The sequence below is a fragment of the Macrosteles quadrilineatus genome, unplaced genomic scaffold, assembly GCF_028750875.1.
Source record: "Macrosteles quadrilineatus isolate MER2022 unplaced genomic scaffold, UCM_ALF_1.0 Scaffold_2__2_contigs__length_208266976, whole genome shotgun sequence".
Lineage (NCBI taxonomy): Eukaryota > Metazoa > Arthropoda > Insecta > Hemiptera > Cicadellidae > Macrosteles > Macrosteles quadrilineatus.
Genome location: NW_026542595.1, coordinates 93,549,150 through 93,621,238, shown reverse-complemented (window position 1 = coordinate 93,621,238; position 72,089 = coordinate 93,549,150). Strand labels below are relative to the sequence as shown.

The 72,089-nt window shown below is 35.3% G+C and overlaps 3 protein-coding genes across 3 annotated transcripts; 1 reads left to right on the top strand and 2 right to left on the bottom strand.

Annotated features, from left to right (window-relative positions):
• The first annotated feature begins 18,632 nt into the window (after positions 1 to 18,632).
• LOC128987756 (lysozyme P-like) lies at positions 18,633 to 19,433 on the top strand. Its single transcript, XM_054408767.1, has one exon. It carries the CDS (start codon positions 18,883 to 18,885, stop codon positions 19,357 to 19,359), a length of 477 nt encoding a protein of 158 aa, XP_054264742.1. The 5' UTR covers positions 18,633 to 18,882; the 3' UTR covers positions 19,360 to 19,433.
• Positions 19,434 to 30,467: 11,034 nt separating this feature from the next.
• On the bottom strand, positions 30,468 to 38,738 carry LOC128984595 (serine/arginine repetitive matrix protein 2-like). The gene is made up of 4 exons (XM_054403932.1): positions 38,522 to 38,738; positions 36,106 to 36,164; positions 34,766 to 35,695; positions 30,468 to 30,608 (listed from the first exon to the last, which is right to left on the bottom strand). The coding sequence occupies exons 1-4, from the start codon at positions 38,736 to 38,738 to the stop codon at positions 30,468 to 30,470; spliced, it is 1,347 nt and encodes a 448-aa protein (XP_054259907.1).
• Positions 38,739 to 41,715: 2,977 nt separating this feature from the next.
• On the bottom strand, positions 41,716 to 42,207 carry LOC128984594 (clumping factor B-like). Its single transcript, XM_054403931.1, has one exon. The coding sequence runs from the start codon at positions 42,205 to 42,207 to the stop codon at positions 41,716 to 41,718; it is 492 nt and encodes a 163-aa protein (XP_054259906.1).
• Between the last annotated feature and the right edge of the window lie 29,882 nt (positions 42,208 to 72,089).

Below are 72,089 nucleotides of genomic sequence, written 5' to 3'. Positions count from 1 at the left end.
ATAGTCTCGTGTTTTTCTTTAATATTAATTTTTATTTTTATTTATTATAGTAATAGAGAGTACAAACAAAATGAACAGTAACATATATCGTAACAAAATGAACAGTAACATATATCGTATGGACATAATACAATTTTATTTGGTATTGGTTAAAAGTTATAATAATAGATTATATCTAAGGCATAACATAATTTATCCTAATTATATCTTTCATACATCCTTCACATTGGTCGAGATATTATACAAATTTTCACAACTTACATCAACATCATTACTCTAAATCAATACATCGATTAAAATCAACAGGTACTAACAGACACTCGAAAACATCCGGTCTCTGGCAGACGGGGCAGCAGGTCATGTTGCGTCTTCTCCATGTGTCTAAACATCCTAAGCAAAATGCATTTCCGCAACTGAGGACCGCTCTGATATTGAACTCGCCCTGGAATATTCCACAAAGCTTCTCCCCAACTGTTCCGGAAGTATTGGGTTGTGTTGTGACGCCGAGTTTCGTTGCCCTGTCTTCCTCTTTGTTGTGCAGGACCTGTTTTACCATTTATTCTTCTGCCCATGCTTCGTGAGGGAAGCCTCCACTCTTTTTGTTTCCGTACTTCCAGTAGAAATTGTTCAAACATACACATCCACAACATATGTCATAAAATCCGTTTTCGTAATAATCCCTTAGCAATTGGGTACATGTTCAAACCCTTTTGCAAGAGTCACATTTCTTGTACACCATACTGGACGACGGATGACACAACAACAGAATGTACAATATAACCAATTAAAAGACGTCTGGTCTCCTGCAGATGGGGCAGAAGGTCTTGGTCGTACGTCTCCATTCGTCAACACATGTTAGGCAAAATTCGTTGCCACACGCCACAACCGCTCTGATCTAATCATTTATTTTGGCCAACTTGCTACACATCTGCAGGAAGTTTCCGTCATTTTGGCCCAGTTTTTCTTCCAGTCGCTTTCTCAAATTTACATATTCGGCTGCATTCCCTTGGATCTGGTGTCCTTCCACACAGGCGATGATTTTATTAATTTCTCTAGCCCACCGTACAATGGGAGTGTCGTCAAGCTGCATTGTGCCGTACAATAATATATTCAGAAGGATATTGCTTCACTTTTCTTTTGATCATTAGACGATAAAAAACACTAAGGAGTTCCTGAAGATCACGAACTAGGCTACCCGTAACAGCTATTGTTATATGTTTGACAGTATTCTTGATAATTCTACTGTAATTAACAAGGAAATTGCCGTTTCCTATTGTCGATGAGTCTCTCCACCAATCTTTAGGTCACTTCGACGATATTTCGATTCAGCCGTAAAGAAAACATCTTTGGTTGCTCTTGAATAGCATGGCCACTCTTGAACGGTTCGCTGATTTTGATACCCGATGTGCTCCACTCTTCTTCGACGGGTGTCGTCAACAGTAGGCTCATTGGTGGTGTCGGCTGGAATGAGACGTGACTGTTTACCGATTGGGCCTACTGTTGCTGTTCCGCATGAGTGCGCACAATTCTAGCCATCTCGTCCAGTCTTCCAGATTTTCTTCGCCTACCGCTGCCACTAAAGTCGCGTCCGACCCACTCTCCGATGTTCTGAATCCTCCCTCCCTGCACTCCTTTGTGTCGTCCTATTGCGCTTCAGCGGAGGTGGAATTTCGGAAGATGGTGGTTGCGTCGGATTTTAAAGATGATGTTGACGGCACAGATCAGCAAACTGTTCAAGAGTGGCCGTGCTATTCAAGAGCAACCCAAGATGTTTTCTCTACGGCCAAATAGATACATCATCGAAGAAACCAAAAGATTGGTGGAGACACTCATAGACAAATCGATGAACGGCAATTTCAGTGTCAATTACAGTAGGATTATTAAGGATACTGTGAAATATGTAACCATATCTGTTATGCATAGCCCTGTTCATGAGTTTCAAGAACTCCTTAGTGTTTTAAAAACATCTAGGGATCAAAAAATAAGTGAAGCAATATCCTTCTGCATTTCACTGTACAGCACAATGCAGCTTGATGACACCGCTCAGGGGGAAACCATTGAACGGTGGGCTAGGGAAATGAATAAGATCATTTCCGATGCTATTGGATTCGGACCTCTGTAGGAAAATCTGGTTCAATATGCTCATAGTAAGCCGTCACTTGGGCAGTTCTTGTTTCAATACGAGTGAAAAATGGATACCCACTGTATATAAACCTAGTCCCAGTATTTTTAGCTATTTCTCCTGGAGCGGTGCCAAACGGCCTTGGCTGTTTTTTACATCGAGGGCACGCTAATTTTAGTTTATTTATTACCCAGCGTTAAGCCTACTATTTTAAATTCCGGCCTAACACTAACAATGTGTCACTAATAGCATCAAAATACCGACATAAATCGTCACCAGGCAAATTTAAAATTCTATATCATCCACATACATAACTTATTACAAATGTTGCCACAATAGAACGGTTGCATACTTAGTTCGTACCTGTACCGAACGAATACTCACAACCGTAAAGCTACTACAAACTCTAATAATTCCCGGTAACATGGCCCTAATAATTCCCGGTAACATGGCCCTAATATCCACTACCTCATCTATTTCTTCTGCAGGTATTATTATTGAAGAAGTAGGTTCTTCAAGAAGAACCTACTTCTTCAGTGGTGACCCCGACGTGATTAATATATGGCACTTTTGACGTCGGGTAGATAACCATTCTAAAGTTTGCATCGATCTCGGGACGCAAAGAGCTCGCTCTGAAGATAGGAGGTAATTTATTCCGCACGAGATCACCAGTATAAGCGTTTAAGTAAACACAAGCGAGTGAATTGAACAGTTTTAAAGTGGATTCTTGTATTGAAGTGCTGAACATGCAGTCCCGAAATAGGAAGTCGTACGAAGAGGACCAAGCTAAACTGTAATTCTAATTTGAGAAAGTAAAATCGTATTGATGGTCTGGTACGGTAAGTTGCTTAAATGACTGAGAAATAGAGAACAGGGGGAGTAATGACGCTAAAGACACTGGCTCAGGGCAGGTAACGACGGGGAAAGAATATGATTGTGGATAGCGCTCGCGCCACCAACCCATCTCAGGACGCTGCAAGTACTGGAAGGAGTCACTCGATGACGTGAGGATTATTGATGATTGAGCATTTGGAATTAAGGGAGAGTCCACGGTGAAAGCATCAACAGTATAAGTGTTATCAAGCACGGGCCGATAGGATGGAGGAATAGCTGTAATGCCTGGTAGTGTGGAAATTGAGTCTTCAGTTCCAGTAGACACAACGGAGTAAGTGGGTTTGGATCGAATTTGAACTGTGGCTAAGTCATGAGCGAGGAATTTGTCAATGATTGGGTCTTTAATCCAAGCATAAATTGAGTCTAAAGTATCAGCTGGAGAGGTCGTAATAGCGTCGTAGTCAATAGAAGTGGTTAATGCATTGGCAATGGTTTTTAGGACAAGGTGTAGGGCCTACTTTGACTAGCTCGGAGAAGTCGGTATTTGCCCAATACGCTAGATTATTGGAGGTAGTAATTGTATTAATATGGGAGGTGATTTCAATCCCGTAAGCCGAGGAAATTGTTGCGCTATTGACGTCAACATTGAGCTCCTCATTCCCGTAAGCAAGGACGGCTGGGTCTATTAGGTCTGAGGCTTGTTCAAGCGTGATCTTTTCTGTATATTCCTTAATGCTCTGTATAAGTGTCCGGATTGCGATGAGTGTATCTGAAAGTGCCGGTCCTCTTCATACGACTTAAATGTCCTATTTCGGGACTGCATGTTCAGCACTTCAATACAAGAAGCCACTTTAAAACTGTTCAATTCACTCGCTTGTGTTTACTTAAACGCTTATACTGGTGATCTCGTGCGGAATAAATTACCTCCTATCTTCAGAGCGAGCTCTTTGCGTCCCGAGATCGATGCAAACTTTAGAATGGTTATCTACCCGACGTCAAAAGTGCCATATATTAATCACGTCGGGGTCACCACTGAAGAAGTAGGTTTTTCTTTAACTATTTTTGTTACTTTTATGATAAAATTATTCAAGAAACTGATAGAAAATAGAATTTAATGAGCATGACAAAAACATAAGTGTATGAATTAAAACCAGGAATGAATTGTTAGGTAACCATAGCAACTCATTTAAACAAAACCAAAGTTATACTTTTATAAAAAAAACAAATAATTGTCCAGCTGGTTTTCAACAGTATTGAAGCACTCACCACTATTATATTAAATTTCCTTGAAAAATACTGTGTCAGTCTCTCGAACAAAATATGTGTCTTTGTATCAGATACATGGACAGATACTAACACGGCTATTTTATCTTCAGTAAATATGTGATTTAAGCAATCATAGTAAAATTATGTACGAAAGATATTCCCTGTCCTTAATTCCAGTCATCCCCTTATAATTTATTTACAATTTCACATTTTAATTATTTCCTTTACTGCCTTTTTTTAAATCCTAACCAAAAGCATTAAACATTCATCCGTTAGTATAAATTAAAAATCCTTAAATTAAAATAAGGTACCCCTTGAAAAAGGACATTCAATTTAAAAATGTAAACCCACTTAAAAGGGCGTTCCCCTTCAAAAAAAAGGATCCCACTTCTGACATCAAATGTTGTATCCGCTAATGGGTGGGGGTGTCCAGAATGAATACTCGTGCGTGAAGCTAATATGGTTCGTTTATTGAGCGGATAAGCACATACAATGATACATGTTAATATCTTACCTTTTAACTAAAATACTAATATCACAGAGAAATCCCCATTACTAGAGGGCAATAATTTAGAGGGCTACTAATGGACCAAAAGTCTCTCAAAAGCACATCACATACCTGCTAATAGCAACACCGGGAGGGTCATGTCGAGATGTGAAGTGGACTGATGTCTTGGAAGACTTTGACTCTAACTCTGTGGTTCACAAGAACCTACCGTATCTAACCTCAAGAGTGGTGAGGGTTTATGACGTCAATGCTAGTTTCCACATTCATCTCAAACCATCTATGGTTAAGTATAATGTTGCAAACTCCTAAAGTTTGGAAAAGTATTGCTTAACTTTTGGCTGAGCTCGCTGCTCCAAGTATAAACTGAACCAGATTGTAAACTAATAAATTAAACCATGTGATTACACAACATTCGCCCCTTCTTTCTAAAAGTGAGACAAAAATAAAGAAAACTTTGAAAAAACTATGTGTCTTGTCTTTGTCTTGGTCTTACAATTATTTACCCATTTCCTAGAATGCAATCTCAAAGGAATTCTCAATCCAAATATATCAAATTTAAGGTTGAAATATATCAAATATTTTATGCTTAGTATTTGCTATTTAATACAAAGTTACAACAGAGACAGGCTTATCAGTGTCTGGCTTCCCGCAGCGATAACGCATGCGATGGCACACGCCGCCTTAGTGAATCAGTCAGTCATGGTCTACGACTGGATGATAACACTTCTGCAAACCAGGTCCACTTGGCGAGGGGGTAAAAACCTCCACACACCTTGAAGACTACAATGTCTCCGTAGAATTTCACCCTGTGCTTACTTTTGTCCAAATGTGACAATCTTTTTGACGTATCCAAAAAATTGATTTATAGCTAAACATAAATACACAATCATAAAAAAGCTTATTTATAATACCACAATTTCATTTAGGTCCTGTTCTGACCGTAATTTATCATCTTCATAATCATCTAAGCATTATCACCTACATTAGCCTCAATTGAATCATTATCACCAACATTAGCCTCAATTGAATCATTATCATCATCCGATAAGTCCAACTCGATTGTCTCGGGCGGACCGTGGATTCCTGTTGACTCAAACCCACTTCAAGCTCGCTTGCTCCGACTAAGAGTGTCAGTGAGCGACCATTTAAGTTTTTCTACTTTGCAAATTACTAATTGCCCAATCCTCATGTTATCACTCACTTCGAAAATTCACTCTCCTAGATTTAGTAAAATAACTAAAATTTTTCCCTGATAATCTGAATCAATCGTCCCGGGCGTGTTCAACACGGTCAAACCGCGGAGAAGAGCCAACCCCGATCTGGGTCTAATTTGTCCTTCATACCCTGGAGGGATTTCGATTTCTATTCCCGTTGAAATAACTCCTCTACGAGAGGGATAAATCTTTACTTTATTACACGGTCCGGGGAGATGTGCGTGTAAGTGTCAGTGAGCGACCATTTAAGTTTTTCTACTTTGCAAATTACTAATTGCCCAATCCTCATGTTATCACTCACTTCGAAAATTCGCTCTCCTAGATTTAGTAAAATAACTAAAATTTTTCCCTGATAATCTGAATCAATCGTCCCGGGCGTGTTCAACACGGTCAAACCGTGGAGAAGGGCCAACCCTGATCTGGGTCTAATTTGTCCCTCATACCCTGGAGGGATTTCGATTTCTATTCCCGTTGAAATAACTCCTCTACGAGAGGGATAAATCTTTACTTTATTACACGGTCCGGGGAGATGTGCGTGTAAGTCCATCCCACTGCTGCCATTGGTCGCATAGCTTGGACTCGTCACGAGTTCCTCACACACTTCGTACAACGGTGCTTTGCGTATTTTGATAAAGACTCTTTGACGATCTGTAAATTAGAAACAAAAAAGAAAAAAACCTTGATTATGTTAAATTGAAATAATATATTTTTAAACAGACGTAACAAATGTATCAGTGTCTACATAAAGTAACTGTGATTCATTTATGTGATACTCTGTATCTGAAAGAGAAAAAAATGAAAATAGTACTACAGAAGCTTTTTCATTTAACATCTTAATTAATTAATTTTAATTCTTTTATTCTTCAACTCCTCATAGATATCTTTTTTACATTTGCTATCTGAAACAAAACAGTGGAGTCCATAGGGCAAAGTATGAACATTATCACTTAAAACTACCCTTTTATCATCAAAAGATGATAAGCTAGTTTGTTTAAGTTAATTGAATATATTAAATGCTTGTAGCGTTGTATCAAATTCATACTTTGGAATAAATTTACATTTATAATCAGAACTGCTTCAAAATCACTAAACATTATAGAAACAAAAAAGAAAAAAAACTTGATTATGTTAAATTGAAATAATATATTTTTAAACAGGCGTAACAAATGTATCAGTGTCTACATAAAGTAACTGTGATTCATTTATGTGATACTCTGTATCTGAAAGAGAAAAAAATGAAAATAGTACTATAGAAGCTTTTTCATTTAACATCTTAATTAATTAATTTATTTCTTTTATTCTTCAACTCCTCATAGATCTCTTTTTTACGTTTCCTATCTGAAACAAAACAGTGGAGTCCATAGGGCAAAGTATGGAAATTATCACTTAAAACTACCCTTTTATCATCAAAAGATGATAAGCTAGTTTGTTTAAGTTAATTGAATATATTAAATGCTTGTAGCTTCGTATCAAATTCATACTTTAGAATAAATTTACATTTTTAATCAGAACTGCTTCAAAATCACTAAACATTATTTATTTTTCAATTACATATTTTTTTATTCCATTAGCTCTTTTAATACCGTCTAAAGTAGATGAAACCAATGAGTACAATTTGCTTCTCAAACCTAGTTACTTTTTAAGAGGAATGTCACCAAACTCATCTTTCATGTACCCTATTTGTTTTTTCCTCAATTCTGAAAAACATGGATGATTTACATCATAATTACTTGTATTAAACCAGTGCAAGTTCTCCTTAATTTATAAATAGACATCATCACATAGTATGTCATAATGAAGCTATCTGTATCCATATAACAAAGACTAAGATTTTCAGTCATACATAGGTTTTTTACTAAGTCCAAGAACTGTGAGACCAATATAGATCGGTTTATTAAATATTACTTTAGTTTTACCCAAATGGATTGCAATTAGTTCATCAGTAAATATTTTTCTATCAATAAAGTTTGGTTTTGATATTAATCTTTCTAGTTTTCTAGTATTGTTACAAACAAGCTGCATATTCAACCTATTTCTAAGGTTTTCCATTGTTTTACCATAATAGCTATTATTCATAAGTAGAAAAATTCTCGTTCAAAATTATTTTTTGCAGCAGCTCTCAGTTCAGTATTTTTTGCAATGTATTTATTCAACCAATTACTTTGCTGAAACTTTATAGCTCTATGAATGGTTTTTAACACTAGACCATTCTGAATAGCCTGCTTTAATGTCTGTATATGAATAATATAATGATAGTTTTTCAAATCTACCTTTCTTAGGTTTTTTTCTTTTCGGTGAAAAATGGAAAATCAGAATGTCTTTCATGTAAACTAGATGGATGCAGAATATCTACCTAAATTATATAGCCTACATCATCTGTTTCTTCTGTATTTAAAATGGTCGGTTGCAAAACTTTCATTTCATCATTGGTACACCATTTAAACCCCTTATATGGAATATACTGACTCATCGCGTTCCCGTAGAGATTGTTGATATCTAAATAAATAAGGTAGTTTGACTTATCTGTATTACCTTGTACTGTTTCATTACTTTTCAAATTATCATTGGAATTCTCTACCGGGCCTTCAAAGTCATTACTTAAGTACTTATTTTTAGCTTTACTGAATCTCTTAACACATTGAATAATTCCACCACGAATACCACGTTCTAATAATAAATAACATTTCGTAATCATTAACTAGTTCTAATGCTACATCAGTAAGTTTTAACAGGCATCCCATGATAACCTAGGAGCAGTATAGTACCAACATGCATCTAAGCCATGGTGATTTTTACACACAGTTCTTAAATTTTCAAATACATCAGATAAAATAAGTACATCTGCCTTAAGATATAAATCTGAATAGGAACCTAAATCTGCTATGTTAAAAGTATTCCAAACAGTCTGTGCATTTAAATAGTCATTTTTAGTGATATTTGAGTTGTTCAAGGAACTATAAAAATGTTCAATACTTGGTAAAGAAGTTTCGTTTAGTGTCTCCCAATTGGATACGTACTCGTAAGGGAAAACCCCTTTACGAGTAACTAAGTCAATATTGTCAAGGCCAAAATAATTAATGGTCTCTTTAAATTAAGATTTACTTAAGTTTTTAGCTAGAGAATCAAGACTGCTACCCATGAATATACAACTGTCAATAAAGGGTAATTCGAATTTGGACCGTACTTTTTTACTCAGACTGATATATTTTTCCTCTGTCGAAGGTATGACTTTTATATCAAGATCATCTATAGCTAAATTTTGGCAGATGAAGTGTAAGTCATATGATGACCGGTTATGCATTATTACAGGTACAAAATTAGATAACTGGTATAGAAGGTTACATTGATGGGCTGCTCCTCTGTATAATCCGCTTAGCGGGTCATGGTCTTTAACTTTCATTTTCATATAATTCTAAGTCATGTTCACATATGTGACATGATGTAGCTAAATTAAAACTTTGAATCTCATCTTCCGTTGAATCACAAATTGGAAATTAGATTCTTTAAATTTTAAGGGCTTCATCCTTTAACATTTCTATAAATACCCTACCAGCATTTTCTCCTCTTCAGAGTACGGGTTCAGTTTTCACACCTAGTGTATTTACAATGAAAAATCTAAAGCTCATTGATACATGCTTTCTTTCTTTGATTGTACTTGAATGATTTTTAGTTTTTCTTTTTTTATCACAATCTTCAAGTGCTTCACAAGTTAAATTTTGACAATTTTTCCATGGAGCTTCCTTATGTAATATTGCTTCAAAATCTGCATAAATTACAAAAGGGATCTGTTGTTTATGTTTGAAATTAGAAAACTTTAATTCATTATGTGTTTCATCAGGCATTTCGACTTTAACTGGACTGTGAGTGGAACAAATGAGCCTAAGTCTATCATAAACAGATTTAGACGTAAAGTGTACAAGATAACTTTTACAAATATAAATCCTACTGTGGTGTTTAGTCATTTGATTTGATACTAAGCGTTCAAAATGTTTAATATATGCATAGTGAGTTGTTTCTTCATTCTTGAGTAGCAAAAGATCACGATGGTCTTCTTTTTGTTGTTTAGTAATTTTGATCGGATACACATAGTGTTCTTTACTATTCTTCTTTTTCTCTTACCCGAAGATGTTTATTGACATTGTTCAAAATTAATAGTTAAATTTCATAGATAATAAAATAACTCGTGTTCTTAGATGAACGTAAACAAAACTTCTATTTCATTTAACCATATGACATTTTGTAGCTGTGTATGGAAAGATATAATATTTTAAATTAATTAAAATTGTTCACTCGTGAGACCCCAAACTTAATTAGATTATCTTCGATGGGCGTGGCTCCATCTAGCCTCGCTGTGGCTGTGTTTTGTAGTGTGTGTTCTACCGTGTGGATTTCACCATTCTGTGGACTGTGTGCTCAGTGGCTATCCTTGTGTTCATAGCTATCGCCCGGAAACGTTCGCACGCTAACACGTCTGGTAGGTGGCGTCTGTCATTGCGATTCAACACCCATGCTTCTGGTAAGTTGAATGGCTCTTCTCCACCCGCATCAGTGCTGCGGGTGAATATTTTCTCTTTTGCCTGGACTTGTCTTTGTTTTGATCTGGAGGATTCCCGTTGAATTACCCACTATACCTGTACATTTCACGCTATATATCTTTGTGTTGGTAAACAACTCCAAGTCCTCGTCTGTGAGGAGTGCTGTGAACCGTGAGGGAAGAAAGGTCACCCTCTCCTCTCCAGAAGATGTTGTAATATCTAGGACGATAACTGTAGTCCCAAAACGTGTGCTGACCCTCCTTACAGCTCGGATTTTCGGTGGCTCTGTTAGATCCCTGATGGCAATCACAAGCACTAGAGTTAACTTCTACAACATTCACCCATAATGGCTTAAATATTTTTTTGTATGCCATAATGTTTTTATAGAATAAATATTTGTATCGAAATAACTGTGTTTTTAATTCCATATACACCCTCAGAGTAAAGGTGGGGTTAGTAATATTTTCCCAGACACACATCTCACAATGTCAAAATATAAATAATTCTCAACAACATGTTTAAGCAGCTCCCACAACAATTGTTTCACATAAGTATGTTTAATCTTACAACAGAGCTTTAATCTTACAACAGAGCAATACTGCTTTTAAGTATTCATTTAATTTTACACCTACTCTAATTGTATCATAATATTTATGTTGACTAAAAGCAATTATTCCACTTTCATATAATATGCCTAGAGAGAACAAGATTATTAGAGATACTGTGGCAATACACACAGGACCTTTTTAAAATTTAACAAAAAAATATCGGGTATTTTGAAAATAGTATTTAAATAGAATATTGTTAACAATATATAGTTACCAACAGGCTTTCTAAATTTATGACAACAGCTTATTTGAACAGCAGCAAAGAGCCAGTAATTGTGGATTACTAAAAGCGTATCTTGGAAGTTTTTATGATTTACTAAATTTTATCATTGTTGGCATAGAATAACAAAACACCTAATAAAGTCATATGGTATTTCAGCAGTGACTTACCTGCTGATTGTAGACTGTCACTTGATACTTGCTACCTGGAGTTTTCACTACAGTACAACAAAATACAGAAATATAGAAAACACTGTAAAATATCTTCAATTAATGTTATAGAAACACAAAAACTATCACTCTATTACTACACTATATAGAGGCAACTGAAACCAGTGAGACCCTTATCAGAGTGTGTGGTTTCTTTTCTAACATATAACAGGAAGTATTATTTTGTTGACTAACTTGTGCATATAACTATTTGAATAAAAAAGAACTAAAGAAATAAAGACATATTAAGGTAATGGAATAGATACACCTATTTTTTTAACCTAAAAGACATAAATTATTTAATCAGAAGAGTTTTCTAAATCGTTCAATATATTAATTTCATACAATAAACACCAATACAATTGTTGACACAAGTTACTCCCGATATCATTAAAATCATAGTAACTGAAAGTGAAACATTTGGTAAAATTCAAACCTCAGGATTTTACGCTAAAACAGTTAACTACTCCAAAATTTAATACTAAAACTCACACCGGATATGAAACATTTGACAAGAATCAAACCCACAAACCTCTGAGATCATACACAAACAGTTAACTACTCCCACTTTAATACTAAAACTCATACCGGATATGAAACATTTGACAAGAATCAAACCCACAAACCTCTGAGATCATACACAAACAGTTAACTACTCCCACTTTAATACTAAAACTCATACCGGATATGAAACATTTGACAAGAATCAAACCCACAAACCTCTGAGATCATACACAAACAGTTAACTACTCCCACTTTAATACTAAAACTCATACCGGATATGAAACATTTGACAAGAATCAAACCCACAAACCTCTGAGATCATACACAAACAGTTAACTACTCCCACTTTAATACTAAAACTCATACCGGATATGAAACATTTGACAAGAATCAAACCCACAAACCTCTGAGATCATACACAAACAGTTAACTACTCCCACTTTAATACTAAAACTCATACCAAATATAAAACGTATGATGATTGGTAAGAATAAAACCCACAGACCTCTAGACTCAAGGGTTCACACTACAGTACTAAAACTCATAGTAAACATATATAAAACATTTAGTGATTGGTTAGGATCAAACCCGCGAACCTCTGGGGCCATAGGTTCATATACAAACGGTTAACTATAATACAACACTAAAAAAAAACATCCCTACTAAAAATTAAACGTTTAGTAATTGGTTAGGATCATACTCGTGAACCTCTAGAGCCATTGTTTCATATACAAACAGTTAACTACAATACAACATTAAAATCTACATATTACACCAACCAGAAATCAAACATTCAACAAAGATCGATCCAATAGATCTCTATACTCAAGGGGTTCACACAACCATAGTGTGTGTGTAAAACTCATAGTGATAGGTTAAAATCAAACCCACAAACATCTTGACTCAAGGGTTCATACAGGGGCTATAGAATACAGGGGCTGGCTCACGTCGACTAGCAAAGTGATCCCACTGCCGTGTGGCTGTGACGTCGCCGGGCTCCATCCACGGGTGTAGCTAGCTTACCAACAGATTATCTTTCAGGCTCCATCTCATCCTCCACCCCCTCCTCCACTTCATGCCCGCACATCGTGCCATATTCTAAACACCCCCTGTTGTGCATGTTAAGGATCTCCTCTGATGGCATCCATAAGCATCTATAAAAAATAAAAAACATTAAACTAAAAGAAAGAAATATATGTTTACCTTAAGAATAGTTTTAAAAACCCTTAGAGATACTGTACTAAAAATTAAACGTTTAGTAATTGGTTAGGATCATACTCGTGAACCTCTAGAGCCATTGTTTCATATACAAACAGTTAACTACAATACAACATTAAAATATACATATTGCACCAACCAGAAATCAAACATTCAACAAAGATCGATCCAGTAGACCTCTAGACTTAAGGGGTTCACACAACCATAGTGTGTGTGTAAAACTCATAGTGATAGATTAAAATCAAACTCACAAACCTCTGGACTCAAGGGTTCATACCGGGGCTATAGAATACAGGGACTGGCTCACGTCGACTAGCACAGTGGTCCCACTGCCGTGTGGCTGTGACGTCACCGGGCTGCCTCCACGGGTGTAGCTAGCTTACCAACAGATTATCTTTCAGGCTCCATCTCATCCTCCACCCCCTCCTCCACTTCATGCCCGCACATCGTGCCATATTCTAAACACCCCCTGTTGTGCATGTTGAGGATCTCCTCTGATGGCATCCATAAGCATATATAAAAAATAAAAAACATTAAACTAAAAGAAAGAAATATATGTTTACCTTAAGAATAGTTTTAAAAACCCTTAGAGATACTGTACTAAAAATTAAACGTTTAGTAATTGGTTAGGATCATACTCGTGAACCTCTAGAGCCATTGTTTCATATACAAACAGTTAACTACAATACAACATTAAAATCTACATATTACACCAACCAGAAATCAAACATTCAACAAAGATCGATCCAGTAGACCTATTAGACTCAAGGGGTTCACACAACCATAGTGTGTGTGTAAAACTCATAGTGATAGATTAAAATCAAACTCACAAACCTCTGGACTCAAGGGTTCATACCAGGGCTATAGAATACAGGGGCTGGCTCACGTCGACTAGCAAAGTGATCCCACTGCCGTGTGGCTGTGACGTCGCCGGGCTCCATCCACGGGTGTAGCTAGCTTACCAACAGATTATCTTTCAGGCTCCATCTCATCCTCCACCCCCTCCTCCACTTCATGCCCGCACATCGTGCCATATTCTAAACACCCCCTGTTGTGCATGTTGAGGATCTCCTCTGATGGCATCCATAAGCATCTATAAAAAATAAAAAACATTAAACTAAAAGAAAGAAATATATGTTTACCTTAAGAATAGTTTTAAAAACCCTTAGAGATACTGTACTAAAAATTCAACGTTTAGTAATTGGTTAGGATCATACTCGTGAACCTCTAGAGCCATTGTTTCATATACAAACAGTTAACTACAATACAACATTAAAATCTACATATTACACCAACCAGAAATCAAACATTCAACAAAGATCGATCCAGTAGACCTATTAGACTCAAGGGGTTCACACAACCATAGTGTGTGTGTAAAACTCATAGTGATAGATTAAAATCAAACTCACAAACCTCTGGACTCAAGGGTTCATACCGGGGCTATAGAATACAGGGGCTGGCTCACGTCGACTAGCAAAGTGGTCCCACTGCCGTGTGGCTGTGACGTCACCGGGCTGCCTCCACGGGTGTAGCTAGCTTACCAACAGATTATCTTTCAGGCTCCATCTCATCCTCCACACCCTCCTCCACTTCATGCCCGCACATCGTGCCATATTCTAAACACCCCCTGTTGTGCATGTTGAGGATCTCCTCTGATGGCATCCATAAGCATCTATAAAAAATAAAAAACATTAAACTAAAAGAAAGAACCACGGGTGTAGCTAGCTTACCAACAGATTATCTTTCAGGCTCCATCTCATCCTCCACCCCCTCCTCCACTCCCTCCTCCACTTCATGCCCGCACATCGTGCCATATTCTAAACACCCCCTGTTGTGCATGTTGAGGATCTCCTCTGATGGCATCCATAAGCATCTATAAAAAATAAAAAACATTAAACTAAAAGAAAGAAATATATGTTTACCTTAAGAATAGTTTTAAAAACCCTTAGAGATACTGTACTAAAAATTAAACGTTTAGTAATTGGTTAGGATCATACTCGTGAACCTCTAGAGCCATTGTTTCATATACAAACAGTTAACTACAATACAACATTAAAATCTACATATTACACCAACCAGAAATCAAACATTCAACAAAGATCGATCCAGTAGACCTATTAGACTCAAGGGGTTCACACAACCATAGTGTGTGTGTAAAACTCATAGTGATAGATTAAAATCAAACTCACAAACCTCTGGACTCAAGGGTTCATACCAGGGCTATAGAATACAGGGGCTGGCTCACGTCGACTAGCAAAGTGATCCCACTGCCGTGTGGCTGTGACGTCGCCGGGCTCCATCCACGGGTGTAGCTAGCTTACCAACAGATTATCTTTCAGGCTCCATCTCATCCCCCACCCCCTCCTCCACCTCATGCCCGCACATCGTGCCATATTCTAAACACCCCCTGTTGTGCATGTTGAGGATCTCCTCTGATAGCATCCATAAGCATCTATAAAAAATAAAAATCATTAAACTAAAAGAAAGAACCACGGGTGTAGCTAGCTTACCAACAGATTATCTTTCAGGCTCCATCTCATCCTCCACCCCCTCCTCCACTCCCTCCTCCACTTCATGCCCGCACATCGTGCCATATTCTAAACACCCCCTGTTGTGCATGTTGAGGATCTCCTCTGATGGCATCCATAAGCATCTATAAAAAATAAAAAACATTAAACTAAAAGAAAGAAATATATGTTTACCTTAAGAATAGTTTTAAAAACCCTTAGAGATACTGTACTAAAAATTAAACGTTTAGTAATTGGTTAGGATCATACTCGTGAACCTCTAGAGCCATTGTTTCATATAGAAACAGTTAACTACAATACAACATTAAAATCTACATATTACACCAACCAGAAATCAAACATTCAACAAAGATCGATCCAATAGACCTCTATACTCAAGGGGTTCACACAACCATAGTGTGTGTGTAAAACTCATAGTGATAGGTTAAAATCAAACCCACAAACATCTGGACTCAAGGGTTCATACCGGGGCTATAGAATACAGGGGCTGGCTCACGTCGACTAGCAAAGTTATCCCACTGCCGTGTGGCTGTGACGTCACCGGGCTGCCTCCACGGGTGTAGCTAGCTTACCAACAGATTATCTTTCAGGCTCCATCTCATCCTCCACCCCCTCCTCCACTTCATGCCCGCACATCGTGCCATATTCTAAACACCCCCTGTTGTGCATGTTGAGGATCTCCTCTGATGGCATCCATAAGCATCTATAAAAAATAAAAAACATTAAACTAAAAGAAAGAAATATATGTTTACTTTAAGAATAGTTTTAAAAACCCTTAGAGATACTGTACTAAAAATTAAACGTTTAGTAATTGGTTAGGATCATACTCGTGAGCCTCTAGAGCCATTGTTTCATATACAAACAGTTAACTACAATACAACATTAAAATCTACATATTACACCAACCAGAAATCAAACATTCAACAAAGATCGATCCAATAGACCTCTTTAGTCAAGGGGTTCACACAACCATAGTGTGTGTGTAAAACTCATAGTGATAGGTTAAAATCAAACCCACAAACATCTGGACTCAAGGGTTCATACCGGGGCTATAGAATACAGGGGCTGGCTCACGTCGACTAGCAAAGTGGTCCCACTGCCGTGTGGCTGTGACGTCACCGGGCTGCCTCCACGGGTGTAGCTAGCTTACCAACAGATTATCTTTCAGGCTCCATCTCATCCTCCACCCCCTCCTCCACTTCATGCCCGCACATCGTGCCATATTCTAAACACCCCCGTTGTGCATGTTGAGGATCTCCTCTGATGGCATCCATAAGCATCTATAAAAAATAAAAAACATTAAACTAAAAGAAAGAAATATATGTTTACCTTAAGAATAGTTTTAAAACCCCTTAGAGATACTGTACTAAAAATTAAACGTTTAGTAATTGGCTAGGATCATACTCGTGAACCTCTAGAGCCATTGTTTCATATACAAACAGTTAACTACAATACAACATTAAAATATACATATTGCACCAACCAGAAATCAAACATTCAACAAAGATCGATCCAGTAGACCTCTAGACTTAAGGGGTTCACACAACCATAGTGTGTGTGTAAAACTCATAGTGATAGATTAAAATCAAACTCACAAACCTCTGGACTCAAGGGTTCATACCGGGGCTATAGAATACAGGGGCTGGCTCACGTCGACTAGCAAAGTGGTCCCACTGCCGTGTGGCTGTGACGTCACCGGGCTGCCTCCACGGGTGTAGCTAGCGCGCGGAACATATACAAACCGCTCATTTAAACGCTTAACTGAATGTACACAATTAAATTGCCCGTATGAAACTTATATCGTTGTAATCTGCATTAACTACAGAATCTGATGGTCCAAAAATATTTTAGTTATGATCAATAATGTGTATCTTTAAAAGGGGAAAACTATGAGGATTACAATCTTGTGAACTACAAAAAGTCACTAAGCGGGTATTATTTTTTTTATGGGATAGGAATAAACTTTGAGCGAGAAAAATATTCATTAATAGTTCTACTTCAATAATTAGCCTGAAAATTCGCGATAAAACCAACGGATCGTTTATTGCTTATCAGAAAGTTAAGCTTTATAAATTTGGCAATCATATTACTTCGTTCCGCACATGTCCGCATCGTGTTGTTTATAACAAGATAGTAAAAAATTGCACTGTTTCTATTAGTGAAACAAGTGATTAGTGCTAAAACTGAATTTTAAGAATTGTGTAGACTTACGGCTTAGAATGTTATTTATCTTGTTTGATATTCCGGTACCCCTGGTCATATATTCTAATACACTTGGTTGGGTATCTTTTAGGAATGTGTAATGGTTTAGGTAATTTTATATTGTTAGTAGAACAAAGTGTTTATTCGTAGAAAATAAGTACCTAAAAGAGCGTTTTAATGCGATAGTATTTTTATTATAATAGTTGTATCCTATTTCGCTGATTTTAGCCACTTACTCATCTTCTGATCATTTTATTCTATCTTCTTCTGAAAGAAACAGAAGACGCGAATAACAATGAAAGAGCGAAGTTGATTTCAAACGTATTTGATGCAGTGTTGCCATAACAACAACCTCAAATTTGCGAGGCGAGTGGCAAAACTACCCGCCAGCGCTCAGTTGTAACAATCATCTTTTGAGACGATTTATTAATGATGTTAGGGGTATTTAAGAATTGTTAAGTAATTACTATGGAAGAACTGATTGACTAGAGTTTTTTCGCTGAATCAAAAACACATTAGTTGCATCAGGCTACAGTGCTTAGTATTTTACCAACTTCTTATTATTGTATTATTTTACTCAGTAACAGATTTTCTCCGGGGATATTTCCAATACAATCCCCCAACTACCCTAGGGGGCCTAAGGGCTCCACCCCCAGCGAGCTAAAGGCGAGTAACTATCTATACATAGTTATAAGTAAATCTAAATACTGAATCGACATTGGCTTAGCTTTCCAATAGCGGTTTGAGCAATCGTCACCACGGCCAAATCACCTGTTGCAGTATTGATGTCTAATTAATTCCGGACGGATATCGAGCTACGTGAGCCGGTTGTAACGAGGTTCAACGCCCCCGCACACCACTGTTGTCAACGCCCGCTAGCCGCACACCACTGGTGTCTTTGTCGTCACGCCACCATGATCCTACCCGCTCTAGTGTCTCTGGCCATGATAGCCCTGGTGAGCAGCAAGGTGTACGAGAGGTGCGAGTTAGTGAGGGAGTTATCTCAACCCAAACACCGTATACCACCGGGAGACCTCGCCACCTGGGTGTGCATCGCCGAGCACGAGTCTCGCTACAACACTTCCGCCGTGGGTCGCCTCAACGCTGACATGAGTGGCGACCACGGGCTGTTCCAGATCAGCGACCGCTACTGGTGCTCGCCCCCGGGCTCGGGATTGGCCTGCGGACTCAACTGCGATCAGCTGGAGGACGATGACATCGCTGACGACGTAGTGTGCGCTCGCAGGATCTACCGGGCTCACAAGCGCCGCACAGGGGACGGGTTCGCCGCCTGGGCTGTTTACAAGCCGCACTGCAGTGGGGATGTGTCTGAGTATACAGAGTGCGACGACGAGATTACCACTGATGAAGCTGACACTCAAAGTAAATAGGTAGCTCTTAGTTAACATGCTGTTAAAATTACATCAATCCACTGAGAGATAACTTTTTTAAATAAACCATTTATTTCAGTTATGAGTTGCGTTTTCTTTATGCCTTCGCAGTTTTTTACCTTACAAAGAGAAATTTTCTTGATATATTTTTGCCCTACATTGGACAAATACATAAATTTAATCCAAGCACTAATTTTAATCCTTTGTGCTTTTTGATGAGCAAGAGAGACATTCTACGTAGTTTTTACATTATATTGGTTTAAATTCACAACTCAACATTCTACGTATAGAAAGCCTTATTATTATAAATTAAATTGAAGTATTAATAGCACTTTTAGTATAATTTTAAATTTTAATATCTACACCTAAATAAACTCGACATTATAACTGTTTATTATCCCGGACCTTTTGATAGTCAAGCAGACACCTCAAAGAACTTAGTTGAACCAAATAAATTAATATTTTCTACCTTAGTGTTTTGTTTTTAAGATTATTTACACTAGTGTGTATACGAGAGACTAGTGAGTATTTTAATAGGGCTACATACTGGTTTACGAGGCTAAACAAACCCAATGCAATACGATTTACCATTCAAATTTTACACACTTTTTTTACCTAAAAAATTTGTCATATTGAGTTCTAATAGTGTAAATTGATGCTAAGAGTATCTTAATGTTAAATTATTACTTATGTGTTACAATCAAGTAGCGCACATCCTCTTAATATGATTGCACTTTCAAATTTATAATTTCCTAATGATTATAATAGACTTTATTCAGGGGACATTTTAACTAGTAGGTGGATTAATTTTTATAGCCTTGACTTACGACCCTATACATTTAAGTCTCATTACATTTCTGAAGCCTATTTAAATGTATGTTTCACGTCTTTATGCTCTTATGATGGCTGAAAGCTTTTCACTCAGTTAAGCGTACGTTTTACTGGATGCGCTTGCATTTATGACAAATCCTGCATCTTAGCTTATGAGGAATTGTTGTATATTTCGAAGGCTTGTGGTTGTAAAATACTGTAATGGTTTACACACTAATACCAAACTACCTAGACTAAATTGAACGAAATGTATTACGAGGTTTCTATATTCCAAAAATGTCAAAAGAGAAAGTGTAAATCAGAAATAATTGATAAACTGATAAAAAGATAAGAGCGTGTGTGGCCAAACGAGTTTAAATGTTAGATTTTGAATTAGCTGAATGCTATTTTCACTGTAAATCTAAAACCAAATTTACTAATGTATTTTTATTTAATAGTGTTAGGAAAGAAAAGTTTTAGTTCTTTGTCCACTGTAAACGAGAGCCTAATTATCACGTGAATAAAAAACACTGAAATCATCAATGGTCAGGAAGGCTTCGTTTTTCATTGTGCAATTTTTTGTCTTTGTGACTGAATCCGGCCTTAAAAGTTTTAGGCTAAACGATCGCATAGCTAAACAAACTATCTCTATACATTATTATTGTGTGTATTCTGTGAGCTTAAACACATTATTAGAAAAAATAACAATTTGTTTTCTATTTATGTAGTATAAAATATGTACAACCTTTGACTATCGTTGATAGTCAGTGGTACAGCTTAGTTATTACAGTACCCTAAAACGTCATAAACAATAAAATACGTTGAATACTAGATCAATTCTATAAATAATTTTTCGGACGTTGTCCAATGCACTGTGTTATGTAGCTGCGTTCTTTTTACGACTGAATTATAGTTGGATAAACATTCGTCAGTTAAGTTGGACGTTAAAACAAATATATCGAGTATTACATTGTAAACAGTTAAAATACAATTGATTGAGATTTCTTCCTCATTTTTTAGATGTAGGTGGTAGTGGCTGCAAAATAAAAAAAATCTCAGGGGTATCGTTTGATGCTTCAGAAAAAATAGAAAGGCTTGAGGTCTTTGCCACATACTCAGATGTAAGTGGTAAGTGGCAATGACTGAAGTGGCTGCGAATTAAAATTCTCTGGGGTGTCGTTGGATGCTTCGGGATAATTTCTGCTACTTAAATAAATTCCCTGTTCTTGCGAGTATTAATTCACTCCAAACCCTTTTTCTTCGCCTTTTACAATTTAGCTTACTGAATTTTGAAGAACATTTTCCCTATAAGGTTTTGAGCTCAGTTTTGCATTCCGGTGAGGAAAACAGTCTGCTTCTGAAATGTCCTTTTTATAGAGTTTGAGAAGGGGGGGGGGTAGGTGGGAAGAGGGGGGGCTAAAGTGTTTTTAGTGTTCAAAGTTCAAAGTAGTACACTGTTGAAGTTTCAATTGGGGTTATCCTTGAGCATCTATAAATCATATGAAAGGGCATTAAACTAACAGAATTTAAAAACTAAACTAAGTAAAATTATATTTAAAAAAGTGGCAACATTAAATTCCTTCACGTCATCCTCCTCCTCTGCCTCATGCTCGCATCTGGTGCCAAACTCCAGGAATGGGCAAAAATGTGCAGTAAGGAATTCACATGGTCCAAGCCTCTCACATCTATAAATCACACAGGTAGATTGTTAAAAACAAGCCTAGCCTAACAACTGCCCGCGGTGTGGAAACTTGGGTCACCTAAGCTAAGTAAAATTAGATTTAAAAAAGGCAGCAGCTTAAAAGTTATCTTTCTGCCTCCTCTTCTCCCTCTCCTCCACTTCATGACTACATACTTTAAATATCTCCCATAATGCACCGTCAAAACCTCATTTGAGGTCATCCATGAGGATTTACTAATCATATAAAAAGCATTAAACTAACAGAAAGAAATATATGTTTACCTTAAGAATTGAATAGTTTAAAAAACCTAAAGCCCCTAAAGAGCCCCAAAGTTTATAGATACATACTCGCAACATAGAGTAATCCATTTATCCCAGTGATCCTCAAAGGAACAGCAAACCAAATAGCACGGACACGCCAACAGCTCATATTTCCTATATATTTCCTATTAAATCTACTTAAATAGTTATTTAAAGTGGTAACCAATGCTTATTTCAATTTGCTATATAGTAAAAGCTTTATAAATTGGCAGACTATTTATAAACTGTTTGGACAACGATGACAATAGTTTAACATATAAATCAAATTTGTACAGCTACACAAGATATAAATATTTAATTTTTATTACTTCTTTAGGATAATAAATAAAAAAAAAACAGTAGCTGCTATCTAGCTAATGATATAATTATTCAATATATCAATTATAACCATGTTTGCAGGGTTAAGAAAAGTTATCATTTCAACAAAAAAGATATGAGAATAAAAAAACATTTTTTATAATTTATAAAGGACAAAGTGTTATATAGATATAATATTATGTTACCCCATTATTCTCCTTCTTCGTCTGTCTCTACCAGCAAGTGTTGATCATCTTCACCTTCCCTATGGACAACAATCTCACTAGGATTAAATGACAAAATTGCACTCCCATTCAATAACATTTCAATTAAATTTTGAATGTCTGGGTTAGTTTCCTAAACGAGAGGAGGATCATGAGACTCTTCATAATCACTAATATCGTCCGCACCCCCGTCAGCACCCTCATTTACACTATCACTTTCTTCATCAATAGGAACATCTTCAATAGGAACATTTTCAATAGGTCCATCTTCAAGTTCTTCTTCCACCTTCATAATTGGGACGTTGATCGGACTCATGGTTGAAGAAATTCAATTGAGGAAAGTTGAATACTACATGTCCTTTTTATATAGTTTGAGTAGGTGGGGTGGTAGGTGAGAAGGGGAGAGGACTGGTATTACAACCTACTACGTAACAGAGTAAGATTAAAACTGTAAGTGCTTATTTTAGAATTTGGAAAAAGTGAATTATCATTACAGTGTTGATTTTTGAATATTTACTATCTCTTTTTGGTTTTGCAAATTAAAGATTACCAAGACAACATTTCCTTTGCATCCCGGATAAGATAATCAGATTTCCTTGGACATGTAGGGCTTATCACATCTCTAGACAATCTAATAGAAAAATGCTCTCCAGTATCGTTACGTTTAATAATGATGTGATTAAACCATACACATCTGACAAAGAACTACTTCATACACCTTTTCGTTCTTCCTACCCGGATTGCTTTGGGAAGCTTTGTATCTTTATCAGAAGACTCTGCACTATTCTTGGGTTTGGAATGAGTGGAGCACATATTACCATTCAAAACACAAACCTTTTCACAGTGTTTCCTTTATTAATACCCTTTTTAAACACGTATTTACACTTAGAAATCGAGAGTGAAAACATTTTCATATTGAATCTCTTATTTTATTTTAATTAAATTCTTTTACTTCCACTCCTGCCATGCCAGATATCTTCTGACCAACGGTTAACATTAAGTCAGTATTTTTTTATAAAAACTGTCTTCAGGCTCTACTAAGAACAGAGTTTTTCTTTTTGAATTGAGTCCAATAGTATTTAGCCGATTGACTTTTTTTATCGTGAACATTGGTGATTTCATTTTTAATCACGTATTGTCCTTTTTCCTCGGGTGTTACCATCTTGTGGCGGAGTTTGTGCTTTTGAGTTTGGAACAGTTGTCTTATCATAGGAGGTTGTTTATTTTTTATTTGAAATTTTATCAAACTCATCACCTGGTGTGGATGGTGATGAAGAAAAGGAGGATTTTTGAGGCGTTAGATGATGTGGAAGCCGTTGAAGGACCGTTGGCGAGGAAAGTTTTTTCTGTTCTTTGCTTTTCTTATTTTTCTTTTTGGATTTGTACCGCTTGTTTCTACTTGCAGTACAACTTAAATTTACATTGATAAAATAAAATAAAATAAAATACTCTTCTTCAGGATTCATCAAATAAAAACTTCTTCATTCAAATAGAATAATACTTCGGTTTATTAAATCCTCATTTCCAAATACATAAATTGGTATCAAAATAGAAGTATACTGTAATAGTAAAACCCTGAAAACAAACAATTGATTTAATATTCTCTAGATATTTAATTTAATAGTTTCTTTTAAGAAATTCTTTTAAAGACAAATTTATTTACTATACATAATTAATCAGAATTAAACTTTTATTTTTGAGCAAAATCTTTAACGTTTTACCATTTTTAACAAAAGGTTTTAATTACTTTAAATGATTGTTTTGGTTGGCAAGGCAAGATTAATTTAATCCTACTTAATAAAATTAAATTTACTCACCCATTTTATCTTCCTGATTTAACGTACTATCCTCAGCGATAACTATGTTCTTCCTAATCTTTCTACTTAGAGCTTTTATCTCTTTTTCCAAATAACTCATCGCAACACTAAGAACGGCTAAGAGCAGAAGCATGACCATAGAAATGGCAGCATACCTCTCACTGATCCTACAAATCAAATCCTTGTAAAAACTCCGTTTAAAAAGAAGCTCACCAAACGTTTTACGTTCGTCAATCTTCCCATCGTCATTTTCATCTTCAGAAGATGTAGACTTCCTAACTTCCTTTATCAGCACAGACAACATATGGAGCATCTGCTGCGATTCGTTTACGGGTGGGCGAACTGTAACGGGAGGAGCCAGAGCATGCATACTAACGTCATGCGGCGACTTCGCCAGAAGACATTGTGCATGATGGAACCGATTGGCGGAATAAACCACCAAATCTCCGTCGTACTCCAACATCACCACGACTGATAGCATAACGCACACAGTCCATAAGGCATACAAGGCATATTCGACAACCTTCATTTTATAGACATTTTCGCGTTTCAACGCGCGCAAAGTCTTGAGCTCATTCTCCGCCTCCTTCACCGCAGATTTCGCATTTGAAATGGCCTTCGACTCGATTGTCGCCGAAGCAACAGGCGGCGGAGGCCTGGGTGGAGTGTACACACTCCCGGTGATCACGCCCCTAGGTGGAGGCCTCCTATCAGTCGAAATAATTTCAAGCCTTGGCTCCATTCTTCAGCTGTCCCTAACTTGTTTAATTTGCGCTTTTTTAACTTCTTCACTTACTTTAAAATTGCTCAACATATTGACTCTTAATTTGTAATGATTTAGTTTAACTTTACATTTTAAAAAGTCAACTACTCTTTTACTCTTGATACAATCTTCGATTTTAACTGACAAATCCGCTGTAGCTACTTCAATGGTATTTATTTCATCGGCAACTACAATCAGTGTATTTAAGTTTATAGGGTTAGGATCTATATTTAATTTTAGAACTGATCTCAATTGTTTTCTCAATGTGTCTACATTTGTTGAAGTATCTACTTTTACACCCCTAACAGTCAATTCATAAGTTAGTTCAGTTTCTAATAATAAATCCACATGAGACCCCATTGTTCTTCTTAATTAAAATAATCTTGCTACTGTAAATAATTATCCTTCTTTACATATAAAAACAAATTTATATTCTACATTTCTTCTCAAAATAGTTTGTATTTATTTAGCAGAGTGGCGCATTTATTGTACCGCTTGTTTCTACTTGCAGTACAACTTAAATTGACCTTGACTCTGGGGGGACACTTTTCACTAAAACAAACAAAAACACTTGTACTTCGCACACATTTGACACTTACTGATTGAGACAAAACTTCCACTTCACTATACAATACACTAATTTCACTTCACACTTCTTTTGTGCGCACATCACTTGATTTACCCGTGGAAATGCAAGGTATTTTCAGGTTTTGCAGAATGTTTACAAGCTCGTAAATTTTCGTAGTATTTTTGTAGATTTATAGACGTTTTCAAGCTCCAAACAGTATGTTGACATTGAAGTAAATGTTGTGTTAATTCTTGAGATCTGAAACAAATGAGTAACAAAGGATCAATTTCTTTTATTGAAACAAGTTCAGTTGAGTAATAAATAGTATAATTTGAGTTATTTTATATTAAGAATAAACAATTCCAAATGCCAATAAATTGTTTGTTTGTTTTTATTATTGCAAGAATATTAAGTTTTAGTTTTGGATGTAAAAAAAAAAAAAAATACAGGAAAGCAAACAATAAATTGAAAGATAATATCATTTTTAATTTGAATAGTAAATGAAAATAAATCGAAATCCATGGAGAAATGATTGATGTTTAGTAAATGTTTGGGAAAAAGTATTAATGTACATTGTAAACTGTTTTAGAAGCTATACTTATCTGATACCGTGTAGAGCTGTGCATTGGAGCTGTATGCAGATTTGTCCTGTCGTAGCTGAGGCACCAAACAATCCCCAACTTGAAGTTGTTATCTACACTCCTGGTCAAGAAACGTCCTCGGCCGACACTGATAAGCAGAGGAATCCCAACGTTGCCAGCTTTATTGCGGTATTGCCAAATTGAACGTAGTGAGTTAAAATCTCATGAACTCTTAAGCTCCAAAATTTACATTTTAAAATTTTATATGATTTTATTTTATTTTAATCGTCGTTGTATTATAAAGAATGAAGATTGTTATATTTTTACCTTTAAAATTGTTCTAACAAAATGTCTTAAATTTTTATTAGTTAACTAACAGTTTTAGGGGGGGAGAATTGTACCATATTGTACAATATTTCAATATATTGCAAGTCGAGAGTAGCAAAACATGTAATGGCAAGGCAAAATGGCTTCAGCCAATCAGATTTCATCTTTGGTAGAATGTTCTGGAAGCTGGTCTTCCTCGTATATAAGCCCGGTGACCACGTGTCTCGGTCTTAGTTCGTTCTTGTTGCATCTGCTATTAAGTAAAATCTCTCAGTTGTGCCTTTTTATGTAGTGTGTTTGGTTAAACCCCAATTGGGGTTTTATTATTACAGTATACTTCTATTTTGATACCAATTTATGTATTTGGAAATGAGGATTTAATAAACCGAAGTATTATTCTATTTGAATGAAGAAGTTTTTATTTGATGAATCCTGAAGAAGAGTATTTTATTTTATTTTATCAATGTAAATTTAAGTTGTACTGCAAGTAGAAACAAGCGGTACAGATTTAAGTTTTATAGGGTTGGATTCGCAAATTTTGGTGTTATCACCATCGTTTATTTGGGAAAATTTAGACATGATTGATCTCACCACTTTCAGAATGGTGTTCTATGTATAACCTGTAACACTGCGATCTTTCCAGCTCTTTTTTCTTCAAATAGGCTCCGCTAACTGCATAATTTTGGCAAACGACATTTCATTCTGCCGAACTAATGGTAGCTATTCCTGTGAATTGACTTTTTGGTAGATTTTATTTATAAAACATTGTTCTATTTAGTTTAAAACCAGATAGAGTCCAAACATCTCAAGAAATTAACACAATATCAGGTTCGTTTATTAGCTCGTTTGACGTTAAGTCCCATTTTTCAATTGAATTGAGGTCGATCAATACTAAATGTTCAAAAACTTGATTAAGTGAATCAGTGAATTACACGGATATAACGATTGTATACCCTATCAATCACACCACCTCCGATTGAAATGGAGTGTCACAGCCAGGCCTGACCTTGGGGCAATCCTTCCATAACACCCTTCAGGCAATAGAATGAGCAGATCTGTCTTGATCACGCTTGAGTGTTTGAAAACCATATTAAAATATTCTGATCCCTTAAATTATAAATTAATTATAAATTAAATTAAATAAATTATAAATTTATAAATTTTAAGTCATAACCAGCCGCGCCTGGTGTAGACCTCTCTGGTGTAAACGTGAAATTGAAGATTTTGATGTTGCTTACCCAAGTTATTTGCATGATCAACATAATGATCTTCCATTTTTACCTGAAAATAAAAAAAACTTCAAGGTTCAAAGGTATCGAAGCTACTAACCACATTGGAGAAAAGAAACGATACGAGTGTCATTACCTTAATTTGCAACAGTCACTAGAAAATGTATTAATTTTAAATAAGGTTCACAGAGTATTATGCTTTAACAAAATAATTAATGGTTAACAAAATACATGGAATTTAACACAGAGAAAAGAAAACTTTCTCAGGGTAACTTTAAAAAAGACTTCTATAAACTGTTGAACAATAGTATGTTTGGCAAATCTATGGAATATTTGCGAAAACGGTTTGATTTGGAACTTGTATGATAGGAAAACGATTAAATAAACTCATTTCAAAGCCCAATTTCAAGAATCGAATCGTACATGACAGTAATTATTGTGCAGTTGAATGCTATAAAGAGAAAAGGTATTATAACAAACCAATCTATATTGGTTGTACAGTACTAGAATTAAGTAAATATAAAATGTTTGATTTTCATTGCAATATTATGAAAAAGTATAATAAGGATAGAATATCAATCCTATACATTGACACAGACTCCTTTTTCTATTTGATAAAACGATGATTATCTTGACCCTGAATTAAATTCTCATCTTGTTTTATCAGACTACCCAAACGGTCATAAATGTGTTTCAAATAGTAACAACAAAAAAACTCTTGGTAAATTTAAAGATGAGACAGTTTGCATAGTTATTGTAGAATTTTGACCTAATCTGTTTAGTTTTATAACCGTAGATGATGATTATTTGGAAGGAAAGCTTAAGCTTTCATTATACAAAGCTAAATGTGTTATCAAACCTGTAATAAGAAATCAAATAAAATTTTCTGATAACCAAAAATGTCTGTTTGAAAATGTTACTTTGAGAAAAGAAATGAGAATGTTTAGATAAAAAAATCATCATGTTAAACTGTAATTGTCAATAAATCAGCTCTCAATTGTAATGATGATAAGAGGATTATATGCAACGATAGATTTAACACTTTAGCTAATGGCCATGGGGAATTACAGTATCCAGAACTATCAAATATTCTAAGGTAATATTATAAAATGAACCATCAATATCTTGAAAATTTCAAATTCTGTAGATCATGTAAAAAATGAAAATGATTAAACTGTGTTGTTTATTTGTATAACATGTTGACTTTTGGACTTTATTGTCATTAATAACTGTTAACATTTTTTCAAAGAATTTCTTTGTTTTTGTTAACAGTTTTGGAAATGCGTCCTCATTGTATGACTTGTCTGACAAATCAGATGAAGAAGAAGAAGAATTGTATTCTTTTTTAGATTTCTTAGAAATTTTCTGTTGGTTAGAGTATTTACGTTTGTAATTTTCATATGATTTAACAGAGGCTTTAGTGGATTTCTGGACAGTTTTTTTCAAACATTAAAATTTGGCGTATGAGGTTGTCAATTTGTTGAACGTGATAATATGAAAAACTTTTGTTCTTTAAGTTTTGTTTTTCTACTTCAGGCAACCAAATATTAGAGAAATCATTAAATTCAATTTCCAGATAGGAAAGGCTTTCAATATCTTTTTGTGACATATTAGGATTCTGTGCATGAACATGGTCAAAAAGTGAATATGTTACAAACACCCATTCAATTGGGTGCACACAGGATCTATGAGTATGTCTTCCCTATTTCTTAGTCTATCCATGACCCTCTCCCACTTAACTAAGCTATTCATTTCAATTATATGCAAATTCTCAAGAAGTTGTAAGACGGTGAAGTAAACAATACCGGGTACATTGGAGGCGTGACTAGTTGATGAACGAGGCTCAGATGTGACTGTGACTTCTTGACTCAGATCAACGATATCAGCAGGATCCATAACCGCAACAAAAAAAAACGATAGCTTTAGTACTAATGCAAGTAATAATAAAGCAGTGTTCCATAATATAAATACCATATTAGTACAGAAAAATCATTTATTAAAATCCGGTTTTTTAGATCTATAAATATTAACAAAAATCACAGTTAGATATCCATACGATAAATCCATAAATCCATACGATGTATTTTACATTCTCAAACAAATCAGTGTAAAGCGATTTAATAAACATACAATGTGTTTAAAAATCATTTACCAGTGTAATTAAGTAATTTAGCAACAGTCCGTTGTTTTTGATCTACAAATATTAACAACAGCAAAAATCACAGTTAAATAGTTAATCCATACGATGTATTTTACATTGTTGTCAAACAAATCAGTGTAAAGCGATTTAATAAACATATTATATATATATATATATATATATATATATATATTTATTTACAAATTTACGTATTTCTTCGGGTTAACCAGCAAGAATTGGAGGATAGAAGAAACCTATATTCATTGGCTATTGAAAATGTTCATAAATCAGTTTTGAAAATTAAAAAAATGCAATTGAAAATGTTTGGAATAGTGTTTAAAAATTACCTCTCATATGTACGGATGCGCCATGATCAAATTGAACGTCCCTTCGAGGCCACCCAACCTCTGACTGGGCTCGTCAGCAGTCAGCTCTTTAATGAACTGCCCTAGCAGAGGCGGTTGGACCTCTCCGGCGTCGTCCGGGTCCCCCTTCAGGTATGTTTAAATGGTTGTATGAATTTGAATATGACTCTTTACTTGATCTATTTTGTACAACATTTAAAGGGTTTCTCTGTTGTATGAATTTGAATATGACTCTTTACTTGATCTATTTTGAAAAAATTTTTCTCACATGTACAAAATTTAAAGGGTTTCTCTCCAGTATGTAATAATAAATGAACCTTCATTGTAGATCTAGTTAAAAAACCTTGCCCACATATTGGACGAGAAAGATTTCTGTGGTAACTTAATATTTTATCCATTTCACTGTTTCAACCTACAACAAAACATTTTGTTATAATTTAAATTATGGTTTAACAAAACAAATTACTAAATTTAATTTGTTTAGGGCTACAAAATAATATTTATGGTTGTTCTTTAAAGTGTACAACATTAGAGATATCAAAATAAGTATCTATTTATAAATAATTGTTTTTCTTTTTTGAATTTGTTTGGCTCTGCTACATGACCGATTTAATGATTAGGTCTTAAATTAAAGGTATACAAGCATAGATTCATCATTAAACATCGGCATATATTAATCTATAATCTCACTTGGTTTATGTATACAAAATCTACTGTCGATATAATTCATTTATAAGTTGAATTTAATTTCTCTTTTTCAAGTTTGTTTAGCTCTTTTCCCTACCAATTTTTATGTTTAAAGTCCCAAATTAAAAGTATGCACACAAAGATTTAATATCAAACATTGGCAAATGTTTACCTATCGTATTTCTTCAACCAAAAAATATAATGTGATTCATTTTTTAATATTTATTTCAATTTAAGATACATATTACCAGTTATAAGTTTATAATTCTATATATTTTGGTCTAAAAACTTTTAGTTAAATATTGGCTTTCATTTAAGCTATCAAGTTTTTAAATCAGATGATTTTCAAGTAAACACAAGGTAAACAACAAACATTAAAATCATTTTCTAAAGGGTTTCTCTAAAAAGTTTTTCTATGGTTACAAACCAATTGCTCCAGTATTTTTTATGTTTTTTTTATATTTTAGACTAAAAATAATTGTATAGGTTGATAAGTTAAGCTCAAGATAGTATATTATTAAATCAAAAATTGATAATTTCTTGGATATTATATTTAATTTATTGCTTTGAATTAGCACAGGTTCTAGTTATAGGTTAAAATATTAGAATTATACTTAATAACAATTGTTGGTATCCAAAGGGTTTAATAATATAAAATTAAATGATAATCTTTTGTTATATTCTAATATGAACTATATCTGTTTAGGCAAAAATCTTTAAAGGGAAATTCCTGGGGTTCTATTGTTTGGAATCCCCAATCGGTTAACCAGAGGAGAATATTTAACAATTTTATATATTTCCATAGTAACAATTAAGTTGAAAACAATAACAAATGATATCTAACCAGCTGACATTTAATATATTAATTTAATCCATGCCTTTGGCTCAAGCTACTTCTTCCATATAGCATATTTTGCATTCATTGCTTCCTGGATTATTGTTTTGTACATTTGTTCTTAATTTGTTATGATTAACCTCCTCTTGTTTTAATTTACATTCATTTGAAACTTCTTGTTTTAATTCTTTTGTTGAAGATTTTGCACATACATTACTAACAAAGACTTTTCCCTTGGTTGTTAGCAAAAAATAACATTTTGAAAAGTGTCTATCGTGTTCAAGCAAGGTTCATCTGATTCTTCATTCCAATTATTTAACCCCCCACCATAGTAATAGCATATAATGCCATCTTCTTTCCCTGTAAAAAAAAATCCGGCCTCGCTGAACATTTCAGGTGTAAATTTAGGTGTTTTTGGCCATTTTTGATAAGATTTAAGTCTTGAATCCATTAATTAAAACTGGGGAAAGGATGGAAATTTGATTTTATTTATTCGTAAGTTTTGTAGTGAAGGTATTAGTTGATTTTCAGAGATATCTTTTACGGGAACATTTCCACATGGCATGTTTTGAACAAATTTACATGATGCCATCTTTTGTGATCTAGTGTGGAATCATCTCCCTCAACCCAAGATCCAATTTCAACATCACAAAATGCACACTGAACAATGTCTTCTCTTTAAAAATAATATAATCCAGCAGTAGCCATTGAACTTGAATTTAAAAATGAAACTGGCCAATTGATAAAACTGTTAAAGTCTTTCTGTTTCATATCGAAATCTTAGAGTATCAGACATATTCAAATTTACCAATACTAACCAAAATCCAAAGAGTACAGCAAGGATAGCCCATGCAATACTGACTGGTCTCCTGTAGGATGTTGGTTCTATAACCCACATGACTACCCCCCCCCCCCACATGACATGGTGGGGGGTTTAAACTCCACTTGACTAAAGTGGGGGGGGGGGTTATAGCCTTACTTGTAGGTGGTGGGGATTATGTTTTGAAAAGGGAGGGGGCATCAATCTAAATATTCATTTTAAGACTGAATCAGTAAATATTTATTAATTTTAACTTTTAAATCAAACCTGTAGCCACAATTACTACATTAATAAAAAAATGCATAAGCTACGTATAATAAATTCTAATTATACCCCTTTAAAACTAAATAAATACATTATATTATATTAGATAATAAGTTCATTGTCAAATAAATTGTGTTTATTGAACATAATATTACAAAGATTTTTGTACTATATATTAAGATTTTTATATTTAAAATCTCGTCCAAGAAGTTGGTTATTTTCTTCAATATATACTGTTTTGAATTCTTGTAAATATTCCATTTCCTCTTCAGTTAGTTGGGGTTCTTGGTTTATTTGATTACAGTTAACAATTATTTGTTCTTGAAAAATGTTGTTTTGTATTTCCATTTTATCTAGGAATTTGGTCTCGTCTTCTGTCAGTTTGGGTGTTTCTATTTTTAACATTATTATTATTTTTATTTAGAGGGATTATTAATTATCAACCCTTGATAACTATTATTATATATATCCATTGTATCTAAGAATTCTATCTCTTCTTCTGTCAGTTTGGGTGTTTCTATTTTAAATGTATTGATTTCAGAGGCATTATTAATTATTTCTTCTTTATTATGCAACGGTTCATCAGGAGTTATAATTCTATGTTCTGGTTGATAATAACCTTCGTCTCCAATAGTTAATTTTAAATTTGTAACTTGTTTTAAATATTCTTCAGAGTTTTCTCCATGTTGTGATTCTGTCTGTAAAAATGTATCTTCTAATGGCTCATCAGGAGTTGCATCTACATTTTCTGGTTGATAATATCTTTCATCTCACATATTTAATTTTTCATTTATATCTTGTTTCAAATATTCCTCAGAGTTTTCTCCATGTTGTAATAGAAATTCCATTTTAGTACCATTAGATTTGTTTTTTTCTGAGATTCTTGTATATACTAAATTCTTTTCTCTTTTAGTTATGAACTAGGGCTTTGCTCAAAATCTTCTTCAAAGTTATTATATTGTTGTGGTGTAACATTGGCTTCATTAATATTAGTTTTACATACTTTATTCTTGTTCTTCTTAGTGTATTTTCTTGTTTTTGTTACTCTTTTCCAAACTAGTTGTTGTTCTTCTTTTGGAAAGATATGAATTAGGAATAAATTTAAATTTTATTTTATATAACAGAATTCAAGATCACATTCTTCCACCTTAATGTCCTCTCCGTTGTGAAGCATTGGTATAACAGTTAGTCTAAAATAAGAATACACATAATGTTACATAGGATTTAGTATACAGTAATTATTATTATTTCAAATTTGGAACATTTTACTAATAAAAATATCATAAGTAAAACATTTTTTATGTAGGAACAAAATCTCATCATGTTTTTTAAAAGAATATTGCTTATAAGGCAGTGTATTGATCTCATTATTACGGATGTAACGTGACTGCTTGACATTATTTTTTTTATTTATAGTGGTTGTATAACGTTTATCATATCATATCATTGTTACTGCTATATATTGTTTTATTTATAGTGAGTGGTTGTATGTTGTGTTTTGTAGATTTAAAAACCTTTATATTTTTCCTAATTTTAAAATTATTATTTAATCATTTTTTTATAATCATTGAAATTAATATATTTATACAACAGTTTTGGTAATAATTTTTTCTTTGCAAAGATACTCATTTTTTCCCTTTTTCTAAATAAAAATCAATCATAGTTTTATATATGTACAATAATAATACTGCTAATCTTGCAGATCTTCTTAGAAGGGGTGGATCTCCTATTCTTGCAGATCTTCTTAGAAGGGGTGGATCTGCTAATCTTGCAGATCTTCTTAGAAGGGGTGGATCTGCTAATCTTGCAGATCTTCTTAGAAGGGGTGGATCTGCTAATCTTGCAGATCTTCTTAGAAGGGGTGGATCTGCTAATCTTGCAGATCTTCTTAGAAGGGGTGGATCTGCTAATCTTGCAGATCTTCTTAGAAGGGGTGGATCTGCTAATCTTGCAGATCTTCTTAGAAGGGGCGGATCTGCTAATCTTGCAGATCTTCTTAGAAGGGGCGGATCTGCTAATCTTGCAGATCTTCTTAGAAGGGGCGGATCTGCTAATCTTGCAGATCTTCTTAGAAGGGGTGGATCTGCTATTCTTGCAGATCTTCTTAGAAGGGGTGGATCTGCTATTCTTGCAGATCTTCTTAGAAGGGGTGGATCTGCTAATCTTTCTGATCTTCTTTGAAGGGGTGGATCTGCTAATCTTGCAGATCTTCTTAGAAGGGGTGGATCTGCTAATCGTACAGATCTTCTTAGAAGGGGTGGATCTCCTATTCTTGCAGATCTTCTTAGAAGGGGTGGATCTGCTAATCTTGCAGATCTTCTTAGAAGGGGTGGATCTGCTAATCTTGCAGATCTTCTTAGAAGGGGTGGATCTGCTAATCTTGCAGATCTTCTTAGAAGGGGTGGATCTGCTATTCTTGCAGATCTTCATAGAAGGGGCGGATCTGCTATTCTTGCAGATCTTCTTAGAAGGGGTGGATCTGCTAATCTTGCAGATCTTCTTAGAAGGGGTGGATCTGCTAATCTTACAGATCTTCTTAGAAGGGGTGGATCTGCTATTCTTGCAGATCTTCTTAGAAGGGGTGGATCTGCTAATCTTGCGGATCTTCTAGGAGAGGGTGGATCTGCATTCAATTCACATGGTTTTTTTTCTTCTAGTTTGTAAATTGAATTAAAACACATATAAAAGTAAATACATTTATAGTTAGTAAAATAAAAAAAAACATGTTGCTACATATATGATATCTTTTAGTTTTAAAACATATTAATCCTGATTCAAACATTTATTTATCAGGTCAAGTTTGCGAACAAAACTATTTCAAAAATGCATAGATTGTAATGTTTCTTCTGTTTTTATAAAAATAAGTATATTTTTATTAATATTTTAACCAAACTATTCTCATAATAATACAACTTTAAAATATTGAGAACAGAACATATACCTCTTAACTTCTGTTGTTTGAACTGTTAAATTACAGTACCTTAACAATGCATTTTCTTTTTTTCTGCTAATCTTGCAGATCTTCTAAGTGAGGGTGGATCTGCTTTTAATTCAGATGTTTTTGTCTCTTCATCTGCTGTAACATAAACACAATAAGTTTGGAAAAAAATGTAATGTTACAAAATATAAATTTGAACAAACCAACTGTGAAATAAATTAATTTGGATTTCATATTTCCACACAGCTAGTCCAAACATATTAAATACCACACATATATTATAACAGAAAGTGTATTATTCCAAAAAATCTAATTGTTAAACTAAATGTTAATGTTTACAGGAAATAATTCAGAATCTCATCCTAAATATTATGAGAATTATTTTTTATGTAAATGGTATTAAGATAGATTGATTCAAACAAAATACAGACTAAACAATTTTATGTTTGTGACATAATAAAATTACAAGTATGTTGCTAGTAGCTTGTGTCAGTAGCGATACAAAAATTGCTGTCCTCGTGAAGTACACCGCGCCATATGTCCCCTATACTCACACTTGTGCCAGTAGCGATCCAAAAATTGCTGTCCTCGTGAAGTACACCGTGCCATATGTCCCCTATACTCACACTTGTGCCAGTAGTGACACAAAAATTACTGTTCGCACGATGCACACCACACCATATATCTCGATTTTACACCACGATATGTATCTACTATAGTAAGCATATGATTGTGACGTCATTACGTCACGTGACTTTGTGCCAGTAGCGATAGAGGTACCTCTGACATATGTCCCCTATAGTAGACATGTCATACATAGCATGCTAGGTATGTCATACCTAACAATGTTTGGTACCCTTTTGTGCCAATAACCGCATATTCTCACTACTAATCTACATTAAAGACAACAAACACAAAATTTTCACACAGCCAATTCACACGTATATGACAAGAAACCGATTCAACTTTGGATACACAATACCCAGACTAGGTTACAGAATAAATCTTTCTAATCCATTTTATATTGCACATTGTATCGAAATCTTCCAAACAATATCATTGAGGCAAAGAGTAGCAGTGCAGCCGTTTTCGAGAGAATGGTTAGAGAGGGGCTGTTACACGTCTGCCTCACTGCTACTGAAAATTTAATTCATTCTTCATACGTTTGAATTAAAATAAGACCGGATTGATTTTTGTTTTCAAATTGTTAGAAATATTATATTTTGAGAGCTCATTACATTAAATTTAATTTTCTTTAACTTAACAAGTGTTTAGAACTTATATTCTGATGGTTCTATGTTCTCCAGGACTAAGATATTTGATTTTATTTTAAATTTTAATAAATACGTTGTATTATTGTTAACTATAAAAGTTGTTTAATGTAAGTGTATACTATATTACTAACTCTATATAAAAGAGAAATGTCTTCCTGTCTGATCAGTGGTGTGGTTTTTAAGAAATGAACAGTCTGATGAGATATGTCACTTTTGGTCAGCATACTAGTAGATGTCATATAGAATAAACCTGGGTCAATCTTATACACTGTATCAGTAAGTTCAGGCTTATTATTGATCATTTTTTGAAGTAGAACTGCAGTCACTACACCTTCCATAGCCTGACTAATATACATTTTATAATGATCTAAGATTGCTGCTTATCCAAGTCCCGCACTTTCTATATCTGCTTTGGAAGAAGCATTACAGAATAGATCTAAGAGGCGTTTTTCATTATTCAAGAACCCATGGTACATCTTTAGATATAAGTCATTCACTTTTCGGTGTACTGTGCCTGATTAACTTAATTCCCCGATTAGAGCATCAGCAGCCATCATCTGACGCTTTTTACGCTTTTTCCTAGTCATCTCATTACTAGTGTTAGAAAAATTTGCTATCTCTGGTTGTGTGTCAAGATCCTCTTCATCTGTGTACTCATTCGGGAACTTTCAATTATTCTACCTCTGCTCGGTTATCATGCAGCCTACTTCCGTGTTTTTTTGTTTTTTTTTTTTTAATAGTGCAGTGAGGTTCATGTTCGGAGGTTTCGCCACTGGAAAATGACCCTTTATCATCCACGTTAGTATTATTGTTTTAGCCATAAGGTCGGCAGTGGCAAACACCGACCCGTCCATATATGTCCCAAACAGGATGAAGTTTGCAAAATCGTTAAATAATCACTTTTTGCAAATATTATTAATGCTTTGTATGTATTTTCCTTGTTTTAATTTCGGTTCAATGGCTAACAGCACGTCACGGAAACTTCTCTTCGTGAGCATGCTATTCGCACTCTTCACTCGTGAGCAACACCCTGGATATGTGTAGCGTACAGTCGACGCTAGCTCACCTGCAAGATGATATGTTCCATAGAAAATCATCTGGTCTGACATGGCGCTTCGGAACCAGAACTCAGTCACATCCCTTCTATTGTAGAATTTCCTTCTGCGTCAAGTGCTATACGCAGATTCTCTGATTGACAGGATGTTAAGACACTTTCGTTACCATGTTCCAGCTCAGATGCATGTAGTTGTTTGAACCACTTTTCTCTACTTCCCCTCAAATGTGTAGCTGTTTCAATCAAATTCTTCACTGCATACAAGTCGTTTCGTAGATCGTCTAGACCATATGCGGCAGGGATAATCGCATCGGGATTTGTCAATAATGTGTTAGCAAACACAGCACCCGGGATAGAGTTCTTGTTGATGAAGTTCCGCCGCATATCTATTGGAACTAGGCGGTCACTAAGACTCTCCACCGTCTGCCTCAAGTTTGTCAGATAAACGACTTCAGGTACGGGAATCAATCTCCGTCTATTATAAAATTGTTGGGCTGGGAAGAGTGGAACAAACTGGACATTATCATATTTAAATGATCACATGATGACGTATTAAATGATGACATACAACAACTGATGCACCTTTAAAAACAGTAAATATTAACTTTCATAATCAAAATGTAAAGAACTTATATGAACATGTATTTTTAATACCAGAGTTTTCAAATTATAGAAATTATATATAGTCATATGGTTCAACTGAAGTTATTGTTCAACATGTTTTAAAATCACTTTCAACAATCAGACACTTTGAAAATAAGACGGGGTGTGAAATAATTCAAGTGCCAGATGGTGAATATAATATATATTGTTAACAATAAATGACATATTTATATACATGGTCTAGTTGTATCTTTTATTTAATATTTCCCACATTTCATTATGGGTTTTATCAGTTGCTTCATTAAGTAGCCCATTGGCCCACATCAGCAGGAGACCGTGAGCGAGGGGATAAGGCTGTTTCTCCTTGTACTTGCGAAGACGATTACACACTTGTCAGTTCACTCTAACAACACGGTGGTCGAACCGTGGCTCAAGTGCAAAGGGGTAGGTATTTGCCATCACAAATACAGGTGTTCTATAAACTGGTTCGGGATTTCTGAATTTAATGTTAGCCAAAAATGGCTTACCTTGGAGTAAATTTAATACAGTCTCATCGTAGGACCGGTCGAAGTTACACTCGTCCCACTTTATAACCCTTCTGTTTAACCCTTCTGTTGTGGCAAGGTTAAATGTTTCATCATCAGGAAAGTACCTAACTACGTGATAATGCTTTTTTATCGTCACTGAGAAAGCTACTCAGCTTATCCAAAGAGAAAGAAAGCAAGCAGAAACTGTCAATAAATTGAACAGTCATGCCATCCATTTTCTTAATAAATCTTATTAAAGTATCTGTTGTGTGGAAAATGACTTTAATTTTTCCATTTTGTTTTCCTAGTTCTGGTATTATGAAATTGGCATCGTATTGGGACATAATATGGACGACTACATTTACAATCCTTTGATCTCTGTAAAACAGATTGCAGCGATTATGAGCAGCTCCATAAAATCTTCCTGAGATATGGTCGTGTGAGCGAACCTTTTTATTTAGATCGTCAAAACCCCCTCTTAAACATATATGTTATGTAGTGGCCAGATCGAACTCACGTTTATTTTTAACAGTAAGTTCAGGAACATCCGAGACAGCTTGCCGCTGAGTCAGTGGTGTCTCAGTGTATCATGTGTCTGGCCATGTCGCCTCTTTCTATAACATAAAAACACTACAAGCAGTAACATGGTTCAAGAACACAGAATTGCAATGACAAAAAACTTGATTCTATAATCATAGTTGACCCTAATACTGGAATCATCAGTTCTTAACTTAGTCAACAGCTTTGTAAAAATACTAATATCAAGAGTATCTTGTTTTCAGTCCATACTCGCAAAATATCATTCAGAAAACTTTAGAGTTTACCACCAAAAAAATGATTATACTACATGATTAACTTAACCTAGGTAACGTCATAATACAAGCGTTTGTTGTGTGTACTAAAGCCGCTCGCTGGCAAGGTCAACGCCTTGTAGAGCTGACTTCGGGCGTTTCGTCTTTCATCTGTACCCTATCTACATTGTGTGTTGTACTCATCTACCTAGACTCTTTATAACTCAATTCAAAAAGATTTAACTGCATCTACTTAATATAAATTAAAAATTTGTATCTCCATTTTTATTAGACCATTCGTAAAACATAACAATAATTATCCTAGACACTCAGCCTTTCATTAATATCTTACTTGTGTACAAACATTATTATATATCCCGTGTAGTAATAATTTTACGACATCTCTTTCCTCTAGGTAAAAGTTGTATATAAATACTTACTTATAGCTAGATTTATGCTTATAATAACCCATTAATCCAACCCATGTCCAACCCATTAATCTGTAAACATCTGACGTGTATTCACGTCAAGAGCTCTTAGTAACATTCCACTTTCTCCGCGCTGGTATGCCCTAGGTAAATGCACGATTAAAGTTATCAATGCATATAGCTAGACATAGCTACTTTCCTCCTAGGTAATATGTTAGATGTCAAATCTGTACAATTAGCTAGTTAATTTCTAATCTATATAGGTAATGTGTTAGGCTTGAAAACCTACACTATCAGCTAGAACAATACCACTCAAATATATTCGTTCTTATAGTATGCATTCATTTATATTTATACTTAAATCTATATAGATCCATGATTTTTCTCCTTTTTTACACACCTATATATTTATTATTTTCTTATTTACGTTAAAGCTCTCCTTATCGATTCACATTTTACTTAATTCGGTACAAATACTCACGGTTTGATATATTATCATACTTGGACTTTGATATTTAAATCTTTGTAATATTTAAAGTGTGAAAGTATAAATTAAATCCACGATTCGGTTACACTCGTATATAAGTTTAATACGAATTCAGTCACGCAACAATAAAATTATTAGCTAGTTAGTTCTACATGACCAATTCTGAGTTTAAAATGTAAAGATTTTATAACATGACAGTATACGTACATTACTACTTGGTAAAGATAGCACAGTCATTTAACTTACAAACTAGATTCATTCTACATTCATTGGCCGTAATTCACACACTCATTCACTACACTCTCTCCTTCCATTCACTCAATCTTTACTTCGTTAAACATAGATACCGTCAGCTATAGTAAATATGATCTATACCTATTTCGTTATCAAGCTATACCAATGGTCTATTAATGAATCTTAGTACAGGTACTTTTATTATCAATGCTAGGTAGACGTGTAGTACACACAGATGAATGATGGATCGATTTCATTCGGCCCCCTCCCCTGAGTCACCACAAGTACGACTCATTCTTCATTGGGGCCCGTAACGTAATACTCACTGACGAATTCCGCAACAATAGCCCCCAACGTACTGCTTGTATCTGACTCCCCATCACTGTCCTCGGAGCCCATAGGGGATTCTTCATCCGAATCATCCCTATACTCGAGGAATTCCGCAACAACAGCCCTAAACGTACGCATACTGCTAGTATCTGACTCCCCATCACTGTCCTCGGGGCCCATAGGGGATTCTTCATCCGAATCAACAACAGCCCTAAACGTACGCATACTGCTTGTATCTGACTCCCCATCACTGTCCTCGGGGCCCATAGGGGATTCTTCATCCGAATCAACAACAGCCCTAAACGTACGTATACTGCTTGTATCTGACTCCCCATCACTGTGTTCGAGACTGTTCGGCACCTCGTCTTGTGCCTCATCCTCTGTGCCGTGAGGAGAATTTCCTGCCTCCATTTTCTGCCTATATGTGTCAGTTCCTACCACTTCACTAGACATCTTGTTTTATAAGTACAGTAATATAAGATTCAAATTTTATACATATGCCCTTTAACCTTAATCTAACAGTAATACGCCTTGCTTATACGAAACAGACACACAATTATTATTCTACAGAAAGCATTTCCTACAATTCTTATCGCTTATAAAAAATCATTCAAGCTCACCAAAGTTCTTACTTAGTGACCACGGCAACGGCGACCAGGATGGTGACGATGTTGGATGGTGACGATGTTGCCAAAACGCCCCGTGATCATTGGACCCCTGCCTCGTCTCGCTGTTGGTAGATTCCAACTATCATGTAGCGGCGAACGTCTTCTATCTTCTCGCTTCTTTCTTCTATCTTCTATCTTCAAACAAGCGGGTCGACACAGATAAAAAATCAGTCTCTTGAGACGATAATGTCCGAACTATCCCGCCCGTACCGGTCACGAGAAAAGTCCAAGGGTCTACAGGAGTAATCGCTGCCACCACTACTCTAATTAAGGGAGAGTAGGCCCTAATAACACAACGGAGATAAAAAGAGATGATAAAATAATTACTCGGGATGATGAATAGTTTTGATGCTGAAAAAGTTTGAGAAATGATGTGTACCCCCGCGAAATGGGAGTTTGGGAAATGATGGGTGAACCGCGATTGTTGACACCCCACAACAACCCATCGATATATATCGACGCAACAACCCCACGATGGAACACCCCACAACAACCCATCGATATATATCGACGCAACAACCCCACGATGTTGACACCCCACAACAACCCATCGATATATATCGACGCAACAACCCCACGATGGAACACCCCACAACAACCCATCGATATATATCGACGCAACAACCCCACGATGTTGACACCCCACAACAACCCATCGATATATATCGACGCAACAACCCCACGATGGAACACCCCACAACAACCCATCGATACATATCGACGCAACAACCCCACGATGGAACACCCCACAACAACCCATCGATATATATCGACGCAACAACCCCACGATGGAACACCCCACAACAACCCATCGATATATATCGACGCAACAACCCCACGATGTTGACACCCCACAACAACCCATCGATATATATCGTCGCAACAACCCCACGATGTTACACCCCACAACAACCCATCGATATATATCGACGCAACAACCCCACGATGTTGACACCCCACAACAACCCATCGATATATATCGACGCAAAAACCCCACGATGTTGACACCCCACAACAACCCATCGATATATATCGACGCAACAACCCCACGATGTTGACACCCCACAACAACCCATCGATATATATCGACGCAACAACCCCACGATGGAACACCCCGTGATCTTACACTCAAGATGAGTGTGACGGCTTCAGTTAAACCTGCCACTTAACTCCCACTTTAGTTGTTCACATTCGGAAGTAAAAAATATCAATTCAAGTCAGCTGTAAATACTAATAAGAGGTACAAATTCTGCTCCCAAGATTCTAAAGTTTTATGATTATGAGAATAGTTTGATGAAAATATTTATGAAAATGTACTTATTTTCATGGAAACAAAAGGATCATTACAATGTAAATATACTTTTAATACGATTGGGTGAGCTACATGTGAAAATTGTACTTGTTATCAAGCGTGGCTACAAGAGCGAAGTTTTTGTTTAATAGTATATCAATCTTGAGGCATTAAGTTGTGCGCCTGCCTAGTGCCTAGCCAACTATCTGAAGACGTAAGTGTGACACAGATTTTCTATCTTGTATTGACGGCGTACTGAAATATATAAAAAAACCGTTGGTGCTATATAGACTGTACCAGTATAAAAGCAATTCTATATTAAAGAGTTGAATTTTTATTTTTACTTATCTCAGTTATTAGGAACACAATAAGTGTATTTACACTATGTTTGTGTGTAAAAAATAATGATGAACATGTTAAAATTTAAAACTAAACACAGTGTTATTTGGCAAAATGAATTTGAAGGCTTAGACAATTTGATTGGTGAATTGAATACAATCACTGAGTTTCTAGAAAAACTCATTTTAATATCTTTAAAGAAAAAAACACATGTGATATTTCACACATTGGTAATAGCAAACGAGTTGTTAAAACAAAGAATATGCCAATTTCAACAACTGAAGGACAATGTCATATCTCCGGTGCGTTTATTGTACCCCAAATGGGTTCTTATCGAGTGGTTAAGATATCTTACCATAAAAAAGAAAGTTTCCAAAGGATTGTGTGATGAAAACTGTTTAAGCACTTTCCATTCATCTACTATTGAAGGAAATCAAATTGATTATCTACAAGCTATGCCAGTTTCTTCCTGTAGTTTTGAAACTCATATGAATTGTGGACCAAGTGGACTACCCCCGACATGTTTGATGAAAAGAAAGACGTGGACTGACAGTTATGAGTTAAAATATATTTATCGATCAATCATAAGTACATTGGCCGACAACTTTACTCAGGATATATTACTGCTTGGCACAATCAAACGGCTTTCAGAACTTATCCTTTTGCGTTATAGCACTCAAATCGAATTCACCCCAGGCGTTACAAACTATCTGATAAAATCGAAAAGGCAGGAGTTTAGAGAATCTCTGAACCACATTGAATATAAAATCAAAGAATTATTGTCATCCCATTGTGAATCTTGAAGCTCATTTTTCGTCTCTAGTTTCCATTGAAACTGGTGGCAAGTGTCGACGAAATTTTGTTTCTATTATTTTAGAGTTAATTTCATGTTTTGTACGTTATTGTTTGGTTATACAACCAGAGGATGAGTTATCTTTTATGGTTAAGATTATTGGATTTAGGTCTCATTGATTCATGGACTGATTGTTTACTGTAAGTTTTTAATTATATTTCATAATAGCTTTTAATATGTTTAACCCCTATAAAAGATCTCAGCGTTAGTCTGTTTGTCTACTAACATTCCTAAAACTTTTAGAAATATGTATAATTCAACGGAAAATGTTTAATTGTATACATTTTTTGGCTTGTCAAAACCATTCATTAAAAATGATAGTCACGCACAAGACATGACATAAGGAATGCAACACAGTCTAGATTGATGTACTACGACACAAATGTAGTATGCAGTTAAACAATGCAATTCCTGGCTACGGTGTTTATTTATTAACAGCCATACCTATACACAGAAAACTGGTCTTATGAACTGCCAAGAGGAAGCGACAACAAAGACAAGGTTATAGAGTTAAATGTGACATTGCAGTTTCTAAGTGGGGGTAATGATTGTGCAATTTTGTGCAGTACTGCGTTACACAAGAAGCTCGTGTAAGGCAGGAGAGTATGGTGACCTAGTCCGAGCTAATTAACCTCTTCATAATACACTATAATACTCTACTTGAAAGATGTTTATTTTTATATTGTTTATAAATATTTTTTTTGTCTCGATAACAAAAAAACTTATTTACGTCACTTTTAAAACGTTTTAATCTCTGTTATTTCCGCTTTTCTGTACAGCAAGCATGGTTTTCTGTTCTCTGTTGTGTACTCTTCCGGACAGATCTTATAATGTTTTATCTAATATGAAAAAGGAAAACACTGGAAACTAAGTTTCACTGTTTTTAATAATTTAAACACCATTAAATAAGCAACTCTACCAAAAAATAGCAGCTCGCCAGCTCACAGATAAATGTTCAACTAGCCTACACTATGTCTTGGTTTAAAGAATTGTACTAAACAAATATTACATAATGTTGATATCATATGTTGATATAATGAATTCATATAATGACATATGTTGATATGTGTATAATATGAAGCAATTTTTAATTAGTTTTGCATAGGCTTATAACTTGGTATCAATTACATTAGTATTTTTAATAAGTATGTGTAGTGTTATAAAGAAGTTTAAAACAATCTTTTATTTTGTATATTGTGCTTTTATACAGTGCAGTTGAAACGTCCTGGAACGGTGTCATATATTTGTTACCATTATTAATAAAGTTATAAAACTCGGTTTGAAATTTGTCCATCTTCTTTTTAACAACTCGTTTGCTATTACCAATGAGTGAAATATCACATGTGCTTTCTCTATAGATATTAGTATGAGTTCTACTAGCAATTCTGTGACTGTATTTAATTCACCAATAAAATATCTTAAATTTTAAATTTATCATTCCAAACAACATTGTGTTTAGTTTTAAATTGAAAGATGATTATGATAATTTTTATATATGAACCCAGTATAAATCCACTTAATATGTTCCTGATAATTAAGATAAGTAAAAATAAAAACTGAACCTTTTAATATATACAGAATAGCCATCTGCTATCAGAAAAACTTTCAGAGTTTCTATCTAAGTTTTAACAGTTTTTAAACAATTTTAACTACGATTTGACGACATATGTGTCACCTCAAAAAGTTCAAGATACCAAAACAGTGGATTATGTACTGTATAAGTTGACCATCATATTAGTTCTAGATATTATAGTGTTATATATACATTATAGTTTGTATAGATAGGCTACTGCAGAAGGTGCACCGTCCGCCTATTGTCGCTTTAGCTTTCATAGATTATAAACATTGACCAATTAGTCTCACTTAATATGATTTCAAGGTATGTTTACACAAGAGTCCATCCATTCAATAGTACAACAATATTATCCATACAACAATTTCAGTTTAAAATGTGAATCGTAATTTAACAGCTGAATGTACATTCATAGTGTTTTCATTCAGATAATTTAAACATGAGACGTAGTATAAAAATAATGATAGGCCTGCATTAATTAAATGACAGTCTAGTGTAAGGTAAAAAAAGAAACTGCATGTTTAAAATAATGTTTAATTGATAGAACTGTTCTGGTGGTGTCCTATTTACCTGCAAATGCAAAATGAAAATAAATTACAATTTGTTATGTAAAAATCAGATAAACACTAAGTATAAAATAAGAAATTAAAAACTAAACCAACGTAACAAGAGACAAGTATGTTATAAAATGCGTTTAAAATTTAATCCTATATATTAATTAACAGTCTGGTGTATTGGTACAACAAAATATTAAAATTACACTTGCAACTGCAGTGTTTAAATTAACAATTACTACAAAAAGGCTTCTAGTTAGTGATGTAGAACTATTTACAATCAGTAAAAGGAATTTACAGTTTGTTATACACAAAATCAGAAAACAGTTAATTCAACATAAAATACGAAATTACATACTTCAAGGAAATAATTTAATACACAAATACAAACATATATAAGATGTTTCGGTAAGAAGACAAATAGTTAGTTGTTTTGAATACAGTTGTTTTTATAATACACACTAACAAATATATACAAAGACTAGCAAAGGACCCGTCCTTCGTCCTGTTTTGATGAATGTTTAAATGGTGCTTTTTGAAATCTGACATGAAAAAAAGAGTAAAATGAGATTATATTCCAATAAATTTACCTATCACAAACTATTAACTTACTAATTAGATAAAAACACATTTTCAAATAATAAAACAAATGAAAAACTCAAAGCTTTTACTTACTTTTAAATGATAAAAATCAAACAAAGTAAAGACAAACAATAATTTACAACATCTGGTTAATATTATGGATTGAATTAAATTAAACATGTGAACTTGTTTCTAAAAAGCATTACTCACTAAGCATCGATTATAAAATATATCATATATCATTATATACTATGTGAACAAACAAAAACATTAACACTCTTACTACTAAAACAAACAGAAACATACTCAACCCTACTATTTATAACTCCTAATATTCATGTACCAAAGGCAAGTGCATATAAAATTTAGTTTTTATTGTTCTTCGGTAATGGAAAATGCAAAATGTTAAACTATAACCTCAAGTAATGAAAGACTGTTAGAATGAAAGATAGATTTCTAATTTAACATATAAATACAAACTACCTGGTTCAAAAGACCATTAATGGCCTCTGGCATACGAGGCAGCAGGTCCACGTGCGTTTTCTCCATTTCGGGACACACCTTAAACAAAATTCGTTTCCACACGCCAATATACATCTTATTAAAATAGGCTTCCAGCATATACCGCATAGTAGTTTCTTCGCACCGGTGGTGTTGGGAAAAGGACCATCATCGTTCTCGTAGTTAGCTGCAGCTGTTCTCGTTGATGATGTTGACGCCATTTTAAAAAGATTAAATTTAACTGATTTAAATAATAATAATAATAATAATAATAATATAAATGGTGTTTACTGTTAAAATAAATTAAATTAAATGAAACTAAAAATTTTAAATTAAAAGGAATGAAAACTCACGCACTGATCAAACTGACTGATGGAACAAACTGATGGAAATGGCTTGAATGCTCCATATTTAAGGCATCTTAGTCGGTAGGGGGGGGGGGGCTAGAGGGGGTCGATATTGTAAATATACACAAAATCACATACAGACGTACAGCTAGAAAAAGAGGTTCCGGCGACCTATGTTTATAATGTAAAATATTCTTGTATTGATCTAAGCAACAATCCTGTGAATTTTTTTCAGAGAGTTCACAAACACCCTGTATTATATCAAGCGTATGGTACCAGTTTAACTAACTACTATGTAATTAAAAAAAAATTTCCAAGTGGCTTTTTTTGTGTTAGTCTTAATATCATAAACGAAGTCTAGCTCTAATGCAAGTACATTTCAATTATTTAAACCCTAATCAGTTGCAAAAGAGTTAAAAAAATCAGCCGATGATTAGACCTAATTTGATTATAACACAAAATGTTCTCCAGACCTTTGTAAATAGCTTAAAAACAAATTATTTAGTATATGATTATAAAAATTAGTTAATGTGTTTTTTCTACATGGTTAATTGACTACATTTTATTATTTTACTAACCTTTATTAGGAGGGTCTGTTGTCAATGCCTGGAAGTCAAAAATGCTATCCAAAAGCATGTACTCCTCCACGGCCTCTTCTCTCGTCATTAATCGAGAAATGTAGACAATGAAATGTGTTCGTTGTGCTGACATTGTGACTGAAATCAATCTGAGAGCAATGTGCTTATATAGGAGGTTTTAAAGGTGCTTTGGCACTTTCTACACGGCAACTGGCCCCCCTCCCTTTAATTTATTGCTGTGGCAAGTAAAAGCTGTTACACAACAAATGTTAGTAGTGAGTAACTAATAGCAGCAATTCTTACTTTTTGTAAAGGAAAAAACTGTAGTTTATGTGAGATAACAAATGATGACATTTAGTTTTAACAAAATGTCTCTGTTGCTCAAATTCCAGCAATTGCTAAGTATTACCGGTGTTATTTAAAAAAACTAATAACAGTTATAATTCCTGATGACTTTAAATGGTTCGACTGAAGGATTATGGAAATATTAAAGATGTACATAACAGATCAATATACAGGGGTGATCAACTCAACCATTGATAGGTTTATGTAATCGATAAGGGAATGAAAGTTTATTTAAATATACATAGTAAAATAATAGATGTTTTAATTTATTTTTTTGAGCAGTCTTTAAAATATTTAGTTTGTTTAGTGAAATATAATTAGTTATAACTAACAGCTGGTTGAATAAAAAATATTCTATAGATTTATGAGGTTAGTTTATTTACTCTGAGATTTTGTCATTGATTATAGGAAATCAGTAAGATCATTCTTTAACCATTGTTATTTCCCCAACCTTTCCTCAAAAAGTTGAATAGTAAAATAATTCTCATAAGTTTTTTTTTTAAGATTCGTGAGCTTCGATTCGTATACAGCAATGGTTAAAGATTCCTTTTTATTTTTTCAGTACAGAGACAGACAGAAAAACACAATTAATACAAATCAACACCTAACTTATGGATACAATTCGTTAATTTTTTATGTTTTGATAATAGCATTATATGCCATACTATGTGCACTACTTGACTAACAAAGTTTATTCATACCAATTATAAATTCTTGAAAATATTGGAAATTACATTAACAGACCTATTTACAATACAAAACAATATCATATGCCATTCTATGCGCACTACTTGACTAACAAAATTTATTTACACCTCTTATACATTCTTGAAAATATTGGAAAATACATTAACAGACCTATTTACAAAACATACTGCTACCCCTGACATACAAAGCTCATTGTCATGTTATATAGAAGCATTTAATCATATGTTTCTGGGGCGGGGGGGGGGGGTAACAAAAGTAAATGTGAAATTAAAAAAGTAAGAATAAATAACACGTGAATGCACATTCTGTTAAAATAAAATCAGAGTTACTGTTTACTTACAAAAATACTACTTAATTTCAACTCACTTCCACCTCGATTTGAGTGCATCGATGTCCCTGGTGTCCTTGATCCTTACAAAAGGGCTGAACCGGGTTTTCATCGCGAACACCTTACCATCATCCGACTGCCACACATCGGCGAAGCCCGCGGCCAGGCATTTTTCCTTCAACGATTTGAGGAACAGCTCGTTTTCAGGTGTTCTGTGCCCTCCGATGTGCACACGCTGGCAATCAAAGTCCTTGTTTATCTGGTCCGCAGTTAGGTTCTTTCCGACCATTTTGAAACCCACGAGCCACTTGTTTCTAGTCTGGAATCTGAGAAATCTGACGAGTATGTCCGATGAATGTAATCGACGAGAAGTAGAGATCCTGTGTGCAGCCATCAGTTGGCTTCTTTGAAACGGTATTCTAATTGCAGCCGCCACCTGTTCTATGATATCGTATACGTTTTCATCTGGAGTCATTGGAATCCCTCTTATTATGATGTTATTTCTTGTGTTGAACCGTTCCAAGATACAGATCCTCTCCTCTAGCACACTAGTCTTGCTTTTTTGATCCGTGTAGTCTTTCTTCAGTTGTTTAGATTTTTGTTTAATATCTGTTGTCTCTCCATTGGATTCTGTTAAACACTCATTTGGATAGCCTCGCTTTTTTTATAATTATTTTTATTCTTAATGTATAAAATTGAACTTGAAACATGAAGTTTATATACATTTTCTATATACAATTCTTAATTTTGTTATATTTTAACAAAGGGTATATCCACAGTTAAGGGAACATCCTAACGTTACGCATTTACACTCCATAATCCATTCATACAGACATTTGCCTACTTTAACACTTTCTAATTTTCCCATTCACTTCATTACACATTTAACATTCAATAATTAATTTATACACACCATTTGCCCATTGCGTGAACCTAACTCTACGCATTAAAAACACATACTAAAACATCTAAGGTAGCACTCTCAAACTTAAATTCTAAACAATACAACCTTCGAACTTAAATACTTAAGGAACATACAACCAGTTACATTAATACTGCTTACAACCCTAGGTAGACAAGGAAGACAAATAACCCTGAGGATGGTATAACTTGACTAAGGGACCGCTTGAGCCTCAATTGGCAGGGTGCTGTTACCCAAAACGAACAGGCAATCTTTTAAGACCTGTCCGGTCACTGGGGTGGCTCTTAACGCCTTTGAATTTTGATTACAATGAATTTCAATAGATTCGGAAAGACACATGCTTAGAGACCCGCCGTCATCATCAATTGACAATTAATGCCAACATCAATACATTTCTCATAACACCGCAGCATTACCTCATATTTATTAACTGCAATTCGGTAAATGCACATGCTATATGTCCACTTACAGCGAATCCGGTACGCGTACATACCACACGTATGTACCGCACCCGCGTCAACACTATCGCGTTTAGCACTGATCTTAGTGCTTACCATGTTGCTGCGGATATAACATAATAGATTACTAAATACTACAATACCATAATGAACACAAAATAACACACATATTGCCCCTTCACTCACCACACTTGCACATTCACACGAATTCACTGATTTGGCGATACTTCTGAGGGTTACAAATTGGTTTCTTCTCGAGCTGAGGACTCCGCCCGGTGAACTTCTCCTGCTTGTGAACGGTCGAGGGTGGATGTGATGTTGATTCTAGCGTGGCTGCTTCATTGGACCCCTGCACTTGGCATGATTGCTCTCCGGTACATAGTTGGAGTCGGGCTAGGCACCTCGCTGTCCACAGTCGATGATGGTGGCCCCGTCTGGGCTCCTTGACAGTGGCTGATCACCCAAAATGCTAAGGTTGTCCCTATTTTCAAAAAGGGTCAGAAGTCAGAAATAAAAAATTATCGGCCAGTGGCAATTCTTAGCTCACCTGTCAAGGTATTCGAGACCATAATACATTCAAGGTTATTTGTTCATGTAAAGAGTTTCATCAGCCCGCACCAACATGGTTTCTTTCCTGGTAGATCGATCACGTCCAACTTGATTAATTTTTCTGAATATTGTTTGTCGGCAATGGATTCTGGAGATCAGGTGGACGTAATTTACACAGATTTCGAAAAGGCATTTGACAAGGTCAACCATTTGACACTGCTTTCAAAACTAAATTATTTTGGACTTTCTAGTCCTCTTGTTAAATTGTTTTCTTCATATCTTCATGATAGAGTTCAATATGTTTGCTATGGCGGATTTTCATCTTCTGAATTCCGTGCATATTCAGGGGTACCTCAGGGTTCAAATTTAGGCCCACTGCTGTTCACAATATTCATAAACGACATACTGATTGCATCCGAAACTGTGAATATTTGTTATATGCTGATGATTTGAAAATGTTTCGTAAAGTTACTTGTGTGTCAGATTGTTTGAAAGTGCAGGAAGATATAGATCGTCTTTTATCGTGGAGCGATAACCACTTGAAATTTCATGTAGATAAATGTTTTGTAATGTCTTTTACAAGAAAATCTGAAGTGAATAAAATAGTCTTCAATTATTCAATGAGAGGTAGAATTGTTTCTGTCAAATCAATTATTAAGGATCTGGGAATCACTTTTGACTCAAAACTCTCTTTCATTCACCATATTACTTCCATTTGTAAATCCGCTTTTTCTATTCTGGGGTTCATACGTAGGTCGAGTAATTTCTTGAGAAATACTGGTGTAATAAGGTTACTGTATTGCTCGTTGGTAAGATCAAAGTTGGAGTTTGGGTCAGTTGTATGGAACCCTCATCAGCGCTATCTGTCTGATACTATTGAAAAGGTTCAGACAAAATTTCTCAGGTTTTTGTATTACAAAGAGTTTGGCCACTATACTACTAGTGTTCCCTATTCTGAGCTGTTATCATTGTTTGAACTAGATTCCCTTGATAAGCGGCGGCGAGTGTCTGTGTTGGTATGCCTGCATAATCTGGTGAGCGGTAAGCTGGATAGCGGGGCCTTGTTGTCCAAAGTCCAGTTTAATGTGCCTCGGCACAATTCTCGTTGTCGCTTCCTGTTCTCCCCTCACTACTCTCGAACAAATCTTGGAGCAAATTCGCCTGTAAATGTAATGACAAAACTGTATAACTCTGTTTCGGCGTGTGTTGATATTGATTTGTTTGGCTGCTCTTTGAGTTTATTCCGCGGGCGTGTGCTGGGGGTGCTGGCTGACTGAGTGATTGTACTGTGTTGTGTTTTTACACGGCACTGTGCCGTATTGGTCGGCCGGCGCGTTTGGTGCGCGCTTGCGGGGTGGACTTGGCGGGCTGGCCTGCGGATTAGTGTTGGCATACGTCCCAGCTGGTTGCCTCTGCACAGAAAACTATATAATATTTTTTTAACCGTTCTCTGAGAGTTTTGTTTTCGTTACTTTATTTATTGATATGTCTATTTATTGTTTTTATGAAATGTTATTATTATTATTTATTGGTTGTTATCTTGTCTTAGTAGTTAAATATTATGTAAATTGTGATGTTGTGTGTACCTACCAAGAAGACTGCATGGACTTTCTATAATGGACTTAAAGATTAATGCTGCATTGTAATTGGGCTCTATGCCTGTAATGTAGTATTGTTATCTAAATAAATAAATAAATAAATAAATAAAATAGCTGAACAACCTTTCCCAATGGCTTTCGACAGTAGCAGGTCAAACAAGCGATGACGCACAAAATAATTACTGTGCCAGCTCCCCAGGCTACCGTTTGCGCCGCCTTCAGGTCTCTCTGCTGTATCCGGATGTGTTCCAATACTGAAGTTAGGTGGGAATAAGTGGACCCAAAAGTACTAGAAGATCTAACGACCTCATCGATCGGCTTCAGCTCTGTAGTATTGCGTGTTTGGATGACATACGACTGCACCAGCGCCTGCTCTTTGATGTTCAAGAGCGTCTCCAATTCTGGCAGAACTATGGATTCTCGGAAATTTTTGAATTTCATAAAACCGGTGCTATATGGAAGAAGCGAATAGTTGCTGTTGAAAATGTGACAATGAGACGAATTTTGTAATATTCCAGCCCCGTTGATTCTAATCGTTGTTTGCCTCACTTCATTTCTGCATTCGAAAGTCAATGTTATTGCTGGTGAGACACAGTGTCCACTGGTCCATGAGGCACTCGTCTCTGACAGACTCCTGGGATCGTCGTTCCTCGCTCGGCTAGCAGTTGAGCTTCACAGCTGGATTGGGAATAGTGGTTGACACAGTGCCTGCTGACCCTGGGTACAGCGCTGGAGTTGTTCCTCGCTCAGAGTGGCATACCGCTGTCGATCCGGTGTAATAGCTAGATATGGGGACGGACTATGGAAACTTACATATGCCCTTAACTTCTGATCGTATACAGGGAGGTTAAAGACTCTAAACAACTCAAAGGATCTATCTGGGGATTCTTCTGGGGGTACTGGCCTCATAACCTTTCTATCCTCTGAGATTAAATGTTCCAACTTTAAATCAATTAAACGATCAATATCTACTTTGCCTTCCATGGCAAACATTTTATCCCATTTCTCGGAAGCGTCAGAATTATCATTTTCCTCTTTTATTTCTCCCCATACATCACTGCAAATAATATCTTTAAACTCTACGCAATTTTCCTGTTCATTTACTGAATGGTAGGCATTACTTACACTAGCTACACAACTGTACTTAGGGTTTACTTCTGAAACATCTATTTCATAACTATTTAACCCATTTTTCAAATCATTAACCCCTTCGGCCCTCGCGACCGGCAATTTACGAAACAAAATAACATCATAATCATTTAAATTTATTATACAACACTGGACGTACGCTTTTTATCATCTTACGGACCTCACTACGACAACATTATTTCCACAACCGCAAATATCCTCCATGTACAACAACGTAGGTATCACGACCTCAACATCAACAATCCTACCACAAGTATTACAAATCTTATTACTCACATTTCTCATTTTACCTGGCTTTACCCTAGCCACAAACACTACTTCTGTACTCGCCCGGGCAACGATGTCTTCGACTAGGAAGACGTTCCATAACCTACAAGACGTATGAGTGCATTGCACGTTTCTACCCCTAACTTCCGATCATCCTCTGGTTCCAGAACTGGGTCGTCACCCAGCTCCTTCCCCCGCGAACTTCTCCCGGATTGGCCGACTTCCGGCAGATTTAGGTTACTTTCGTCCTCCAGTGGACAGACGTCGTAAAACTCAGTACATTTACGATCCTTGTACTAATCAAATTTTAACGAAATTTATCACCATTTTACTCTGAATTAATACAATATGTTGCGGTAAATAAACCTTTGCTGTAATAAAGTATTTAAGTGTTAAAACTATTAAATTATAAAACTATAATCTAATAAAATAAATTTGATAGGTAAAAAACTTGAGACTGGAGAGAGAAGGGGAGAGCAGAGATAATGGGAATAAAACCGACGAGTGATAAAAAAAATGTGCGTGATGTACGCAGTAAAACTGTTACTGACAACCTTCATATGAAGTAATATCATCCTTATACACACCTAAAGATGACCTTCTAACGGGTTGAAACTAGTTATGAAGACAACAATCGGATTGCAAGAATAAGGTATTTAAACCACTATCATAGTAATAACTTAAGATATTTAACCAATTAATATATTTTCCATATCAACTATGATTGTAATACTTTTCTAAAATATTTGTATTTGTAAATAACTCATAATATTATTCAATTTGATTACATTTAAACCATGTTTTCTCATCTTTAGGCTAAAACAATTGATAATTACCATAAAAATTATATAAAAACAGTTGTTTTTGTTGTTAAAAGTGATTTTTTTATTTTATATATCAAATTGATTGTCTCTGTTAGAGTTGTTTTAAACTTTTAAACTGTTAAAGAGTTTTAATTTAATATATATTTTTAGTTTTTCTTCTAAAAATCAGGTTTTGGGTAAAAAAAAGTCTGATTTGTGTACTTTTGTACTTATAAAAAAATTAATAAGAATTACAAATCAATGAATATATTTTACCTATCTAGTCTTTTTCAATGTTTGTATACTATTTATAAGGTAGGCAGATATGAAATCTGATTACCCCACATTATAAGATAAGTCTATTTTATATTGTAATTTAATTATAATTATTTTAATAAAAAATTAATAAAATGAACAAAAGTTTAAGCAATGACTTAATTCCTTTATTTATAACTAACATGTTTGCAAATAGCTGCTGATAAAACATACTATATTCTAAAATAACTTAGACCCAAAAGAAATCTACTTACTTATACTACTTATTTACTTATATAATATCTAAAATATGCCTACCTATTAAAGATTTACAGCACGAATATCTCCACTGACACTGAACTGAACAAAAGAAACAAGTGTTCAAGAATAGTTAAAGATAAGAAACCAGCTGATAAACACATGACCTCAGACTGACCACAGTTTCATCTCTATAGTTCCTAACCACATGCAATACTGAATATAAACTTTTATACCATAAACATGACATCTTGAACTAAGTATAACCCACTTTTAAGAACATTAAAAGGTAGGCTAACTTATGTCAAATGGAGCAAATAAATATAATTGTAAAAATTATTATATTATTATAAATGGTTAATTGGAGGTGATATAGAGTTATAAGTAAAACCCAATTTAAAACTTATTTAAATATATATTTATTTTATACATCTTCAAACATTCTTAACATCCAAAACAACAAGTTTTAGATTTTATTTTTTCATTTTTCAGTCTTATCCTCTCTGATCTTCTTAAGATGGGAGCTAGAAAAAAAATTAAAATAGTGATTAGTTGTTAAATAATTAACTAAACACATTCATAATTAATAATTAGATATTATTTATTGATTTGAAAAATTAATAACTTATGCTTTCAATGAGTTTTATAATTACTATTGATTGATAAATCAATCAGGTATCAGGTTTGTAGATTTTTTCATTAAAATTATTGTATTTAATATGAACCCCCTATAAATCACATTTATCCAAATTACTAAATTCTATCAAATACATAATCTTTTTTACTAAGACAAACTTTAGGAGTGGCTTATTGTGAGCTATTATATGACTCATCAACCTGGTTAGTAACAAAAATAAGGAATATACAGACTGTCCCAAAAGTCCCAGACCAGTTTAATATTTTCCAACCGATAACAGATAAATCAATAAGATTTGCTACATCAACACCACACCTAAAAATCTACTTGTTAAGAAAATATCAATCTTCTGTCATATCATGGGGATGTCATACAAGGATTCAGAAGGAAATCTTAAATATAAGCATAGGTTGACACGTACATCAACCTGTTTCCGGTGAGGAAAACAGTCTGCTTCTGAAATGTCCTTTTTATAGAGTTTGAGAAGGTAGGGGGGGGGGGGTTGGCGAGAAGGGTGGAGGGCTAAAGTGTTTTTAGTGTTTAAAGTAGTACACTGTTGAAACTTCAATTGGGGTTATCCATGAGCATCTATAAATCATATGAAAGAGCATTAAACTAACAGAATTTAAAAACTAAACTAAGTAAAATTAGATTTAAAAAAGTGGCAACATTAAATTCCTTCACGTCATCCTCCTCCTCTGCCTCATGCTCGCATCTGGTGCCAAAATCCAGGAATGGGCAAAAATGTGCAGTAAGGAATTCACATGGTCCAAGCCTCTCACATCTATAAATCACATAAGTAGATTGTTAAAAACAAGTCTAGCCTAACAGCTGCCCGTGGTGTGGAAACTTGGGTCACCTAAGCTAAGTCAAATTAGATTTTAAAAAGGCAGCAGCTTAAAAGTTATCTTTCTGCCTCCTCTTCTCCCTCTCCTCCACTTCATCACCACATACTCCAAATATCTCCCATAAAAGCGAAAATCGATATTGAAGTAATAACCATTTCACAAAATAATCGAGTAGATTGATAAGTAGAGAATAGTAAAGTATTATATTAAGTAAATAGTTCATCGTAAATATTCATGTATAAGTTTATGAAAATAGATGAAGTTATTTTAGTTTCCCTGTCAGTTAGCCACAAACTGTATGGCATATCCAGTTCCGCCACGGGGAGGCCAGGAAACGTAGGAACCATATTAATTTACAATTATTTATATTAACAGTTATAATATTTCAAGTAAAAAGATGTTAGTAAATAATTATAAATTTATTAATGAAAATAGATCAAGTAATGTTTGTTTCCCTGTCGGTTAGCCATAAACTGCAAGGCATATCCGGTTCCGCCACGAGGAGGCCAGGAAACGTCGGAACCATATTTACAATTATTAACACATGTACAAGTCAGTAAAATTTGGTATAAGATAAGTAGATTGATAAGTGAATAAGTTGATAATAGTAAAGTGTTATATTAATAAAATAGATTATAGTAAATATTCATGTATATATTTATTAAAATAGATCAAGTAATGTTTGTTTCCCTGTCGGTTAGCCATAAACTTATGGCATATCCAGTTCCGCCACGAGGAGGCCAGGAAACGTCGGAACCATATTTACAATTATTTACAAATATACAAGTTAGTAAACTTTACTAACTACCTAAAGAATTATAAACAACAACTTAACTAACTAATAAAAAGAAGAAAAAAATATATACAACAACGGGGACTTTTGATAAGGCAGGCCCCTTATCGTACTGCCAAACTAGAATACTAAAAACACACGAAAAACTACTTATTTCTAAAGAAAAAACTAAACGAAAATATATACAACAACCTACAGCTAAAGTCAAGTCAGGGTAAAGTCAAGTCAGGGTTAGAGGAGGAGATCGTCATACACGATATTTTTCGCGTATGCGATTCCACCTTGGACACGATCAGGACGGACAAGGACGACTATATGGTCTGGATGCCTGACTCTACTGAGCAGGACGTACAACTGACCATGAGTGAAACAGTCACTGCGAAGATCGACTCCGACGCGATCAATCGTCTGGCCCTGGCTTTTGTGGCCAGTCATGGAATATGCCAGCATGAGAGGAAACTGAAGACGGCGGACACGAAGCGGTGCATTACTCACACTACACAACTGTACAACAGCTACACAACTGTACTTAGGGTTTACTTCTGAAACATCTATTTCATAACTATTTAACCCATTTTTCAAATCATTAACCCCTTCGGCCCTCGCAACCGGCACTTTACGAAACAAAATAACATCATAATCATTTAAATTTACTATACAACACTGGACGTACGACTTATTATCATCTTTCTCAACCACTTAACTTACGGACCTCACTACGACAACATTATTTCCACAACGGCAAATATCCTCCGTGTACAACAACGTAGGTACCACGACCTCAACATCAACAATACTACCACAAGTATTACAACTCTTATTTCTCACATTTCTCATTTTACCTGGCTTTACCCTAGCAACAAACACTAGGCCTACTTCTGTACTCACCCGGGCAACGATGTCTTCGACTAGGAAGACGTCCTATAACCTACAAGACATGAATGAGTGCATTGCACGTTTCTACCCCTAACTTCCGATCACCCTCTGGTTCCAGAACTGAGTCGTCACCCAGCTCCTTCCCCCGCAAACTTCTAGTGGATTGGCCGACTTCGGGCAGACTTAGGTTACTTTCGTCCTCCAGTGGACAGACGTCGTAAAAATCAGTACATTTAACACAGCGACCTCTCGAAGCGAGCCCTCTCCACGGACTCATAAATCTACCACTGCTCCGACCTCACGAAGCGAGTCCTTCACCTGGACTCAAAATCTACCACTGCTCCTACCTCTCGAAGCGAATCCTTCACCTGGAATCAAAATCTACCACTGCTTCGACCTCTCGAAGCGAGTCTACCCCAAGACTCCGTCGTAACAAGACTCAGTTAGGTCCGCAACATAAAAACCGCAAGTTGTACGTCTTACTTTGCACGACCACATCAATATTCGCTTCCCCGAATACTTTCAATTTACCCCCTGTAATTCCCGCTGCTCTCATATATGTCTTAACCAGTGGAAGACCCCTTTATGAATCAGCGAAAATTTTTATTTTTTCTTTTACCCCAAACTCCACACGAAATTTACACACTACCATTTGCCACTTTCCATATAGTTAAATCATTCTACAATATATTTTTACACTTAAGATTACTTCCGGTGTCACTTCCTTGCTAAATATGCTCAGCCCAACAGCCGGTGCTATTTCTCTATTTGACGCGCGGAGTTTAACTACCAATCCTGAACTACTAACCTACAGTCCCTCTGCAGGTGTCCTAGCTTACAATACCTATAACAAATTATCCTTGATAACCAAACGATCTATTTTCGTTGTTCCCAGAAGTTTCGTTATTGAATTGGACATAGCGCTGCATGCCCTGCGCGCTTCTGCCACGCCCCTGTAAGGGACACCTCGGCCTCACGAGCTCTCTCCCAATGCCGCCATGTTTGTATGACCTGATCAAATCGCCCTGCGGTTACTTCTGGCATTTTGGCTACTGTTAAGGAAGCTCTAAAGACTTTTATTGGTCAATTTCCCACTTCCTATACAAAAAATGAACTATTAATGTGGGTCCAGCTTGTTGCGTTTCAATTAACAATTTACTGTTACTTCATCACATTAAAATACCCACGCACCAACCAAGACAAAGACCCATGGGTGGGGTGTCCAGAATAAATACTCAGGCGTGAAATAAATTGGTTTCATTTATTGAGCGGATAAGCAATGCATCAATACATAATAATATCTTACTAGTACACGAGTAGTGTCAACACGAGCAGTCGGATCGAGACTGCGACTAATCTTCGAGGCAGTCGCGAGAAATGGTGTGTTCTCCACTTATTTCTGTTCAAATGATTTCCGTCTAGAGAGGATAACTACTAAACATGATTCGCTTCTCAATAGAAAATTTTACGTCTATTTTAAGCCGGACGGGTTATTCCAGTTTTCCTTCTGGTGTTGGGCTTACTATTCTACTGCCAACAGGATGTCGCGGAAACTCCGCTTAGTCACCATTCCGTTCGCTGGCTTTGCTCTTGTACAGTAGTTCGGATATACATAGCGAGCTGCAGAGGTCAATTCTCCTGAGAGATGATACGTGCCGTAGAAGACCATTTGGTCTGACATCGCACTCCTAAACCAATATTCGGTGACGTCGCCGTTCAAGTGAGATCTTCCATCAGGGTCGACCGTGATCCGGAGATTCTCAGAGTTACAGGAGACGAGTACGCTTTCGTTGCCATGCTCAAGTTCCGCAGCCTGAAGCTGCGTAAACCATTTCTCGCGACTGCCTCGACGATCAGTCGCAGTCTCGATCCAATTTTTGACCGCGTACAAATCGTTCCTGAGATCATCCGGTCCGTAAGCAGCTGGGATTATGACGTCGGGGTTAGTCAACAAGCTGTTGTTGTTGCTCCCGGTATAGGGCTTTTGTTAATAAAGGTCCGTCGTATGTCGACAGGAACACGTCGATCACCCAAACTCTTGACAGTCTGCCTCAGATTAGTTAGGTATATAACTTCCGGTACAGGTATGAGCCTCCGGTTGTTGTCTAAGTGCTGCGCAGGGAACAGCGGCACAAATAAGATGTCATCAAATTTGAAGGTAGCGATGCATCGGAGTAGAGCTCCTACATGTTGAGTGCATATATTTAAGCTTGTAATTACACTCTTAAAAGGTTCAAATGGGGCTGGGTCATACCACAGCTCACGGTCGTCTAATCGTCCCTGAGTTCGGTTGTCGAACACCTTCTTCTCAACAAGGGCTAGTTGCACACGATATAGTTGATTGATAGTCATTGGTGGTAACCGTTGTGCATTGGCCTCTGGAGCAGTAACTTTATTGAAGGTTGTTACTGTTGACACTCCGACTGCTCGTGTTGACACTGGGATCCCGACGTTGCGGGAAGTATTCTCATAGGCTTTTTTTGGGGTAGTTAGTAGTGAAAATAACAAGGTAAATGAAGATTCACAGAAACAACAACGAACTGGTAAGCCTAAGAGACTTCAGCAGCAGTTCTGGTATCGTCCTGTTATTCGTTTTCCGCCTTCTTATCAAGAGAAGTGGAATTAGTCACGTCACGTCGGATACGGCTGGACTTCAAGCGGATATTCTTGCGAGCGTCTAGGTACGTTTCATCAATGTCAAACCCTGTAACTTTGACACAATAAACATCATTAGCAATTTCAGCATATTCAATCACTTCACCCAAAGCGCTCGATGCCTTTTTCCATCGATGGATAAAAGACTGCTAACCTTAACGATGGAGTTCTGTGAATCGACACCAACTGGACATTCTCCGCCGAATGTGAACCAACGTACAACACCCTCTCCAGTTTGCGGGTTAATAGACTTGGAATAATATACATTCCTTGCCCTCTTTTCCTCATCGCTCATAGGAGGGTAAGTAGTGGTCAATTCAGCATCTCTGCACCTGGAAGGAATCTCACTACTGCAGTTGCATTTATTCTTAACGTAAAACTTGAAGTGCACGTCGAAATCACTATCAGCTATTGATCTCGAAATACGCTTAGCACTCTTTCTAGCAACACAATCAACGCGATGAAAACGTTGTGCATTATACACAACAGCATCGCTTCTATACTCTAGTGTGACGAAAACGCCAAGAGCTAAAGCCACACACCACGTCGCATACTGTAATGATGTGAGTAGTTTTGACTTCGCTTGCTTAGCGCCTCGTTGCTCTTTAGTGTGATATAATAAATGAACCTTCATTGTAGATCTATGTAAAAAATCTCGCCCACATATTGGACAATACAAATTTCTGAAGTAAGTTGACATTTTATTCATTTCATTGTTTCAACCTACAAAAAAAAATAACATAACAAATAATAGGGTATCTAATCCTAGTTTAAAACTGAAATTTTTTAATTAATAAAAATAGAACTTAAATATAAAATATAAATTCCACCTAAATATAAATATGATATTATCTATTAAACAAACCTATGAATTAATTTCCTATATAATTAACTAAAATAAATTGTATAACCGCGAATGCTGGCACAAATTTAATCTATTTTAATTTAATTTCTAAATAAACAAAAATGTTATTAAATAAAAATGTTTACTGGAAAAAAATATTAAAATTATCCTTTTATTCTTAACGTCAAACTTGAAGTGCACGTCGAAATCACTATTGGCTATTGATCTCGAAACACGCTTAGCACTCTTTCTAGCAACACAATCAACGCGATGAAAACGTTGTGCATTATACACAACAGCATCGCTTCTATTCTCTAGTGCGACGAAAACGCCAAGAGCTAAAGCCACACACCACGTCGCATACTGTAATGATGTGAGTAGTTTTGACTTCACTTGCTTAGCGCCTCTCAATTTTTTAAATTCTTTCAATTTCTCTTTCACATCTTTCTTCGTGCCGGCAATGTCAGTAACGGCTTTAGACTTAACAACTATGTTCGACTCACCTGCAGGCGGACGCCTAGGAACGGGCGGAGCTCTGCGCTGAGGATCATCTGTGCTAAGCATGTTGCCATCTCTGTCATATACTGTCGCATAGATTCGAGGCCTCGGGTCATACTGCTCTAGCTGTCCAAAGACTGCACGACTAGGCGCGGTCATAGTTTCGCTTGAAATCACAGTGGCTAACAACTTTTACAGTGTATTTTACAGCATCATAATGTCATCAGCATCAGTCTCAGGGTATCCTTCCCTAGGATGAACTGCCCTACACGTCCTCCTCCGTGCGTTGTCGGCCAAATCTTTCACCCCTCCCTTTTCGTCTCTGACACTTTCACTGAGTTCAGTAAAGATTTTTACAGTACTATTTTATTTTATTTATTTTATTTTACAGTACTAGAATAAGGTAAATATCAAATGTTTGATTTTCATTGCAATATTATGAAAAAGTATTATAAGGATAGAATATCAATCCTATACATTGACACAGACTCCTTTTTCTATTTGATAAAACGATGATTTTCTTGACCCTGAATTAAATTCTCATCTTGTTTTATCAGACTACCCAAACGGTCATAAATGTGTTTCAAAGAGTAACAAACAAAAACTCTTGGTAAATTTAAAGATGAGACAGTTTGCATAGTTATTGTAGAATTTTGACCTAAACTGTACAGTTTTATAACCGAAGATGATGATTATTTGGAAAGAAAGCTTAAGCTTTCATTATAAAAAGCTAAATGTGTTATCGAACCTGTAATAAGAAATCAAATTAAATTTTCTGATAACCAAAAATGTCTGTTTGAAAATGTTACTTTGAGAAAAGTTACCAGTTTAATATTTTCCAACCGATAACAGATAAATCAATGAGATTTGCTACATCAACACCACACCTAAAAATCTACTTGTTAAGAAAATATAAATTTTCTGTCATATCATGTCAAACATTTTATCCCATTCCTCGGAAGCGTCAGAATTATCATTCTCCTCTTTTATTTCTCCCCATACATCACTACAAATAATATCTTTAAACTCTACGCAATTTTCCTGTTCATTTACTGAATGGTAGGCATTACTTACACTAGCTACACAACTGTACTTAGGGTTTACTTCTGAAACATCTATTTCATAACTAATTAACCCATTTTTCAAATCATTAACCCCTTCGGTCCTCGCGACCGGCAATTTACGAAACAAAATAACATCATAATCATTTAAATTTACTATACAACACTAGACGTACAACTTTTTATCATCTTACGGACCTCACTACGACAACATTATTTCCACAACCGCAAATATCCTCCATGTACAACAACGTAGGTATCACGACCTCAACATCAACAATCCTACCACAAGTATTACAACTCTTATTACTCACATTTCTCGTATTACCTGGCTTTACCCTAGCCACAAACACTACTTCTGTACTCGCGTACTCGCCCGGGCATCATCTTACGGACCTCACTACGACAACATTATTTCCACAACCGCAAATATCCTCCATGTACAACAACGTAGGTATCACGACCTCAACATCAACAATCCTACCACAAGTATTACAACTCTTATTACTCACATTTCTCGCATTACCTGGCTTTACCCTAGCCCCAAACACTACTTCTGTACTCGCGTACTCGCCCGGGCATCATCTTACGGACCTCACTACGACAACATTATTTCCACAACCGCAAATATCCTCCATGTACAATAACGTAGGTATCACAACCTCAACATGAACAATCCTACCACAAGTATTACAACTCTTATTACTCACATTTCTCGTTTTACCTGGCTTTACCCTAGCCACAAACACTACTTCTGTACTCGCCCGGGCAACGATGTCTTCGACTAGGAAGACGTTCCATAACCTACAAGACGTATGAGTGCATTGCACGTTTCTACCCCTAACTTCCGATCATCCTCTGGTTCCAGAACTGGGTCGTCACCAGCTCCTTCCCCCGCGAACTTCTCCCGGATTGGCCGTCTTCGGGCAGATTTAGGTTACTTTCGTCCTCCAGTGGACAGACGTCGTAAAAATCAGTACATTTAACACAGCTTCGACCTCTCGAAGCGAATCCTTCACCTGGACTCAACATCTACCACTGCTCCGACCTCACGAAGCGAGTCCTTCACCTGGACTCAAAATCTGCCACTCCTTCGACCTCTCGAAGCGAGTCTACCCCAAGACTCCGTCGTAACAAGACTCAGTTAGGTCCGCAACATAAAAACCGCAAGTTGTACGTCTTACTTTGCACGACCACATCAATATTCGCTTCCCTGAATACTTTCAATTTACCCCCTGAGTAGGGGGCTTTGGTCACCCCTGGGTCCATGACTCAGCAGTTTTTAAAATTCTGAATTGCAGATTTTAAATTGCATGACTCAGCAGTTTTTAAATTGGAAAAGTTTGTGGAAGTATTGGTACTTTATTTGTTTAAGGTGTAGAAAGATTATATTATTCTTCAATAAAATGTCTATATGAACTTAACTTATCGTAAACTTAATTTTGTGGGTGATGACGGAAAATAATCATTCTGGTTACCGAGAGCGCGGCGCTTGGTGGCTGTAGATCAAGTGCCACTTGCCCGTGCCTTCCCGGAACCGACATGCGATACACCGCCGCCGAGTGGTCAGCATTCTCACGGCGGTCATTCATTCACTCACGGCTCCAGCTCGTCGTCATCAATGGAATATTGATCATCAGTTACTCGCTGTGCATCAAAGTAGAAACATTGCTCTTGTAGCTAAACGTTGTTTAACACATAACATTTCTAAACAGTTTTACAACAATTGTTAACGTTTCTTTTGTGAACATTATTATGAGGTAAGACATTCTATCAATGATTATTTATATTATTGTAACACTTGATTATTAAATGCTAAGTAGTTAAAGTTTTCAAATATTTCTGTTGGTGATTTTTAAATCAATCAATCGTTAGATTTACTTTTAATAATTTTCAATTATTATAAACATTGGAGTAATCAGTAAGTCTATATATGAAGATAAAGATGTGCAAATTAATCTTTGCTTTCATCTCAACCATTTTTACTCAAAGTTTTATAACAATGTTAAATTCTTCAACATTATATTGCATTGAAGTAGTTTTATAATTACGTTTCATAAGCAAGCTTCTGATTGGCCAGCCGTTGACCAATCAGAAGCCGTCCCACAGGGATAAAAGACAGAGTAGCTACCACGAACTGCACACTTAACAGCATGACTTACTAAGGGCAGCATGGGGTGCTTGGGTACTAACAATCAATTTTTACATTACTACTATCCCTTAGAATCCTTGCTAATAGTCCAGAGTTACGAAGCCCCAGAGGCTGGTATGACCAGAGACTTGCAGCAAGATTCTAAGATGAACTATTTTAACAATTATTGAACTTTTAAATATTTATTATTACTTATTAACTGTAAACACTTAGAAATTTTGCCAATAGTCCAGAGTTACGAAGCCCCAGAGGCGGATATGACCAGAGACTTGCAGCAAGGTTCTAAGACGAACTACTTTCAACATTATTTAACTTTTTTTTATTAATTATTAATTATTAACTGTTAACACTTAGAAATCTTGTCAATAGTCCAGAGTTACGAAGCCCCAGAGGCGGGTATGACCAGAGACTTGCAGCAAGGTTCTAAGATGAACTATTTTAACAATTATTGAACTTTTAAATATTTATTATTAATTATTAACTGTAAACACTTAGAAATCTTGTTAATAGTCCAGAGTTACGAAGCCCTAGAGGCGGGTATGACGAGAGACTTGCAGCAAGGTTCTAAGATGAACTATTTTAACAATTATTGAACTTTTAAATATTTATTATTAATTATTAACTGTAAACACTTAGAAATCTTGTCAATAGTCCAGAGTTACGAAGCCCTAGAGGCGGGTATGACCAGAGACTTGCAGCAAGATTCTAAGATGAACTATTTTAACAATTATTGAACTTTTAAATACTTATTATTAATTATTAACTGTAAACACTTAGAAATCTTGTCAATAGTCCAGAGTTACGAAGCCCCAGAGGCGGGTATGACCAGAGACTTGCAGCAAGGTTCTAAGATGAACTACTTTCAAAATTATTTAACTTTTTTTTATTTATTATTAATTATTAACTGTAAACACTTAGAAATCTTGTTAATAGTCCAGAGTTACGAAGCCCTAGAGGCGGGTATGACCAGAGACTTGCAGCAAGATTCTAAGATGAACTATTTTAACAATTATTGAACTTTTAAATACTTATTATTAATTATTAACTGTAAACACTTAGAAATCTTGTCAATAGTCCAGAGTTACGAAGCCCCAGAGGCGGGTATAACCAGAGACTTGCAGCAAGATTCTAAGTTGAACTATTTTAACAATTATTGAACTTTTAAATATTTATTATTAATTATTAACTGTAAACACTTAGAAATCTTGTCAATAGTCCAGAGTTACGAAGCCCTAGAGGCGGGTATGACCAGAGACTTGCAGCAAGATTCTAAGATGAACTATTTTAACAATTATTGAACTTTTAAATATTTATTATTAATTATTAACTAAAAAACACTTAGAAATCTTGTCAATAGTCCAGAGTTACGAAGCCCTAGAGGCGGGTATGACCAGAGACTTGCAGCAAGATTCTAAGATGAACTATTTTAACAATTATTGAACTTTTAAATACTTATTATTAATTATTAACTGTTAACACTTAGAAATCTTGTCAATAGTCCAGAGTTACGAAGCCCCAGAGGCGGGCATGACCAGAGACTTGCAGCAAGGTTCTAAGGCGAACTACTTTCAAAATTATATAACTGTAAACACTTAGAAATCTTGTTAATAGTCCAGAGCTACGAAGCTCTAGAGGCGGGTATGACCAGAGACTTGCAGCAAGGTTCTAAGATGAACTATTTTAACAATTATTGAACTTTTAAATATTTATTTTTAATTATTAACTGTAAACTCTAAGAAATCTTGTTAATAGTCCAGAGTTACGAAGCCCTAGAGGCGGGGATAACCAGAGACTTGCAGCAAGGTTCAAAGATGAACTATTTTAACAATTATTGAAGCTTTAAATATTTATTATTAATTATTAACTGTTAACACTTGGAAATCTTGTCAATAGTCCAGAGTTACGAAGCCCTAGAGGCGGGTATGACCAGAGACTTGCAGCAAGGTTTAAAGATGAACTACTTTCAAAATGATTTAACTTTTTTATTTATTATTAATTATTAACTGTAAACACTTAGAAATCTTGTCATTAGTCCAGAGTTACCAAGCCCTAGAGGCGGGTATGACCAGAGACTTGCAGCAAGGTTCTAAGGCAAACTACTTTCAAAATTATTTAACTTTTAAATATTTATTATTAATTATTAACTGTTAACACTTAGAAATCTTGTCAATAGTCCAGAGTTACGAAGCCCTAGAGGCTTGTATGACCAGAGACTTGCAGCAAGATTCTAAGATGAACTATTTTAACAATTATTGAACTTTTAAATATTTATTATTAATTATTAACTGTAACACCTAGAAATCTTGTCAATAGTCCAGAGTTACGAAGCCCTAGAGGCGGGTTTGACCAGAGACTTACAGCAAGGTTTTAAGGCGAAATACTTTCAAAATTATTTAACTTTTTTATTTTTTATTAATTATTAACTGTTAACACTTAGAAATCTTGTCAATAGTATAGAGGAACGATGTCCTAGAGGCGGGTATGACCAGAGACGTGCACCAAGATTCTAAGTTTAACTATTTTCACAATTATTAATCTTTTTAATCATTGTTAAAAATTAAAGTTAAAATTATTGAACTTTTTTATTTTTTTATTAATTATTAACTGTTAACACTTAGAATGTCAATAGTCCAGAGGAACAACCTCCTAGAGGCTGGTATGACCAGAGACTTGCAGCAAGATTCTAAGACGAAATACTTTCAAAATTATTTAACTTATTTTTGCGAGCTGCAAGATTCCAAGATGAATTACTTACAACATTATTTAATTTATTTGATTTATTATTAATTATTAACTGACAGGTTAACACTTAGAATCTTTGTCATTAGTCCAGAAGAATGATGCCCTAGAGGCGGTTATGACCAGAGACTTTTGGAAAGATTCCAAAAACAAAGTATATTCAATCTTTTTTCAATTTTTTTTTTTAATTTTCATAAAATATAAGCTATTTATTAAATTACTAACACTTAAAATTCTTGCCATTGGTACTGAGGAACAATGCTGTAAAAGCGGGTATGACCAGAGACTTTTAGCAAGATTTTAAAATAAACTATATTAAAACAATTACATTTAAAACTATTTAATCAATAACTACTAAACAAACCTTTAAACTGATTTCTCACAATTAACCAAGAGGAACAAAGCCCTAGAGGCTAGTTTAAAAATTATTTTTATTAGAATTATTTTTATGATTTACGCTTACAATCTTTAAAATTATCATTTAAATTTTACACTTAAATAAATATTAATTCATTTTTAAATATAAATTTGTGTTGATAAAAATATTTAACTTCCCTTATTCCTGATTCCTATCATTCCTATTAGTGAGCTTGATCATGTCAGCTTGTATAATGTTTCATAATATTTTTTTTTTAAGGTGCACCTTTTTTTTATTTTATACAATGATAAGAATATTAATATTAATACTAGACATGGTCAAGCACACTGATAACCCCGAATGAGGAAGCGGTTGCTTAACGGATCCACCTCATTCGGGGTTTTATTTTTTTACCAAATGCGTGACCTTGACCTACTTTTTGGTATACATTTAAAGATTTATTATCATTAGTGATGAGCAAGCATAAAGGTAGGGAGGGGGTTAGGGTATATTAAGTGAGAGATGTTGTCTTGCAATTATTCCGTTTTTGGTTCCAGTCACAGCAAGATGGATGATCCTTGTCTAAGGAAATCAACAATGCCACGACCCATACTAGCTCCAACTAAAAATAAAATTAAAACAAGCTTTGACAACAGTAAAGGAAAAAGTCTACTAGAGAAAGATTTGCATTTAAGCGATAACGAAAACGAAACAACAACATCAGTAAATGACTTATTGGCACTTATGGTTGAGGAAGCGGTGGCAGAAACAGAATCCGAGAAGAAAACTGATGAAAACGCCGTAGAATCCACGTCTGTTAACAAACTAAATGAAACGGAGAGTGAAAAAAAACATGAAGATGGGAAGCTAGAAAAGAAGCTGGCAAAGAAAAGTGTGCTAAGCAAGGAATTTATTTCCGATGATGAAGAAATCGGTGATCCTCCAAGAAAATCAATTTTAATTTCCCCGAAATCCAAAAATCAGTGCAGGTATGTTTTTGTAAAAAAACCTAGAAGAGGGGAGAGGTGTTCAAATCTGACTGACACACTTTTCTGTTCTCTTCATTTAAAAAAAGAAGACAAAAAAGAATGTCTGGAATCAAACATTAATTTGGCCCACAAGCAAAAAGAAATCAGAGATCTAAAATTGGCAACTCAAGAAATATGTACCAAATTGGACTTCCTTATGAATAAACAACAAGAAAACGAGACTAAAATGAAGAACAAAATTCAAGAATTAGAAAAAACAATTGGAGTTTTTAAAATGACAAATCACCACACAAAGAGTCAAAAAGATGGAATCAAAATTAAGATTCACAAACTAAACAAAAGATTGGCTTACAAAGTATTGGAATTTAATGGTAAAAGAGAAATGAAATTAGAAGCAGAAAAGAAGATAATTATTTTAACATTACCAAAAGTAATGAAAGTACCAGAAAATTGTACTGAAAAAACTTTGAAATTTAACAGTCTTACAAAGCAATTCGAATTCGTTTAGATTTGGATCATATACACTGTCGATTTCTTCTAACAAAAAATATATAAAATAAAAAAAATAAAAAAAATAAAAAAAATAAAAAAAACACAAAAAAAACTGTCGTGTGAGTGGCTTTTTGAAACAGATGATTGAACTTATACAATCATATGTTGTCTGCCTACCTCACACCTGATGAGACCCAATTAGGTCGAAACAGTTTTTTTCATGTGTTTATCATTCATTGCAAATTATATTACCACTATGTGTTACAAAACTTTTACGAAGATATTACAGCCTGGTTGATACAATCGTTTATTTGTCATAACAACCTACTGGAATGGGGGAGGGGGGGGGAATAGGGGGGGGGGTAAAAACGAGAGAGGGGTGGTTATTATAAATAGAGGTATGATGCTATGTAAGGTCACTTCGATGGAGAATATCATTCGTGAATAATGAATATCTGTCCGGAGTG

What these genes read in the sequence shown, in the direction of transcription:
- LOC128987756 (XM_054408767.1), top strand. Translation starts at nt 18,883, where the DNA reads ATGATCCTACCCGCTCTAGTGTCTCTGGCCATGATAGCCCTGGTGAGC.
- LOC128984595 (XM_054403932.1), bottom strand. Translation starts at nt 38,738, where the DNA reads ATGCGGCGGAACTTCATCAACAAGAACTCTATCCCGGGTGCTGTGTTT. An exon ending in TGCATCTGAGCTGGAACATG is followed by an intron (nt 36,165 to 38,521) that starts GTAACGAAAGTG and finishes TTTATGTTACAG; the next exon opens with CAGATGAAGAGACAAAAACA. An exon ending in AGATTAGCAGTATTATTATT is followed by an intron (nt 30,609 to 34,765) that starts GTACATATATAA and finishes ACATACCTGAAG; the next exon opens with GGGGACCCGGACGACGCCGG.
- LOC128984594 (XM_054403931.1), bottom strand. Translation starts at nt 42,207, where the DNA reads ATGTCTAGTGAAGTGGTAGGAACTGACACATATAGGCAGAAAATGGAG.